The sequence below is a fragment of the Ursus americanus genome, chromosome 6 (genome assembly GCF_024610735.1).
Source record: "Ursus americanus isolate L20-20 chromosome 6, mUrsAme1.1.p, whole genome shotgun sequence".
NCBI lineage: Eukaryota > Metazoa > Chordata > Mammalia > Carnivora > Ursidae > Ursus > Ursus americanus.
Genome location: NC_142132.1, coordinates 12012596 through 12074302, shown reverse-complemented (window position 1 = coordinate 12074302; position 61707 = coordinate 12012596). Strand labels below are relative to the sequence as shown.

Below are 61707 nucleotides of genomic sequence, written 5' to 3'. Positions count from 1 at the left end.
CACCCTCGCTCAGTGCAGCTTTATTGCTAAAGGTTAAGGATGCCTCCCCTTCTCCACCCTCTCTACTCCTTTTCCCTTAACTCCGGGAACCTGTCTGGCAGGTCTGACAGCACCGGGAGCGAAATTGGAGGGGGGGAGGTGTCAATTCCTTTCTTCTCCCATCTTCACATAGATAACGTCTCCACCCCTGCCTGGTATCCTGAGCCTGGCCACAGTCTTCATTATCCCTCCCTCCCTACACCCACCACCATCTAACTCAAATCCTTTGTTTTAGCGTCTGTCCATCATCATCTTCACCCTCTCTATTTTCTGCATGCTGCCTAACTGCCAGAGACAAAGGCGGCCCCTGTGGGCCTTGGCCACACGGGGCCGCTCCCTAACTCATTCACAGAGAAAAAAAAGAGTGCCTGGCATGCATCTGGGACCGCGGGAGACACAGCAGGAGCAAGGAGAGGCAATACACTTCAGATGCGCTCACGCTCTTCCACCTCTGAGATTTTCTCCTTTTTCTCTTTCCTCAAGTTTGGATCTCTAGGTCTGAAATCCCAGAAGCTATAGATCTGGTCATGCCTTTCCTCTCCCCTTTTCTGTTTTCTCACCTGATGGAAAGGTGGTCACGGGCAAGAATTCTGCTGTGGTTATCTCGTGTACCCATCTCCCCAGTCTTTGACACAGTTGGCTTTGCAAATGTTTGCACTCTGTGTAAGGGAAGTCGAGTTTTCCTGATCCTATATTCCTGCCAATTTAATGGAAAATGATTCCCCGAGCCCAAATACCACAGAAAGTTATGTATTTTGAGCTAAATATGTCTCCGTAAGATTCAGCAAATGACCTTGGTGAAGTGGAAAGGACGGGAGATCTGGGGCCTATGGATTTAACACGTTTTCTCATTTTTTCTGTTTACCATTGTTCATAAAATCTAGAAATGCCATCAGTGGCAAAGCCTGTCATTTTATGTACCATTAAGAAAGAAAAAAAAGCACTTACAATTATAATTGTAGGATGATCCCTTTTTTTCAGAGATTTTTAAATTTGAACTACTGCAAGCAATAAATACAGTCTTTTTTAAATTGTGAATTGGAAGTAAAAAGAGGAGGAGAAATAGCTGGTCTTACCCACCTAAAGAAAACCATTGTTATTAACATTGGAATATTTTTCAATATTGTCCTATGACATTTTTACAGTATGGACCTTATACTATATTTAATACACGTATGTATTTGATATATACATTTATGCATATTTATAAATATGCATTTATATCATACATTTCTAAATATGTATATTTGCATTTTTATTATACAGTTCATACCTTCCTTTACCTCATAATCCTAAAGTAAATTGCTGGATATGCACTTCTCCATTTTGATAGACTGCCAAGAAAGGCTTCGATTCATTAACACATCTTTTTTAAATACATGAAACCCATATTGCACAAAACAGGGTATTTCCTAGGTGAAGTCAGTATAAACTGTCACAAACTCAATAAGCAATTATGCTTATATTGCTTTTATCTTTCATAATAAATTTAGAGCATCCACCTGCCTCATTACCAGTGAATTTGGTTTTTTTTTTTAAGATTTTATTTATTTTAGAGAAAGAGAGAGAAACCGAGTGCCGGTGAGGGGGGAGGGGCACTGGGAGAGGGAGAGAGAGAATCTCAAGCAGGATTCACACTGAGTGCGGGGCCTGATCTCGCCACCCTGAGATCATGGCTTGAGCTGAAAACAAGAGTCAGGTGCTTAACCGAATGAGCCACCCAGGCGTCCCGTGAAGTTGGCATTTCTTAAGGGTTTCCTTCCAATTGTCCCAGACCCCAGGGGCTTTCTCTTGGGCCAGCAAACAAATCCAGGGAGATTGTGAAGTAGTTCGGGGCGCTCTGCTCCTGGTGGTAGCTCTCATGGCCTCACAGATCACTCTGGAAGATTGAGACTGCAGCATCGGGTTACCATAAGGACCTGGGATGTTCCTCAGGGCACTGATCCTTCTACTGCTTTTGAGGCGAGGAGGAATGCTCTCCCTGATTCACTGATGAACTCTTACCCTGGGTCCGGCCCCTCCGGGCAGCCAGCTGCCTCAGGAGCAGCAGGCTAAGGTTTGTCCCACAGTCTACTGCTCCAAGCACACGGACCCTCTGTTGCTTTCTCTTCTCGGAGCTATGGGGATTCCCTTGGGTGTCCGGCACATACTAAACTTCCCAACCACAAAGGGACATGACTGTATATCCTGATCCCAGACAAAGGAGCAATGGCCCATCCAAGGAAGACTGCCAGTGAACTCAGGGGGCCCACACCTTCACTGCGGAGAGAAGAGGCGGTTACCGTTGGTGATTCAAAGGCAATTTTTTCAAGTTTCTCTTTTACCTGAGAAGAGGGAGGAGAACCCCATAGAAATATAATCTCCAGTAGGGCGCTTCAAATACATCCAATACAACTGGCCATAGAGTAGCTATACTGGTTTCCTACAGCCACCACCACAAATACCAGAGACTGCGTGGCTTAAACAACAGAAATTTATTTTCTCACAGTTCCAAAGGTTGAAAGTCTAAGATCAAGGTGTTAGCAGGCTTGATGTCTTCTGAGGCCTCTCTCCTTGGCTTGCAGATGCCTTTCCTCTGTGCAGGCACACCCATAGGATCTCAAATTTCCTCTTCTTATAAGGACTCAGGTCAGATTGGGTTGGGGCCCACCCTTATAGCCTCATTTTAACTAACTTACCTTTTTTTTTTTTTTAAGATTTTATTTATTTATTTGACAGAGAGAGAGACAGCCAGTGAGAGAGGGAACACAAGCAGGGGGAGTGGGAGAGGAAGAAGCAGGCTCCCAGCAGAGCAGGGAGCCCAGTGGGGGGCTCCATCCCGGGACCCTGGGATCACGCCCTGAGCTGAAGGCGGACGCTTAACGACTGAGCCACCCAGGCACCCCCCCTAACTCACCTTTTTAAAGACCCTGTCTCCACAGATGATCACATGCTGAGGCAGTAGGGTTAGCACTATGCTATGTAATCATGGAGTCATTCCAGCCCATAACAGTAGCTGAAATATGGTAGGATTTTATATAATTTTCCTAGTTGATTGGATGACAGTGACCTTCACCAAAAGCAGGTATTTGAGGGGCAGACTGATGCAGATTAGTGTATTGTTGATGTTAAAGGGAATGCACAAGAGGATCTATTTTCCTTGTAAGCACTTCATCCGTAGAACCTTGCAAGAGATTGCAAAGGCCAATGAAACATGAGTTCAAGTGTCTACTTGGCTTCCAAACTGATTCTGAATCTGCATCCACTCCTTAGCCCCTAATACGTTGGTATTTTCTGTGAGAACTAGAAACATTAGCAACTATGTACTACAGTAGTAAGCACCAGGAATTGATCCAAGGGGCAAAATTCACGGTGCTGCCCTTCAGAAGTTCAGTCTAATGAGAGAACAGAAGAGCTAAATATACTCCAATCCTAGTTCTATGACCAAATGCTATTAGACCTTGGAAGAGGGAGAAATTAGTTTCGCCTGGGTTTAGGAAAGAAATGGCATTTGAACCTCGAAGATGTAGAATTTTTCCCAATGTAGAGAGCAGGCAGAACAAGGATACTTGTTCAAAATACCGTAGCACTGTGATTATAAAGTAAAAAGCAGGAAACAAATTCATTGTCATTAGTAGCTGATGGAACTAATCATATTTCCATGATCAAAGTATTACTCAGTTAAAATTACTGAACCAGAATTATAAGTATTAACTTGGATAAATATTTTAAAAAACAAAGTTGAGCAAAAAAGGCAACTTACAAATGAATACAAATAGTATGCAACAGAACGGGAGGCTTTGTATACAAGTGATATCTCGTGTAGCTGGAGTCCCCTTGCTTGGGTGCGCATCCCGCTATCACTGCTTGCAAGCTATGTGATCCTGGGCAAATTGTGCCACTTTTCAGTTTTCTCACCTGTAAGTTGGGGCTCATAATAGGACTTATACACAGGGGTATTGTGTGGATTTAGGGAAGTAATACAGGTAAAATACTTAAAATAGTGTCTTCCATTCAGTAGATGTTAACTACTGTTGCATTGGTATAAAGTTTTAAAAGAAAGAGTACAATATTTTGTTGAGTGAAACATACAAATAAGCCAAAACTTAAAAACATATAGGAAAATGACAATGACCACATTTAGAGCAGTGGTTACCTCTGTGGGACAGGGAGGGGAAGGGGATTAGAGAAGGGAAGGGCTTTAACTACATTGTAATACTATTTTATTTTATTTTATTTATTTATTTGTCAGAGAGAGAGAGTACAAGCAGGGGGAGCAGCAGGCAGAGGGTGAAGCAGGCTCCCTGCTGAGTAAGGGGCCCAATTTGGGACTTGATCCCAGGACCCTGGCATCATGACCTGAGCTGAAGGCAGATGCTTAACCCACTGAACCACCCAGGTGTCCCGATACTTTATTTCTTAAACTCGGTGATAACCACATGTTTTCCTTCAATTGGTATATATTTATGAAATATTTCATATTAAATACTTTAAAACATACATCAAATGACAGGGGGGTGGGATTGTATTCCTGTAGACGCTCCCTAATTAATTAGTTTTGTGAGATTTGGCGTTAGAGGCATAGAGGCTCCGCAAGGAGGGATCATGAAGACACCCGAACTGTCTGGCTCCTTTTCCTCATTCAGATCTGGGCTTAAATACCCCTTCCTCAGAGAAGCCTTCCTCCAAACCTATTTTAAAGCAGCATACACCCACCACCCTGTAACACACTGCACTATTTTATTGCAATGGGCTTATCACTCTAGGCTGTTTTAGGATGATATTACTCCGCAATTGTCTGTCTTCCTCCACTAGAATGTTCTGTCTTGTTCAACACTATATTCCCAAAGTCTTTTCAAATCTTCGGGGTTTGTGTTTGTTTTTTGTTTAGGGATGGATGGCTGAATGAATGAATGAATGAATGAATGAATGAATGAATGAATGAAGACCCTTCCTCCAGACTCTGGACGCCTCTCTTTAGCTGGTCTGGAGGGCAAAGGTAGAATGAGAAAAGGCTGAGGAGGGGAGGAAAGATTGGAGTAGGTTGAGGAGAGGGTTTAAAAAGAGCTGAATTAGAGGAAGTGAGGAAAGCTGCAGAAGCTGAGGGAGTTTTCTGAGGGTAAAGAGCCAGGGACCCAAGGTGAGCTGGAGAGCAGGAAGTCGAGGAGAATCAAGGGCGGGGCCTCAACGGCGGGGGCGGGGCCTTGTGGGAGGGTGGGGCCGGAGGGTGGGCGCTGCCCCGGAGCAGGGGCGGGGCCTGCGAGCTGGTTGCTGGGAGTGGTGCGCTGCGGCGGCGGCGGCGGAAAATGGCTGCGGCTGAGGCAGTGGACACTCAGCTGATGCTCGGAGTCGGGCTGATCGGTGAGGATGAAGGCGCCCTGCCCCGCAGGCCCGCGCCCCAGTTCCGCCTCCGCCTCCACCTGGGCCGGGGTGGTCTCTGCTCCCGCGGCCTCCGGCGCCGCCCGCGGTGAGGAGGTCGCGGCCCCCTCTCAGTTGGGCCTGGGCTGGGGGCTGCGGGGCCCGGCCTCCTCGGCGCGGGGACTCGGCCAGCCGCCCTGGGCCCGTCCGTCTGCAGTCTCGGATGGGACCCGCCCGGGCCGGGCAGCGGGACGGAGGGACCTCGGGCCTCCTCCCGGACTCCCCGTGCTGCAAACGAGCCCGGATATCGAGGATGACCGAGCTCCGGCGGCTGCAAGGGGGCCCGCTGCACAGGCGGGGCGGGGAGTGGGCGGAGAGCAGGTCGAGGGCCGCGCAGCTGGGAGGCGGCCGGGCCAACCTCGGAGCGTGGGGGAGCCACGCGTGACTGCCTGCCCTGGCCCCGATTATGTGGTTGAGCGCTTCGAGTCTCGGTGGCTAACTGTGCCAGCCCTAGTGCTGAGCGTTATGCACGAATTACGTCCCGTTAAACTTCTACCACTGCTCCGGGGGGTGTAGGTAATAATGTTTGATGGCCACATTTTGGAGAGGCAGATGGAGGCCCAGGGTGTCATTTATGCTGGACGCACGCTAGGAAGTGGTGGAGCCAGGTTTGGGACCTTTGCAGTCTAGCCGCGGAGCCCCAACTCGTACCATTGGAGGAATTCTTCATCATAAGATAAAGCGTGTAGCCTGAGTGTCCACATATTCACACACGGTGGGATCCTGTTTAGTTTTGAGGAAACAGTGGTTGAGGAAGTACGCTGGGACCTTTGGGTGTGCCTGAGCCGTGTGCAGTCTTTTAGGGTTGGGTGTTTCAAGGAACCATTCATCCCATAGGCGGGAGCGAGCACGGGGTTGTTTGTATGACTGTCTCGGTTCCCTGCGTGCCATTGTCCTTTGAAATAATATTCTATTGATATTTTTCACAAACACCTAAACGTTGTGTTCCTTTAGTGTAGAAGAACATTGCTTCCGTTTAGCAAAACTGTTTCTATTTTCATTGTCTCAAAGGAGTGCATTTATCTGGGAATGGCTTCCTGTATTTATTTCTGATGTGATTTTAAAACTGCTACAAAACAAAACCTAATTATTTCAGCCATCGTAGTCCTATTTGAAGGTACTTCTGAATGAGGTTGGGTTAAATTCTGACTGTATCTGGTAACAGCAAAGACGAAGATGACTTATAATCATTTTCAATTCAGCAGGTTTTGTATCTTTTTATATGGACACGGATTTAAAAGGGATTTGCTTCAAAATAATGGTGGGGAGAGCTATCTCTTCCCCCTATGAAACGAGGAGGAGCCAGGTGTGTCTAGTTGCTGGAGCTGAATGGTGGAGATGGGGAAATTCATTTTTTTTAAATTCTCTTTTATACATGCTTGATATTTTTCATAATAAAAGTTTTTTTTTAATCTATAGAATAGATCAAAATCTGCATCCTTACCGTTATATATGCAGTAACTGTTTTTCTAAAGTTTGGCTACGTTATTGAGGTGTTTGCTTTGATGATGAAACTACATACATGATGGCATAACCATTATTATTATTATTACTATTACTATTTTAAATACGGAATTTGCACAAGCAGTATGTAATGTGATTTAAAAGAGATCTCACCGTTTTCTTCATCCCCAGTTTTGTTTTTAACAGACCCTTCCTATGTATTTATTAAAGATCCTTCGCACTAGATAAAAATGTAATGAGTTTATGAGAATTTGTGTGGGAGGAGAAGGGTGAAGGGGAAGACCTCTACCAAAGCTGTAAGGCTAAATATTAATTCATGATTTGGTATAAAAGCTTTTTACTCAGGTGGCCTAAAACTCAAGATCAGGAGAGCTAGATAATTTGACCAGTAGAGGTAGGTGGGAATTTGGGGTCACATGTGCTCCAGGATGCTTTGTGAAATGGGATGTTAAAACTGATTCCACTAAGTGCTTCTGAGTAACCAATCAATTCACTTCCTTGCTGCTGTTTGACATTCTCACAGTGACCATCTTTCCACCGTAGAAAAGGACACAAATGGAGAAGTTCTGTGGGTGTGGTGTTATCCTTCCACGACAGCTACTTTAAGGAATTTACTGCTGAGAAAATGCTGCCTTACAGATGAGAGCAAACTTCTCCATCCCTTCGTCTTCGGTCAGTACAGAAGAACATGGTTTTATATCACAACAATCGAAGTTCCAGATTCTTCAGTTTTGATAAAGGTATGACTGCATAAAGGTCAAACTCCAAAAATATGTAAAGTGATGTCACATTATTCCAGTAACTCTTAGCTTTAGACATTATCATTCATGATACCCTTTTGAAAAAAAACTAAATATGATTTTCACTGGGAATATTCCCTTTCAGGTTTCACTCTCATTTATTCTATAAACATTTGTTGGTGTATATTATACGACTGACCCTGTGGTTGGTATCATGAAGCCTTTTCCAGGTTATACTCTGTTGCAGTTAGAAATGTAGAAGTACTTTCAAAGTCATGACTCTGATTAATAAAAGTAGAAAAAGCATTTTTCTATAATTAAAAACTATTTTAAGGGATAAAATTATCCTTGGCATAATTAAGAAAACTTGTTTCATTTGTTTGTGGATGGTAAGGATATATTAAGAATAGAAAGGAGAATTAAAGAAACTCAGGTATTCAGTAGGCCTTTTGCGTGTGTCATTTGATATGAACAGTATCAGTGTGACATGTTGAAAACTAGTACGTGGTTATTGTGGGCTTTCCTAATCCCAAGCAACCAGCCAATTATTTTCAAAGAAAAGAAATATTAGAAAGTGGCTGAGCTCCTGGTGTGTTCCTGGGTGGGGACTTCTTTTACCTTCTAGGGCTACTTCTATAACCAATAACCAGACTATATGAAGCATGTCCAAGATATCAGTTTAAAATTAAAGAATTACATTTAAAATAACAGGAAGGCAACTATTTTAAACTGCTGGAGGTTTGGGGCACCTGGGTGGCTCTGTTGGTGAAGTGTCCCACTCTTGATTTCTGCTCGGGTCGTAATCTCAGGGTCCTGAAATCGAGCCCCAAAGTAGGCTCTACGCTCAGCAGGGAGTATGCTTCTCTCCTTCTCCCTCTGCCACGCACACTGTCTTTCTCTCTCAAAATAAATAAATAAAATCTTAAAACTGCTAGAGGTTTAAGAAAAAACAGATTCATAATTAGAAAATGTAGATTTGCAAAAAAGATAGTTTTCAAAGTGTTATAAAAGCTTTGGTTTATGTTCATTAAGTTCTTGCTGAGAGATCTTAATGTATCCTCAAGTAGATTTATCTATGTTTTGGCTATAGTCTGCCAAACAATAGCAACATTGATTTCAAGTCTGTTTTTCAGATTTGAAAAGTAGCAAGATTTAGAGATAGTTCTTATACTTCAAAATATGATTTCTAAAAATCATATTATTCATAATTAATAATTTTCTTAAATTCATAAATTTCTTAAATGCTTTACTTTTTATAATGTTCTGAATTTTGTCTCAGTGGAAATAATAGGCATATGATTACCAGAAATTTATATAGATAAATGAAGCTTCTTATAACAGTGGTTTAGACTATCTGGCATTCTACAGAGAATTGACTATTTCAGGAACTGTGTGATTTTTTTTTTTTTTTTAAGATTTTATTTATTTGAGAGAGAGAGAGAGAGCTCGAGAAGGGGGAGGGGCAGAGGGAGAGGGAGAAACAGCCTCCCATTGAACAAGAAGCCTGATGCGGGGCTCCATCCCAGGACGCTGGGATCATGACCTGAGCCAAAGGTAGACGCTTAACCAACTAAGCCACCCAGGTACCCCAAGGAACTGTGTGATTTTTACTGTGTGTATTTTTGTTTTCTTTCCTTCTGCTTCATTAATTAATAGTTGATAAATTAGTAGTCTAATAGCATTTCTCATTCTGCTTTGATGAGGTTAGGGGAATATAAATGAAAACTCACATTTTTGATACTTGAAATGTATTTGTGTTTTTGAAAAAGTTTAAACTCAAAGTATTATATTCTTATCTAGGAAATTAAATATTTATGTATATATAAGTATATGTTGTTTATATGCATGTGTATATAAGCATAAAAGTATAAAGAAGCAAGTGAAAACTTGGTTACATTTTGATCTTTTCCTTTTAATGCCTGTCTGTCTTGTACAGAGGTTTACTAGAATATAGTAATAAAAATTAAATCTGTGAAAGTGTCTTTAAAAAGTATACTTTTTTGTTTCTTTTGGACAGGTGACTCATTTTTCTATTGTTCTGACCGCCAAAGATTTTAACCCAGAGAAATATGCCGCCTTCACTAGGATATTGTGTAGGTCTGTATGAAAACTGTGTTAAATGCTATCACACAAAAACGAAGATCTTACTCAATAGTTGCATAGCAGATTTCTACACCAAGGAAGCAAATTTCAGGCCTCTGCCTCCCCAACTTAATCTTTACTTGCCCTTCAGAAACTGTTTTGTAAAGAGGAACTTTCTCTTCTGCTTCGATGACACTGCTCCTCTTTTTGGGAGAATGGGAGAAGGGAGGGAAGCAAGCAGTTTACACAACTATTGCAGTTCCTGGGGATTTTGAGTCACTTGCCACTTTTGGTCTGCCGCTTCTACTCACTTCTGATTTAGAACTTTCCTTAGCAGGATGAATAAGTTAAGTGCTCGTGAAGTGATAAGCTGGTTCGTGTGTGTCAAAGTCTGTGTGTGGGAGTCATTTTGGGGAAAATTAACGGGCATTTTGAATTACGCTAAAGCACAGGAAAATATTTCTTAGCTGGAATGCTGAGAAGCTGAGAATCTGATTAATTGGTTAGTCGTCATTCAGGTAAACTTCTTTAGTTTCATCCCAGCTGTTGAAAAAAATTATGTAAAGTAATACCAGTCTGCTTTCTTGCCTTGGTAAGTATATGCAGTAGAGTTAATGGAATCTTTCTTATATGTTAGGGACACTGGTTTTTCCTTAACCAGGGCTTTGACAGTTTTTTGTTATTGTTTTTTAATATTGTTGTCACTAGATAGACTTGTAATTCTAATGTTATGTATTACAACCTCAGCCCTCAGGCTTATTATGCCCAGTAAGTTTTGGGGCGGGGAGCAAAGGGAGTTGTTTTTGTTTTTCTCACTATAAGCCAGATAAATGGTTGCTTTTCTGTGTGTGTGTGCCATTTTTGTATATGTACACTCATATATAGATCTATAGAGGAAGTCTGCTTTCTCATTACTTAAGGGTTTCTAGTAGGTTATATTTTAACAAAATGAAGTTTTACTGGTTTTGCAGCCAGCTATGATAAGAGAGCCTTCTTGCTGTCAGAAGATAAGTTCCAGGTATATAGTTCACCGTGGATTATAAACAGTTGTCTGCTACTGTGGCACTGACACAGAGATTATTATCGTAAGAGGAGACACCATCTAGAAGCCATGAGCTAAAAACACTGCAAAGCTGTTTTTGAACAAACACTGGGCTCTCATTTCATTGGATTGGGTTAAGGTTAGGTTACCCAGTGAATTCACTGGGAAATATTCTGGGGCCCAGAGTGTAAGGTTGCTTTAGACCCCGCTTCCTGCCCAAGAGGAAGTCCAGAGGGTTCCTCACCTTCTCTAGTGCCATGGCATTGTTGCATTCTGGACTTTTCTCTTGTCACAGTTGAGGAGAAATGAGGACTCAAGCTATTGGCAGCCGCCTCCTCTGCCCGCTACCCCTTACTGCACTTGCCCTCCGTGTGTACATCCCCACACGCTCCTGCACGCACGCGTGCGCGCACACTCTCACTAACGAGCCTGGGTGCACAGGCACATAGACTGACACTTTTCACACATGCTGAGGTTACCATGGAGGGGCTCCCTTCCATCTCTGGGGAGGGGAGCGGGCAAGCATGGTTTCTATAGCATGCTGCTCGCAGTGGCAGTGGGAGCCCACACGAAGGGGTTCATTTCCTGTGTGGGGTCCAGGTCATTTGCCATGACCCCCTTCATCTTCTAGTCCGTCCAGCTAGTGGCTGTGGCGGAGAACTCCGGGTTTCCTGCACACGTGGAGTCAGTTGTCCATGCCAGGTGTGACAGCCTGTGGCCGTCCCATCTGAATAAGTTCCCCTGAGTTGCACTTTGTGGGTTTCCTATGGAATGATTTTGGGGGAATTCCTCCTTCTATTCAATATTTCATGGCCCAGGGTTGTCATGGAAAAAGTAGTCTTACCCTTCCTATGTTTCTCTTCTCCATTACTGTTTATTGAATCTATTTTACAGTTTTAATGGTGTGTTGTTTGTTTTGTGGTGTAATGTAAGCATATAGCAAAAATATACAAACAATACAAAAAGGTATCCAATGAAAACTAAGTCCCTTCTTTCCCCTATTCCCAACCTCCAAATGGAGACATTTTCTCCATATAGAAATGTGTGTATGAGTTCATGGGTTTGATTATTTTATATATATGATAGCTTACCATATTCATTGTTCTTTACCTTTTTTCCTCAATTTGTGCCTTAAGATAATTAAAAAACACAATGATTGACAAAATTTGATTAGTAATTAAAACACTTCTTCACATAATGTACAATAAATATGATTTTCAGTTTGATCTGTTTTAAACCATGATTTTATTTTCTTTCCAGTTTTCTATCCCTTTAGCTACTACGACACCCCAGTAGGCCCAGTCCTGCTTCTCAAGCACAAGTTAGATCTAGTTATTCACAGGAAGAGGTTTCAGGGGAAGGGACTGATTTCACATATGAGCTATAAATGTAGCCAGTCCTGTCAGCATTTTCTGGAACTTGATGATGAGTATATCTAGAGTGCATTTATCACCAGAAACTTAAAGGAGTTTGGTTTCTTAATTATCTAAATATAGCTACCTCTGGGAACTCTGATAATAAGTATAAGTTCTATAATTAGTGCTTTCTCTGTGAACAACGCAAAACTCCTTCCTTGTGAAAGGAAGTCCCAGCAATAAGATAGAGTTGTTCCTACTAGAAACACCATTTGTGAACATAAGACGTAGAGAGAGGTAAGTATGCCATATTTTTAAGAATAATGGGGCCTCAGAAAGTCCATAGCTCATTCTCCTGCTTGAGTGGACATCTTCCCCAGATGTAAGGAGAAAGCCACCTACCGGGAATTGTTGAAGGTCTCTCGAGGGGTTATTTTTTTGGATACATTTTCAGATTAAATTCTAGAAGTAGTCGTATCATGAAAAGATTCAGGCATTCAGAAGCGTATTAGCAAGTTGACTTAGATTTTGTAGCAAGGCCCATACGTAGCCTTGGGTTGCGTTGCTCCATGTGGTTCCTGCTGAATAACAGCATGGCTGCCATTTGTCTTTTCTTACAGAATGTACCTGAAACATGGGAGCCCAGTTAAAATGATGGAGAGTTATATTGCAGTTCTCACAAAGGGGATATGCCAGAGTGAAGAAAATGGCTCTTTCCTTAGCAAGGATTTTGATGCCCGAAAGGCATATCTTGCAGGCTCCATCAAAGGTAAAAAAAAAAAAAAAAAAAAAAAAAGCAAGCAAGCAAGCAAACAAGCAAACAAACACAACAAAAACCCATCCCGGATGGTTCCATCCCAACAACAATAATATCCCCAAGCCCAGGCCAATCCTCATTAGACTCTGATATTCCATCTCCCTGTATACTTTCATCTACGTAATATTTGTTTGCTGAACAGGAGGGTAGTTCAACTTCTACATCACCTTACTTGATTAGAATTCTGTCGTAGGAAAGCAGAGTTTGGTGGTGGTCCTTTCCATAGGATTCTGACAGTTAATATAGAAATGCTCTTTCACAGGTAAGCTGAATCGCACGGCTTGAGTCTCCACTGACTTCCATAGTTTTTCTCTTCCTTACATTTTAGCAGTTACTTCTTCCATGGGGAGAGCTCCAGCCCCTGGCCCGGTGTTCCTCTTTTAACCCCCTGCCCTTTCCCTCCTAGCTGGGACATCCAAAATGACAGTACAGGGCTGAGCCAGACTTCAGGGTCCTTAAAAGGGAGGAGAGGGGAGCTCTGAGGGTCATGCTAGCTCTCGTGCTTGTCCTCCCACAGCACTGTCTTTGCTCTTGATCCTACTGTTCTGTACTGTTTCGAAGCACCCCGTTGACATGTTAGGTTTGTCCAGCTATCTCAAAAGGACCTAAGTCATGATGGGGGGGGGGGCGGGGAAGGAGAGGGTGTCGGTGAACTTTTTTTTAAAACTTAAGGATTTTTCATGGCAGGAAGATGCTGGTTCCCTTCATATCATTATCCTGCTTTCTTGTGGCTCTGGCTTCATCTGTGCATCCAGCACGGAGTCCCTTGGGGGGCAGGTGTAGGCTGCTGTAGTATCCTTCTTAGGGAGCAGGTACGGATTTCTGTGCCCATCAAGGGCATAAGGTGCTTCTTTGTTCTCTGTATTGAAAATATTTGTGTATTCTGTATATAGGAAAGAATCTCTGTATTTATTGGAAAGGATCCTTTCCAATAACAATTTTATTTCTTTATATATTATTTAACGCAGAAACATTATAATTTCTTGTGTTTTAAGACATCGTATCTCAGTTTGGAATGGAAACCGTCATCTTACACACGGCGCTGATGCTAAAGAAAAGAATTGTCGTCTATCACCCCAAAATAGAAGCTGTCCAGGAGTTCACCAGGTATTGTCTCTGGCCATTCAGAAGCGGAGGCTTTGTTGGCAGCCAGATCGGGGCGGTCCGTGTTCCTGTGTGCTCTGTTCTGTTGCACATTTGGTATAAATAGAATGTGTTAGGCTGAGGGTGAAGTGCCATTTTGGTCTAATGTTTCAGGTGAGAGTTAGTAGTTCAAGGTCACTGAATTCAGGCAGATTCTTCTTCAGATTTAGAAATAGGAACACTTTAGAGCAAGAAGTTTAAACTTTTCCTTGCCAGGTAGTAAATATTTCAGGCTTGTAGGCCATAGGGTCTCTGTCCCAACCACCCAGCTGCCGGAGTCAGTGCATATGTAAGTGAATGAGCAGGCCTGTGTTCTAGTTACACTTTATGTGTAAACACAGATAGCTGAGCCAAGGTCATAGTTCCTTGACCCCTGTTTTAAGGAATTCTTTTTTTCACTTTTACCAAATAGACTCTCTCTCTCTCTTTTTTTTTTTTTTTTTTAAAGATTTTATTGATTTATTTGAGAGAGAGAGCACGCACACGGCGGGGGAGGAAGAGGGACAAGCAGACTCCACGTTGAGCGTGGAGCCTGACATGGTGGGGCTCGATCTCATGACCCTGAGATCAAATGACCTGAGCTAAAATCAAGAGTTTGGTACTCATATGGTTTCTCTCATCTATGGAACATATAGAACTAGGAAGATCGGTAGGGGAAGAAAGGGATAAAGAAAGGGGAGGTAATCAGAGGGGGGAGTGAAACATGAGAGACTATGGACTCTGAGAAACAAACTGAGGGCTTCGGAGGGGAGGAGGGTGGGGGAATGGGATAGGCTGGTGATGGGTAGTAAGGAGGGCACGTATTGCGTGGTGCACTGGGTGTTATACGCAACTAATGAATCATTGAACCTTACATCAAAAACCAGGGATGTACTGTATGGTGACTAACATAATATAATAAAAAAATATTAAAAAAAAAAGAGTTTGATACTTAACTGACTAAGCCACCCGGGCACCCTCTCTTATTTTTATAACAAAGTTTTTTTTTTTACGTTTTTTTCTTTACCAAATCTAACTTGTTCATAGATAATTTCTTAAAAGCAGGAAGACCTAGCTTTTGTGCTTACGGTATGCCAGGTATTGTGTAGTCACCTTTAATTATTAAATTTATTAATGACAAGAAGTCTGCAAGGACATATTATTGCCCTCTTTTATGGATGAGAAAATTGAGGCTCCGAGAGGCTGTTTAGCAAGTGGGAAAAAGAAGGCTTGGTAGTCAGAAGGACCTGGGTTAAAATCCTGGGAGGGCACCTTCCTAGCTCTGTGACCACATACAGGATACTTAAACTTTCTAAGCCTCCGTTTCTTTATCTGTAAAACGAAGATAATAGTGGCTACTTCGTAAGCTTGTTGTCGTGATCGGAGATACTCTTTGTAGAGTACTTGGCACCCACCCTGCTCCATGTGTGGCTTCAGAAACGGTGATTGCTCTGATTGCGACTGCCTCAGATCTTAGGCGACAGGGCCAGAACTTTCACGCTGCTCTGATCCCCAAAGCCTCTTCTTTGCCACCCAATTACCCTTTTCCTCTACCTTTATGCTTCCGAAACTGGGATGTCCACAGCTTCTAAAATACATAGCAGGGCACGAGTGGGTTCACCAAATCACGGTTAAATTCTACACCTCTTCCTGCAGGAGCTGTATTACTGGAAGTTTTTTAAAGAAACTTGTCTTGTATAAAAACAAACACAAAGGGGTTTGTAAGTTTGATTGGAATTTTCTTTTTAATGATTTTATGTATTCATTTGAGAGAGAGAGACAGCACAGGCAGGAGGAGAGGCAGAGGGAGAGTGAGAACACACCCCCTGCTGAGCAGGGACCCCCCCCCCCTTCGCCATGTGGGGCTTGATCCCAGGACCTGGAGATCATGACCTGAGCTAAAGGTGGATGCTTAACCATCTAAGCCACCAGGCGCCCAATCGCAATTTTAAATATGGAATGAGAGACTTCAAAAATTTTTGTTGCTTTCAGGGCCCTGCTTTGGATCTTACCTTCAGACTCCCTCCGTGGCAGTTTACAGAGTGAGGTGTTGGGAGGAAAACTTCAGAAGTGTTACTCCTTGCCACCAAGGAGATCTTTTGAAACTTCACCTTGAGCTTTTTGTAGCTCATCTGACCCAAAAAAGGCCGTTTAAAACATTGCATTACTTTAACTTGAAGCCTGGAGGTATTGGCACGTTTAGCATTCGTTCTCCCCTCTGCCTCTGGTAGCCAGTTTCCTCCTGGGGAAGAAGAGGAAGGAGGGTGGGCTGAGTCAGGTGTGGGCTGGCAACCATTTGAGTTCTTGCCTTAATTCCCCAGGACTCTGCCTGCCCTGGTGTGGCATCGACAGGACTGGACCATACTTCATTCCTATGTGCACCTGCATGCCGATGAGCTGGAAGCCTTACAGATGTGCCCAGGTAGATGACAGGATCTCGGGGGACGAGGGGCTTGGCTTTATCCAGGGTTGCTGTTGGTTTGCGGGAGTGTTTTTGCAGTCTTAAAGGGAATAATGATTTATTATTTCTTTGGTAAATGCAACCAATTCTTTTTCCTTAAAAAATTTATTTTTAATTTTAAAAAATATTGCAGTAAAATACGCATATTATAAAATTTACCATCGTAATCATCTTTAAGTATATAATTCAGAGGCACCAAATACATTCACTTTGTTGTGCACCCATCACCAAAATATGATTAATTTTTAATTTGTAAAATTCTCATTTTAAAAGTTTCCCTATCAGTGATTGGACTTAGATTTTATTTTGAGCCTTTGCATATTTTTTTCCCAAAGGAAAAATGAAATTATTTTTGAATGATGTTATTATACTTGTATAAAAATTTTTAATGGTAAGATTCTGAGAATAATTCAATAATAGTATTATATCTGTAGGAATTCTAATATTGTGGTGACATAGTCTTTTGTTTTTGTTTTTTTAAATTTAAGGTTATCATGACCTTTATAATGTTATGCTCTTAAAAGATTCTTTCATAAAGCAATAATGATAATGATAGATCATAGGGGCTTTTGTTGTTGCTTTTTCAATTATGAAAAATTTCTTACATATAAACTAATATGCAGTATTTATGCAAGTTATAAAAAAATAAAAGGAACACTCACGGACTCACCAGAGAGAATAGAACACTATCTGTATTTTGAAGCATCTCATGTGCCTTCCCATCTCATTCCTCACTTCCTTCCTCTAGCCCCGTACACAGAAACACATAGTTCTAAATAATATATTGTTTAGTTTTTACTAAACTAACTTTATATATGTGGATTCATGATGGATGAATTCTGCTGTGGCCTATGTTTTGGTTTTTGTTCTATTTTTGCTTGACAGTATTTTTGTAGGATTTATGTATTTTCATGTGGATATTTGTAGTCTCATTCATTTTCACTGCTCTATAGGATCCCATTAAGTGATATGCCATAGTTTATGCACTCGGACTTTTCTCATCATTCTTATCTATCTATCTATCTATCTATCTATCTATCTATCTATCTATCTATCTATTTCAGAGAGAGAAAGAGAGCAGGTGGGGGGTGGAGAGGGGCGGAGGGAGAGAATCTCAAGCAGACTCCCCGCTGATTGCGGAGCCCAATGCAGGGCTCAGTCCCAGGACCCTGATATCATGACCTGAGCCAAAATCAAGAGTCAGTCGCTCAACGGACTACCACCCAGTCGCCCCTTTCATTTTTCACTTTTAAAACAGTGCTGCTACAGGCATTCTTATTGTGGGTCTCTTGGTGCACACATGTAAAACTTTATCTAGGCTCTATGTCAGGAAGAAGAATTTCTGGGTTATAAGGCATGCAGATCCTCAAGCTGCAGGGTAATGCCAGATGTTTTCCTCAGAAATTGTACCAATTTACCCTCTTACCAGAGTAGGAGAGGTCCCATTGCTTCATGTCCTCAACAACACTTGGTTACTGTCAAACTGTAAAATGTTTGCCAACTTGGTGACTGTACAGTGATATTTCATGTGCTTTTAATTTATATTCTCTTGATCCCTAATGAGGTTAAACATATTTCTGTTTCTGTCATTTCTGTTTCCTCTTCTGCAAAGTAACTATCTTTTACATATTTTTCCATTGGGTTTTTCTTAATGATTCATAGAAATTCTTTATATATTCAGGATATGAATCCATTGTTGGTTATATATGCTTCAAAAAATCTCTGAGTTTATGGATTTTTTATTTATTCTCATGATATAATGAATAGAAATTTATTTTTTTAGGCTTTTTATTAAGAATAATATGATACAGATGCTTGTCACCCAACTTAACATTTGTGAACATTTTACAATCTTGTTTTACCTTGTATCCCTCATGTTCCCCCCCCCACCCTGGGTTTTTGTTGTTAATTGATGTATTGTTGACATACGCTATTAGTTCCATGTATACAAAGTAGTGATTTGACAATTATATCCATTATGAAACATTCATCATAATAAATTTACTATCTGCCACTCTATTAAGTTATTATAGTATTATTGACTACATTCCCTATGCTGTAGTTTTCATCCCTGTGACATTCCTTTTATAACTGGAAGTTTGTACCTTTTCATTTTCTTCACCCATTTTGCCCATCCCCTTACTCTGGAAATCCTAATTTTAATGTGTTGGAGTTTATTAAACTTTTATGATTTTAGTTTTGGTATTTTGTTTAAGAAAATCTTTATACCAAGGGTAGAAGCATATTTTGTAAAATTTTAAAAAGTGTTTTTCTTCCCCATTTAAGTCTTTAATGTACTTAGAACTACTTTTTTTATAGTGAGTTTGGAATTTTTTTTCCCAGTTGCACAGCCACTTGGCCCAGGACTACTCAGTGAATGGGGTCCTCTTTTCTCCGGTAATCAGTATCATTTCTGTCATAGATCACATTTTCTCATGTGAGTGAGTCTGTGTCTGGGTGGCCCGCGGTTAAATTTTTGTTTTTGTTGCTGTTGTTTTTTAAATGTTTTCTCATGGTAAAGCAAAACTTCAGCATTGATAAATTGGTCATCAAAAAACATTTTTTTTTGTTTTTAATTGTACTGCGGTGTGAAATCTGGAAAGTCTGGTAGCTGCTGTTTTAGCATCAGTTCCAAGGTCTGCTAAATCTTGAGTTGCCCTACTTCCTTGAGCATTTAGTGTGTCCGATCTGAAACCGGTGAAGGCTGATGCTGTCCCCAGCATGCTGTCCCTGAGAAAGCCGGGTGTTTGGCTGTGGCTTCTTAGCGACAAAGACCTAAAGGGGGACACTGGTCCAGGGATCCCTTGCTACCTCTGCTTCGGCTGATGTCATTCTTGACCTGAATCGCAGTGACTGAAAAGTAAATTCCTTCTTCCTTGACACTAAAATCTAGTTTGAGTTGTATGACTGACAATAGTGAAGTCTTAAGAAATGCCGTGGGGTACAGCTGATGTTCCCTGAAGAAAGCCTTGAGGAAGAGCACCTGATGAGCTTTAAATTCAGTTCTCTTTTGATACATTCACAATAGGATTTGTTCCTACTCGGTAATGTTGGTCATCTTTGTAATGCAGGTTACATCGCCGGATTTGTGGACTTGGAGGTGAGCAATAGATCAGACCTCTATGACGTGTTTGTGAATCTGGCAGATAGTGAGATCACCATTGCTCCACTTGCAAAAGGTTCGTTCTCTCTTCTGTTCTGTCGTTGATACAAAATGTCACCCAAGCAGTTGTACTTTTTAAAATTAATTAATTAATTTTTTTTTTTTTAAGATTTTATTTATTTATTCGACAGAGAGAGAGACAGCCAGCGAGAGAGGGAACACAAGCAGGGGGAGTGGGAGAGGAAGAAGCAGGCTCATAGCGGAGGAGCCTGATGTGGGGCTCGATCCCATAACGCCGGGATCACGCCCTGAGCCGAAGGCAGATGCTTAACCGCTGTGCCACCCAGGCGCCCCAAGCAGTTCTATTTTTTAGGCTGATTCTCTAAAAGTGGTATTTGAGGGCCTGCTTAGCCTTCTGTGCTGAACTGGAGGGATTTTTCTGTGTCTAGAACACAGCATTTACTCTTACAGGTCTCTCCATGGCAGTAATACATTCTGGGGGCTTAGGCCATACAGTATAAGATGGTCTCTTTATCTTGTTTCTCCACGTCTCTGTTTAAACAAGCTGTATTAGTGATCTCTTGCGGCATACCAAATCACTTCTAAACTTAGTGATTTAAAACAGCAAATATTTATTATCTCAGTTTCAGGACTGACTTAGCTGAGAGGTTCTGGCTCAGGGTCTCTCCTGAGGACTCAGTCAGCATATTGCCAGTGCTGCAGTCCTCCGCAGGCTCAACTTCTGCATTAACTCACGTGGCCATAGCAGGAGGCCTCACCATGTGGGCCTCTCCGCAGGGCAGCTCGAGTGTTCTCGTGACACGACAGCTGGCTTCCCCAAGAGCGAATGATCCAAGAGACAGAAAGACCATGGTGCCTTTTATGACTCAAGTCTCAGAAGTCATACGCCAGTTCCTCCATGTTCTGTTAGAAGGAAGTCATTAAGTCCGGTCCACGCTTGAGAGAGGGGAAGTGTGCCCCACCTCTCGAAAGACAGAGTATCAGAAAAGGTGTAGCAGTTTAGCACCGCACAGGGTTGATCATGACTCCTGTGTGGAAAATCTTTTTGAAGGATGTGTCCAGAAGCACAAGGGAATGGAGGTAATGGCCTTCTCCTTCTGTAAAGCCAAAGTGATAGGAAACTAGCGGTGGCCTGGGCCACTTAAACTGCTGAAACATTAGGACCGGAAGGGGTGGCCATCTCCCCGCTGCCCTCTGTCGCTCCGCATCTATAAAATGGGCTCATCTCAGTTGGCGTTATTTGAATGGAGTTTGGTCCTTGGAGTGACAAACAAATGTTTTTATTTCGAACATGAAGTGTAAAGCGTGGTTATGCCTCACCTCCTAGCACATCGTCCTGTTTGTGCTCAGTGATAAGATGGAAATGTGGGAGGTTGTCAGTTGGTTGCTTTGAAAGTTCCCTGTGATTGTTTACCTTTTCAAGTAGCCGGCATGGCTTTTGTTATGTAAACTTCTAAATATTCATACAACACGTGCTTGATCTCACCAGAGGCCATGACTATGGGCAAACTGCACAAAGAAATTGGTCAGCTCATTGTTCAGTCTGCAGAAGATCCAGAGAAATCAGACAGCCAAGTTATTCAGGTAAGTCGTCAATACTCTGACTTACGAGAGTTGCTGGGCAGGGTGGGGCAGGGCGCATAGCGTGACTCTGAGTGGCCAGGGGCAATGCTCAGACGAGGGTCTGCAGGATGGCCCTGGGGAAGATGGGGGGGGCCGCCATAGCCGAAGAGTTATCAGGCTCTGGGGGGCTGGTGCTGAAGGCAAGTGTTTATAATGAGAAGTGTAACCCCCCAGGGGTCCGGAATGCTTTTGTGGGCCGGCCAGTGCACTCTGTGCTCCTAGCAGAATTTTTAGCAGAATTTTCACGGAGGAACACATTGTAAAGAGAAGGTTGCTGCTGAGCCGGGGAATCCAGAGAGAGCGCCTTAATCTGGCTTTGACGTATTGTGTTCAGAACATCGGTAAGCATATATCAGATCCCTGCCGAAGTTAGCAGACTCTGGGATCACACCCTGCGTGGCTGGCTGCCGGTGGGGTCTACCTGCCTATGGGGTCTGCCTGTCAAGCTGACCACGGTGTCCGTATGGACCCACCCCTCTCCCCTTGCCCGATCAGGATAGTCAAAGAGTTTATTTAAGCGTGTCTGTGTGGTGGGAAAGCCGCTCCCCTGCACTGCAGCCGGCGCAGTCTCCTCTCCTGTCTGCTGTCTGCTTGCGTTGCGCCCGTGCCCAGCGCCTTGCTCCTCTCTTGGGATACACTTCCAGCCTGGCCTCTCCCCGGCCCTGGCTCATCTGGGGGGGCCAGAGGCTTGGAAGGATTGTCTCCCACCATCTGCACCTGTGCCACCTGGGGGGCCCCTCTGATAAGCATGCCCTCCTCACCTGGTTAGACCTGGCTCTTTTCTCCATTTATTCATTCGTTTAACCAGAAGATATTTATTGAACACTGACTATATGTCAGGCATCGGGCAACGGGGATACTTTGGAGCAAAGTCCCCTGCCGTCATGGGGAGTAGATGAATAGAAAATAGTGGAAATACCAGATCATCGTGAGCCATGATAAATGACTGCTGTGACAGAACAAGTGGTCACGGTAGAGAATGTTGGAGAAGGGGTCAGACAGCTCTCTGAGGAGGCAGCCTGTGAGTTAAAGGATGAGAGGAGCCACGGCTCTGACAGGAGCCGACCAGCAGCACTGTTCTGTTCAGTGCTGGTGACCCATCGAGCTCTGGCCAGGAAGAGCGGGCGGGTCTCGTCCTAAGGACCTGAGCACTGAGACTCTCCTTTCTTTCCATGTGGGTTGTCATTGCCCATCCATCCCTCTATCAACATTTGAGTAAAAACATTGACTTTTTTTTCTTTTTAAGATTTATTTATTTGAGTGTGAGTGAGTGGGGGGAGGGGCAGACTCCCCACTGATCAGGGAGCCTGATGTGGGGCTCCTCAAGGACCCATGACCTGAGCCAAAGCCAAGAGTCGGGCCCTTAAACAACTGAGCCACCCAGGTGCCCCAAAACATCGACTCTTTACAATGTTGGTTAACTATGTAAATGTGAGTTTTGAATTACTGTGTTTTTCATGGACTAGAAGTGATACACAGGTGACTCAGGATAATGTATGAAGAAGGTGCCTGGCATACTGTAGGGGTTTGGAAATATTTGAGTGAATGAATGAATGGTGTCAGCAGACCAAGAAAAAGACATGATTTAATGTGAGCTCTGATGACTCTTCAGCCACGGAAAGCACTGTTCAGTCAGTAAGAAGGAATAAAGCCCACGTGACAGGTGCTGGGTTACTCACCCCAGGCAGAGAGGACTTTGGGAGGAGATTTGTTCTAAAAACAGTAGCAGGGTTCCTCAAGAAGTTAAACACAGGATTCCCTTCGATCCAGCAATTCTATCGGATACGTATGAGAGAGAATTGAAAACAGGGACTCCAAGAACTAGTTGTACACCCAGCTTCGTAGCAGCACTACTCACAGTAGCCAGGAGGTAAAAAAATAACTCCAATGTCCGTCAGTGGATGAATGGAAAAATAAAATGTGCAGAGTGGATATTATTCCACCTTAAAAAAGAATGAAGTTCTAACTTGGGCTACAACGTGGATGAGCCTTGAAAACATTATGCTAAGTGAGAGAAGCCAGACACAAAAGGACAAGTGTTGTGTGATTTCACTTATACGAGGTACCCAGAATAAGAAAATTCATAGAGGCCAAAAGTAGAATGGTGGTTACCATGGGTTGGAGATGGGGATAGGGAGTTATTGTTTAGTGGGTACAAAATTTCATTTTGGGAGGATGAAAAAGTTCTGGAAATGGGTGGTAGTCCTAAAACTCTGTGAATATACTTAATGCCGCTGAATCCAACACTTAAAAATGGTTAAATGGCAAAAGCAGGACACTGATTTTTCGAAGTTGTTTTAAGTTTGTTTCATTTTTCCTAATTTATAAATAGTCTGATAAACTTAAAAAATAGCAGGAAGAATTCTCTTCAAATGCAACAACGATTCATATTTTTTGATGCTCACGTGTGGCGTATTTTCCTGTCCATTAAAGGATATTTCCCTAAAAACGAGAGAAATCTTCACCAACCTGGAACCGTTTTCCGAAGTTTCTGGTGATGGAGAAAAGCTGGTTCTCAATTTTGAGGCCCTAAAGCAAAGACGATTTCCACCAGCAACAGAAAACTTCCTTTACCATCTCGCAGCAGCTGAGCAGATGCTGAAAATCTGACTGCGACGATGTGTCACTGGTGACAGAAAGCTCTCACGCCACGATTGTCCACCAACTATGTCAAATACCGAAAACTACAACGGAAATGTTATATTTTTAACAATTTACTTGAAGGTATTGCGATTTGACCTGAAAAAACCCTGAAACGCTATGAAAACCGGTTTTCTCCTGGTCTCCTGCCTGCGCTCAGTGTCGGACGAAGTGCTGTAACCACCACGTATGCCGTCAGCAACGGCGTGGCGTCCCGGAGGAAGAGAAAAAGCTCTGCCAAGTTCTGGCGCAGGTCACAGCAAACCCCAAAGCCTTCATTATTTTAAGTTCCAATTGTTTCATTGCGTAGCCACCAACTAACAGTGTATTTTCAGAAAGCTGCCTGAAGTTTTGCTTTATATTCTTCTAGGAAGAACTTTTATTCCTCACGAGGAACTCTACTTTCTGAGCCAAACTAAGTTTTCTGCAGAACAGTCTAGAAGATCATTCAAAAAAGACCCTGCAGTTGCACTTTCTTGTAAAACAATTTTTTCTTCTTGGCCTTTGAACATTTTTGCCTATACTATGAGGATTTTGCATAGATTTTATACTTGAGTAGACAACTTTAATAATCCATATTTATACTGTCGCAGAGGTAAGCATCTGGCCAACTTAAGCCACTAGTACTCCTTAATTAACCCTGTTGCTAGCAATGTTCTTCTGAAAAAGATGCCAGTCCTTACATGGTGGAGTGAAACAAGAGGCCATTTTGGATGTAAATGTGGATGTAAATGAGTGGAACAGCAACTTTCCATAATTGCCAAGGCCTAGACCAGAGAGTGTCTTCAGACTTCAGTAAAAGTAATTTCGCCACATATGAAGGTAACAGTTCTTGTTCAGGTTATGTATCTTTTTCGTAATTGGAGACCTAAAAGCTACAACCTAAGCATGGAGGTCTAAATTATGTATTTGTTACTTTATTCCACGTACTCGGATTACTTATGAAAGGTTATTTTACACTCACTACTGTTGTCCTTAGAAATCTTACCCGGGAAAATGTTTGTAAAAAAATCTTGTCTTTATTAGATCTTTCTTTTATTCTTTGTGTTAGACATTTGTTGAGTAAAAATAAAAAATAGACTTGTCCCCTCCTTCCTTGGGTGGGGGCAGGGGAGGATCTGGAATGAGGTGATGTTTTGAAGGCAAACAATTGAAAATTAAATCTGCATTTTATGAAAACGAATAGGAGCGTCTTTATCTCCCTCATTTTTGTATTACTATATTAGCTAACGATCAGCGTTGTTAAAATTACAAACTTATGATACAGAAATAAAATGGAAATATTTTTATACTCTGTAACAGAGTTTTAGGTAGCTGTAATTCTCCCCACTTGGAACAAAAGATAAAACCCTTTTGTCAATGCAGATATGCTGGGGAGTTCTTACAAGACCTGTTTGAAAGCTAAGGGGTTCGGGCGCCCTTCTTCCACCCCTGGCTCACCCCCTTGCTCTCCCTCCCCCACTTCCTAGGGCTGGCACTTCAATGTCTTCTCCTTCGAAAAGATGCCCTCGCCGTTCTACTGTCATCTGTTAGTGGCTAAGCCTCCACCTGGGGCCTTTGTATGTTTTATTCTTTCATTTTGTTTCATGTACACCTGTGGCTATACTGACCCATCTGGTAGAACTTTTTTTTTTAATAAGTAGGCTCAACAGCCAGCATAGAGCCCAACGCAGGGCTTGAACTCACCACCCTGGGATCAAGACCTGAGCTGAGATCAGGAGTCAGATGCTTAACCAACTGAGCCACCAGGCACCCTGGTAGAACTTTTTTTTTTTTAACTGACTTTTGTTCGTGTAAGTTGTCGTGAAACCCTTTTAACCAAGTTTGAAGATAACCATCATTCTGGCCTAGGGAACCCTGAAAGCCACAGATAGATTGATTCCTTGATGATCGGGGACAGGGTACGTTGGAAACATTCCTCCAGTGTGCTGCTGTGTGGGTGCCTACTCTGCCATGCATGGTGTTGTATCCTGAGGCTTCCCTGATGCACAGACACACTTCCTGCTCTCGAGGCACAGTTTATGGCGGCTCAGGGACAACAAACAGGCTATTCCGCTGTGGTGTGGTAAATAAGTGCTAGATACAGTATGAGTCCTTGCAAGCACATAGAAGGGGCACCTAATTCAGTACTGCACATCCTGGAAGGCTTCCTGGAGGGAGTGATGTCCAAGTCAGACCTGATGCATAAGCAAGAGTTAGCCTGGCAGGGAGCAGCTGATATGAAGGTCCACGAAGGAGAGACCATAGCCCGTATGAGGAACGGGGCGGGTGTTGGTCCAGAGTCAGAAAAAGGAGTGGCAAGAGATGAGTAAGGTAAAGGCTTTTCCTGCCTGGCAAGGAATTTGGACTTGAACCTGAAGCACTGGGAAGCCATCTAAGGCCTTTACGCAGGTCTTTATCAGAGCAGGCTGGGGCACGGACTGGAGGAGCTAGAGGAGACAGGAGAGTAATATCAGCAGGGGATGCTGTTGGACTGGGCAGGTTGTAGCAATGGCCAAGGAGGAATGGGGCTTACAGACCTGACACCATGGGGCTCAGCAATGCGCTTGAGGGGAGGGGAGGAGTAAGGGTGACACCAGCGATCGTGGGTGATGCTACCGTGTTCACTGGCGGTGCCGTTTCCTGGGATTGGGAGGAAAAGATGGTCTCAAGTGGATATCTGGATGGCGGAGCGCGTGGTGCAGCTGGACTGGGGCCTGTGGCTCAGGGGAGCAAGCCCAGGGCTGGGTCTGAGCACCCAGCAGAGTGGCGGTGGAATGTTCGGGTGGGGCATGGAGGAGAGAGCAGTGTTAGCAGAGTGGAAGGCGGGATGGAAACTGAGGGGAGACGATCTTGGATGAAGTTTGGCTCTTGAAGGGTGTTTGCTTTTTTAATGAGGCTGGTGCCTCAAGTAGTTCAAATGCGACAGGGAAGGAGGGAGGGGCCTGGAGCCGGAGGAGGCAGGGAAGCCGAGCCAGGCCAGCTGAGCCAGGCCCTGAGGGATCAGGAGAGAGGGGCCCAGAGCCGAGGACACAGCTGACCTTGCAAGGACGGAAGGCCAGGCGTGGGCGGCAGGAGGCCTGCAGACTTGGCTCTGTTGCTGGCCAACAGTCTCAGTGTTCGCTGTGAAGGAGGAGGCAGGCTCATTCGCCAGTGAGGAAAGAGGAGGAGGTGGGTGGCTGAGGGCAAAGATTTGAAGCAGTCCCAAATGGGAGGAGGCTGAGGAGGGTGAGAGGATGGCTTTGGGGCTCGGAGGCCTTCAGTGCTCACCAGAGGTTCCTGTTTACCTTGAGATGGGCCATTAATGGAATGCCTGGGCCCTGGCATTGTAAAGAAGGTGGACCCTTCTTTATTTTCTCGAACACTCAACTTTCAATAAGTGTAGTAGTCATTTCACAGCATCCTTCAGAGGCTGAAGAACACCTAGAAACCAACTCTTCTATCAGCCGTCCCCTCGGCAGCCCTGTGAGGTGGGTCAGACAAGACAGCCTCTCCTCTCTCTTCTCGTCTTCCATCCAGCTTGAAAGCCCAGGCACCAGCCTTGAAACAGTCATGGCCTGTGTAATTGTAAGGCAACCTGTGGGCGCAGACACCTCGGGTTCCAGACCTCCCTCAGAGTTCTCGGAATGGACACCTCGAGCAGAGAGGAAGGTGTTCGGGCAGGAACCAAACAGATACACCAAAACCGCATCCCTATACCCCTCTGTTATAGAAGAGTTCTGTTTCTTCTGTTGCAGACTGAATTTCCTTTTCAAGCTCACTGCGCTGTATCTGAAAAACAAAGTCAAAGTCTTCGTATTTATATGAAGAACTTTCCTTAAAAGTTTAAAAACAATTTCAAGAAAGCATCTGTTTTCCAGTCCCATTTTTTCAGTGACGTCCAATCGATAGCAGAACACTTAACTTCCAAAACACTTTGTTCTGGAGAACTGTAAATATAAACAAATGCAGGAAGAATAGAATGGACCCTCATACACTCATCTGGTTTATTAACAATCCGCCAGTCTTGCTTCATCCAGCATCTCCCATACCCAGCTTGGGGGTATTTTCTGGAGTATTTGAAAGCAATTCTCAGATCTGCCGTTTAACCTACAAATACTTCAGTAGGAAATTCCAAAAGATAAAGACTTTGTTATGTAACTACTCTGCTGTCATCACAGCTAACAAAATTAACAAAAATCTAATACGTAGCCATGTTTCTAGCCTAGCAAGGTGGCAGAAGTAGCTGACAGCCGCAGGCAGGGGTGGCTTAGTGGAAAAGGAGTTTTGCAGGGGACAAGCTTCCCCGTTAAGGTCCTTGAGTTTCCAGACCAGAAGGTCGCTGCAGCCTGTGGTATGTCTGAGAAGATGTCCTGGTCCTGGACAGGGGCGTCTTGGCCTTGGGATCTCTCTACAAACAGAACTGGCCACCCTAGGCCAGACAAGGAGGCAGGGCCCCACCGGCTCAGGACCACTATTCAGCCACCTCTGGGTCCACCTTGGATCAACATGACTAAGTTCTGGCCATTGTGCCAGAGCGCAAGTGCCACCTGGCCCAGAAGAATGAGAAAGGTGCCATCTTGCACCGTGAAGATGGGACCCAACCCTAGGGAAGGTGGCATGCTGAGCTGGAAGGAATTAGACCCCTGCGGACTCTCTGACGCATTGCTGCCTTACTGGGCTGGCTACCTCACTGTAGAGAGCAAAATGGAGTCTCTCATGTCAAACAGGAGCCTGTGTCAAGCAACGATACAAGAAGTTAAAGGTAAGAGGCTAAACATACCAGCTACGAGGTAACGCTGGGACCAGCATCAGCCGACACCCAGAACTGTAATAAGCAGAATCAGAGGAGGACAACAGGGGCCCAAGACCAAATGAATCCATCCATCCATCCATCCATCCATCCATTTATTTGAGAGAGAGAGAGAGAGAGAGAGAGAGAGTACATGAGCAGGAGGTGGGGAGGCAAAGGGAAAGAATCTTAAGCAGGCTCAACGCCCAGCACGGGGCTTGATCTCATGAGTCAGGTGCTTAACCGACTGAGCCACCCAGGCACCCCCCAGTTAAATCCCTTTTAAAAGGGGAGAATTTTTGCAGCAAGCTGTTCGGCTCTTCACACATGACCCCTCTATGTCTGGCCACACAGAGAAGGCAACTGCTGCCGAGGGCTCTGCCAGACTGATCTCCGGACAGAACCGAGGTCCTTCCCTGCTTGAACATCAGAGGCCGTAAGTGCCGAGAGCTGACCCGGACCAGACTGGGGCCTCATGCCAACTGCGCGCCCACAGACTGACTTGGCGTTAGGTTCGTTACCTTCCTCCGCCCTTCTGTTACCTATGCTTGCTGTGCGGTTGTCTTCTGTCCTGCTCTGTGTGCCGTGTAAGAAGCCAGGTTTCATCACACGGTGAAATGTCAATGGGTTTGGAATCCTGAACCTGCTTTATACTTGTGTAACTTTGCTTTATGACTGACTAAAGCTGGACGTTGTGGAAAGACACAACTCGTGTGGGCACCTGCGTCACGTGCTCGTGACACCCACACTTTATGTGAGGGAGAAATAAACCTCCACCTTGTCGAGTGCACTGTTATCTTGGCTCTCAGTTCCAACCAAATGTGATCCTAGTTAATACAGAGCCCTTCCTTCCCTCTCCGCCGGCTACTGGCATCACACCTAAACCAGACATCCGGGTGCCCCCCGGATCCCTTTCTCTTCACTTCTCCCCCAATCTGAATGCTCACAGGTTCTAACTTGTCCAATTCAAATATTTCTAACTTACTACCATGACTTACTCCGAAACCCCCATCACCTCCAGCCAGAAAACTTCTACAGCCCCCCAACTGCCCTCCCAGCCTCCAGGACTGGCCCCACCTACAGCACGCCATCCAAAGGGTGATATTCCTAAAATATGACCTCACTACGCCACTCCCACCTCGAAACCTCTCTCATTGTCTCCATATAAAGTTCTATCACCGTGGTGATAGACCTCACAGGTCCTCACCACCCGGCCCCGCCACTCCATAGCTGAACAACCCACAGGGGAGTCTCATCTTCCTCCCCAGCCCCAGGCTTCTCATCTGTAAGATGGGAATACAAACTACCATGAAAGGTGTCTTGAGGGATGCCTGAGTGGCTCAGTTGGTTAAGCGGCTGCCTTCGGCTCAGGTCATGATCCCAGAGTCTAGAGATTGAGCCCCGCATCGGGCTCCTTGCTTAGTGGGGAGTCTGCTTCTCACTCTGCCTGCCGCTCCCTGCTTGTGCTCTCTCTCTCTCTCTGACAAATAAATAAATAAAATCTAAAAAAAAAATAAAGTTGTCTCGAAGACATGAGACTGCCTGGCAGAATCCCCAGGACACAAAACGTGCTGCATAAACAGAAGTCACATCTCCTGCTACTGCCCCCAGCCCCGACTGTTGACGCTGCCTCTGTCGTGCCCACATCACCCTGGTGCGTGTTGTGTTCCCCCGAGACCCCCCTGCATCTGCGGCAACCTGTGTGCGGAGTCGCTCCCTCACTGGCCCGAACACCCAAACACATCCATTCAGCCCTGTAACTTTAAGTCTAGTGGCCCCCGACTCAAGGAGGCCAGTGAGAGCGGTGGCGGTGAAGGGGGAGAGGGCTGCTCTGAGCACTGGCGGGCTGTCCTGGATCTAGCCTTTCCATAAGAAGGGAAAGCCCCAGCCACAGAAAGCAGCCACTGCCAAGGAACAAAATGCTATCAGAGTAAGGAACCAAGTTACTCCTAACATTGGAAAGATGAAGCCCACGAGCCGTGAGGACATGTACAAGACAACTAGAAAGAGACCCGATAACAACAAACTCGCTGATTCTAGATTCTGACTCCCCCATGCCAGCAAAAGGAGCTCTGCAAAAGATTCTTCCCTTGGACTTCTTAAAGCACCCCACCCCTACTCTCAGCCAGGTCAGGATTCCTGGGTTCTGTGGCTCTTCCTCCCCCTATGTCCCCAAATCAAAGCCTCTGGTGGCCACATGCCATTGTTTTCTCATAGCTACTCAAGGGCAAGACCCCCGTTTACTCACGGCTGACCCCAGAAGCTAGCTTCCGGTCTGCCAGGGGAGGCCCTCTGTAAGTGTGTGTAGAATGAATCCAACAGCCCAGGGGGGAAGCCAGACCAAGGCCGAAGGGCAGCAGGAATTCCCCCAAGATTCAAAGACTTTTTTGTCAATGACCTAACCTGCAGACCAGCCATCGGCTTCCCTCTGAGTACCAACGTAATCCAAAGTACGTATTCGCAAAAGGCTTCACTGTTATTGCAATACCACTGTGACAAACCATGTTCTAACAGGTGGGCCTGTGAAGATTAAACATATTTTCTAACATTTTATCTTAATGAGAAGCTGCCCACCCCACCCCATCCCCCCGCACCCTCAGAGTGAATACACAGCCATCTAAGATAACTTAAAGTTTCTCTGTTATGTGCTGGCAAAGTTGCCTGAATTCGTGATTCTATGGACCTAAAATTACATAATTTCGGTTTTGCACAAGCTCATTCCAGAAATTTAAATACTTTTGAAGACATCACTGATTTTTAACTTCAGTGACAGAAATAAGCATTTGAAATTTTCAGCCAAGAAATGCCAGAAATCAAGAATATCTATTACATCAGCAGTGCTTGAGAGCGGCAGCAACCCTTTGCAAAGATACTACTGTCTTCAGTTCTCTTTGACAGATACGGAAACCGAATCTCGGAGAATTGAAGCAAATTGCCCAAAGTCACGGAGGAGCTGGGACTACGCATCCAGCTAGTCTGACTCGTCCTAAGTCAGAATACACCCCAGTCGACAGAGCTGCACGGACACAGGAGCCACGAGCCACACGGGAGTACACAACTTAAAACTAAATAAAAGTAAAAATTCAGTCCCTCAGTCACGTCAGCCACACGGCAGGCGCTCAACAGTCATATGTGGCTAGTGGCTGCCTTATTAGCACATGTATAGAAAATTTCCATCACTGCAGAAAGTCCCACTGGATGGGGCGTCACTATGAAATACTATGAAGGATTTAAAATATCTCAAGGGTTTTTTAAATGTCCCAGAAGAATGCTTCTGATCTATTATTAAGAAAAATAGAATCCAAAATTGCATAAGTGATCTGGGGGGGTGGGATTAGATAATGTTATTTTTTATACTTTTGTCAACTTTGCAGATTTTTTAGAATTATTTATCTTACTCTTATAACAAGGAGAAGAAAAAGGGTTTTGGGGTTTTGTTTGGTTTTTGAGAAAGAAATGTGGATGGGGGCACTTACCCGTTCAATTTGTGGGAATATACTAAAAGAAACTGGCACCATCAGTCCCATTACTAAGACAGTACAAGACAGCTTGAAGGTCCATAATGACCACGGATATTGCCGGAAAAACTGGGTCCTGTAAGAGACAAGGTTACTAGGCTTTTTTTTAGAGGCTGGCCCTCGGCTCTGATGGTCTTTCGTGCAGCTGCTGGCCCATGTCTTGGTTCCCACTCAGCCACAAACATGTGATACCAGCAGCTGCACGACGGAGTGCCCACTGTGCGTCAGGCCCACGGTTAAGCACTTCACGGGCATTGCCCATTTCATCCCCAACAGCCCTTTGAGGTTTGTATTATCATCATCCCCTTCACGTAAACGAGGACACAGCCACTGATGGGTTAAGTTACTTATCCAAAATCCCACAGCTCGAAAATGAGAGGCCGGATTCTAGATGCTGGGCTCTGCTGACACGGATGGGACATTCTGACCCTGACCTCTGAGGACATGAGAGACAGCGTGCTAAGAACCCCAGCCTGGGAGTCAGAGACCCAGGGTCCTGGGTCCGGCTGGGGTCTGCATGGATAGACCAGGTGGTCTGGGGCAAGTCACTTCCCCTTTCTGAGCCTTGGGTTTCTTCACACACAGAATGAAAGGGCTGAGTCCGAAGAGCCACCGAGGTCACTCTGGCGTGGATACTGGCATGGCGTGGATACTGTCATGTTCCCAGTGGGGGCCACTGGGAAACAAGCACCATTTCTCACCCCAGGTAGTCAGTACCACGGCTTGGAGGGACAGACTGGAGGGCCCCAGCTTTCCCAGGTGCCCTAGCTCGGACCCAGCCAGAGTGGTCCAGGAAGAGCCTGGGCCAGCAAAAGTCTCCACCCCCATCCAGCCAATGGACCACGGGAAGTAACACTTGGCTCTAAGCAGCATGCTGCTACGTCTTGAAAATGCGCTCCTTAGTGGTCCTAACAAAGGCTCCCTAGCTCACCACGCTGGACAGAGGGGACTGGTTCAGGTGACCCCACCTGGGCCAACAAATCCTTCCCTGGGAGTCTGGGAACTGAGTGGAAGACATTCTCTGCCTTCCCTGGGGTCTGCTGTGTTTTTCATCGCTCATCAGGACGCTTGGAGGATATGAGCGGGGAGGTGTTGGCAGTCATGTCCCTCAGCAACACGAAGAAGTCGATGTGTCGCAGGACAGAGGAAGCCGACACCGTGGAGAAGAGGAGAGGAGCTTCCGCTCGGTGGCCATAGGCTACACAGGGCCCCTGCCCGCAGCCAGGATCTAAACCAACACATCTGCCTTCCGGCCTAAGCTACTGTGTGTTGGGTTTCTCACACTGGCTGGACTCCAGACTTTCCTCTTAACAGGCCATTTCTTGCTCCTCAAAAGGGATGACGGTCCACTAAACCTGGGCCACTTAGGCTAACTTAATACATGCTTGCCGTGAAGGGGAAGACAGGCGGGAGCAATCCTCACAGCACATGGGAGCTGGGAGAACCTGCAAATAACCTCGGCTTGGCGTTTGAGACGCAAGGGGCCGTTCCCTCAGCAGGTGCTGGGACATGCCTGGGAACACAAAGCTAACTGAGGACGGGGCCTGGGCAGGAGACCAGGGTTAGGGAGCGTGCACATCTGGATTTCCACGCCTGCCCCAAATCACTCCTACTATCTCCGCTGTGATGAAGAGAGTGTAGCAGAAAGATGACTGAACAAACTTCTTCCCATCCCTCCCACCAGGATCAGTGTTTGACAAGTCTTGTAAGGTTTTGGAGTGTCCAATGTTTATTCCTACCTGGGGAAACGAGTTGCCTCTTACCTTACAAAAAAATGTGAGAAGACTTCCGGGATGAAAGCTGAGGTCCCAAACAGAACCACCCGGGATGCTGCTGTGTCTTTCACGGCCTGGCGGAAATGGAAAGCAAGCATCTTAGTGCATGGAATGAGACCATTTCCAGGGATCCTGCGCTCAAGACAGAGACCAGGACGGCTGGGGTTGGTGCCGGGATTTACCTCCCGCTGACTCCACCACGGTCTCCCCATCCGTCTGCCAACCACCCAATAAAATACTCACTAAGTACAAGCAAAGGCAGCTTATAGAAAAATCGTCTCCTGGAACCACAGGGCAGTCCCCTTGGTGGGAAGACTGCTGCATGTTTTCCTTTTCACCCGGGACTCTGCCACTGGCCTCCCGATTGTGAGCAGCTCCCCAGTTACTCCCACCCCTTCGAGTGGAGGAACCCTCCAGAAGTCCAGCTCGGAGGGCCCTGGCGTGGCATCACACCCACACGGACCATGCACCTGTATGCACTGGCATTAAGTGTGCTATAAAAGCTTACTCTGCACAAACATGTATAGCTTGTAACATTCTGTCATCTTTCCTAGAATACACACTACTCCATATATTGAGCATTTAAACATGTATTGACTGTATGGGTTATATGCACAAAGTCACATGTACTCAAGGGCAACGTAAGAGAGAGACTCTCAAGGGAAGTCCTGACCACAGACGACACTCGCATATTAACTTCAGGTGCCAATCCCCGGGTGAGACACGATCCCAGTACAGCACTGCTGTGCATAAGGAGAACAGGCACACACTCCACCATCCCCTTCCAACGCTGTCTTCCACTCTGGCTTCCCAGGATGCAGCTACAGCCCACCTTCCGCGCTCCTCTCCCCTGCTCAGCAGCCCTACTCTCTGCTTCTTATGCTGATGCTCAGCTCATCCGATGCCTCTGCAGGGAATGCCTTTCCCCCCCACGGGGACAGAGAGGGCCAAGGCGGGGGCTCTTAAAAAATACACCTTCAGGGAGCACCTGGGTGTCCCAGTTGGTGAAGCACCTGCCTTTAGCTCAGGTCATGATCCTGGGGTCCTGGGATCCAGCCCCGCATCCGCCTCTCTGCTCAGCGGGGAGCCTGCTTCTCCCTCTCCCTCTGCCCCTCACCCCTGCTCGTACTCTCTCTCTCTCTCAAATAAGTGAATAAAATCTTTAAAATAAATACATAAACTTTCAGGAATATAAAATAAAACTGCTCCACTTCAGGAAGAGAAAAGTGGCTGCTGAGGGAGGTGGGTTTCCACGTCAGTGGGGCTGTCCGCCTGTTTGCAGCTGAGTGGCTTCCAAGGCCAGTCAAGGGAAAACAGCATGGATTGGCCCTGAAATCTGATCAGAGGTGCCCTATTACCATCAGATATTGCTGGCTGCGTAGTTTCTGAAATTTCAGCCAAAGACAAGAGACCTTTTGGTGACAAGGAAATGATGGAAGAATGCTAATGCTTACCCACAGCTGCAGACTATTCTTCGGAGGAAGGTAAAACATAAAACAAAAGCAGAGCATCAAATCTTTCTTTTACCCTAAGTTGGCCTTCATGCAAAAAATGAAGTTCCTCCTGGAGAGACGGACTAGATATCTAGACAGCTCTCCCGGCCTGAGTCTGCCTCTGCTGGGAGGCTGAGCACTCCTGGCTCCAGGAAAGAAGGGAGCCTGAGGCTGAGGGCGTGGCTGAGCGCCTGGGGGCGTGGCCGAGCACCTGGGGGCGTGGCTGCGGGGCTGAGGGCGTGGCTGAGGGTGTGGCCGAGCTGAGCCTAGCGCAGCACCTCGTGGCGCCTCGTGCAGAGGGGCAACTCACGGATTGAACACCTGTTCTCACTCTTCTCTTCAGCTGTGTGCACAGTTCACAGCAGCCCTAACGCCCTGCAGGTAAAGCGAGCTGAAGAGAAACGCAAACAGAGGTCCGATAAAGACCTGTGCACGTTCGGAGCAGCATTACGCAGAACAGCCCCAGACTCGACACAGTCCAGATACCCCCTGCCGGGAGAAGGGATACGCACGTGCGGTTTGTCCATCCATACGTGCAATGCTGCTCGGCAGTAAAAAGCGACAGACTGTCAGTAGGTACGTGGTAGAGGGGGATGAACCTCAAAAGTGAAAGGAGTCAGACACAAAAAACACTTGTACAAGTCACTTACATGAAATTTCTGAACAGTCAAAAGTATGAAGACGTAAAGCAGATCAGCGTTTCTCTGGGGCCCGGGGTGGGAGAAGGGAGTGACTCCGTGGGCAGGAGGGAAATTTTTAGGGTGAATATGTTCTAAATTTGGACTGTGGCGATAACTGCATAACTGCTTACATTTACTAAAATTCATCAAACTATAGTCTCACAACGGGTGAATTTTATAGTATGTAAATTATATCTCAGTAAAGCTATTATAAAGGTCTCATTAGGGTGGCTCTTAGGCACAAAACCTTTATTTCAAAAGCGAGGTATTTTATTTCTGGCAGCCACTTTTCCCCGTGTTACCTGTAATCACTGTGTCTCTACTGTAATTCATTTAGGACGGTGGCCACTATTTTCAGACATGCCACTAAAGGGTCGGACAGGAATCCGGTGGCACATATCCGATGGTTCATAACTCAGCTTTGTGACTCCTGGATAGGGTTTAGAGGAATGTGCTCTGCGAGCCGCATAATGATGTATTTACTGACTGAATGAGCAGCCATCTTTTCTGACCTCCTCTTCTGCCAACACACGGGGCAGGAGGTGTCCTGACGGGAGGCCCCTCAGACGCAGGAGCTATTCCCTTCACTTTGTATCCGGCTGTTCTGTGCTGTTCCTCATGCCATTTGCGCACACAACTGTCTCACATTCCATTCTTTAGCTAACGTCATTTCAAAGAAACCAAATAAAAACACCTCACTTGCTGAAAAAGTATCATTAAAAAAGTCCACACCCAAAATGAGACCACCCGAGGCCATTCCAGTTTCTTCGAGCTGAATGTACACAGAAGCCACTGTGCTGAATTGATCAAAAGAATAAACTAATAATAAACCTTATTAAAAATTGAGGCCTGTTAGAGGCATTCTGGTCAGAGCACTAGATTTCTTCAGGCCATTTTTTTCTTTTTTAAGATTTATTTATTTATTTGAGAGAGAGAGAGAGAGAGCGCGCACCCATGCGAGCACAAGCAGGGAGAGAGGCAGAGGGAGAGAGAAAGGGAGAAGCAGGCTCCCCACCAAGGAGGAAGCCCGATGTGGGGCTTGACCCCTGGGCCCTGGGATCATGACTTGAGCCGAAGGCAGACGCTTAACCGACTGAGCCGCCCAGGCACCCCAGGCCACTCTTGATAGCAAACTGGTCCTTAAAGATGAAGACTGTAAGAAAATCTGCTGTGAGGTGGAGAAGGAACATTTCTCTTAAACGCAGAGAAGAAGTTCACTGACTCCCACAAGCACAGAGCGGCCTGTGGGGCGGATGCTGAGCTGAAAGAACAGGATCTGCCCTTGGAGATTGGCCTCTCACTTGGCGGAGGCCCATCTGTGGCGGTCAGTCATACGTGTCAACCTGGCTAGGCTAGAGCACCTAGGAATTTAATCAAACGCTACCTGACGGGCTGCCATGTTAACTTTAAATAAGATTATCTTCCATAGTGTGAATGGGTGGCATTTAATCAGCTGGAAAGCTGTGAGAGCAAAATCTAGGTTTTCCCAAAGAAATTCTGCCTGAAGACCACAGCATGGGCTCCTGAGTTTCTAGCCTGACAACGAGCCCTCCAATTGCATGAGCCAATTACAATCAATCCATCAATCAGCCAATATCCTACTGGTTCTGCTTCTCTGGAGAACCACACTAAGGCGCCATCTTTAAAACACTGTGGTGCAAAATGTAAAACCACTCCCTCCGCAAAATGGGGGAGGACAGGATAAGGAAAAGTGGAAGGGAGACATGACTTTGTTCCCAGCTCTCAAACACAAAACTCCATGCTCTTCCCCAAAGTCAAGCCAACTAGGGCTCCTTAGTGTCCCCCTACCTTTGTCCCGGCTTTTCTGGAATAGCCCATAACATTGCCTTCCTTGTCCATGACTTCAATGCCTCGAATGGGCTCAAGACTTCGGGCTGCAACAACATTCATTGCACTGACGTGGGCTGTGGATGTGAAGAAGAAAATGCACAACAGAGGGTAAGTTTGGTCCAGTGAAGGAACATCTTTTCTGGTGTCAAGCCTCTTTCTCTGATGGCTGCGCTTCCCTGACCCTCAGGTGGTCACCTGGCATGTGCCGGCCAACCATGCTCCGTCCTGAGGCCGCACAGCTGGGTCAGAACCGCTGGCCTCCCGGTCCTGGGTCCCGATCACAACCCAGCACCAGGCTCCAGCACCCCTGAGGGTCCAGTCCAGCCCCCCAACAGGATTCTAGGACAAATCCTTGGGTCCTTGAAATATGGCCCCCTTTTTTGCTTTCGCTGGTCTGACCAGGTTTCTGTAACATTTTCCCCAATTTTACCCCTGAGATCATTCTGCCAACTCTTCAAACTGTTATGATTTTCAAACTCAGCTCTGGAGGTGAACTAGTGAACCTGTGGGCTGGCCAACTTCAAACCGCTGGTTAACATGCCTGTCACTTCCACTGGAGTCAGTCCACCAGGCTGGAACCCCTGGCTGCCTCTGCCTCCGCCTCCGTGTATGACCCTGGGACATTTACCTAAAGCCCCCTCCCCACCCCCCCCCCGCCTCAGCCTCCCCATCTGGAAATGGAATAATGACATTGTTACCCACACGTTTTTGGCAGGACTAAGTGAAATTAAACATGCAGAGGGCTGGCACAGCCTTTAGAGTGAATTTGTGTTCCCAGACTCGCGTTCATCCTTTGACAATGGAAAGCGTCACTATAGAGCAAGCGTCACCTCTCAAATCAAGGACCTAACTTGGGCCTGGAGACCGCGAGAAGCTGCAAACAGCAGCTGCCATCAGTCACCATGTGGCCGAGGGACCGGGCTGTCCCTAGAGATGCAGGAAGGCTCAAGGACCACAAAGATTACATGCTTCCTACTTACTGAGAATGATGATGGGAAGGGCTTTTTTCAACAAAACGTTATGCAGCCGCATCTGGAGCAGACGAGGGAATAACTAGAAAAAGGAGAGAAAAATCATTATTGCACAGGACCAAAAAAATCAGCTGAACACACTCAATAGCAGAGAGGGGGCATCGACCTAGTTCCTACCCCAGTCAGGCCACTGCATGTGCTCTCCGTGTATTTAATTCCTGCCACATTGAGGTGTTCGCCCAATCATCACAGGAACACATGGAGGCTTAGGGAGGTAACTTGTCCAGAGTCTCTGAGCTGCTAAGAATTTGAGCCAGGAGGCCAACCCGGGCTTATCTGACTCTAACATCTGTATTTTTAACCATCACAGTGTCCTGACATCCAAAGCAATACACAATTTGTATAACATGCTTATATAGCATATGTAAAATTTAAAGAATTTCTTTCTTTAATTATTATTTTTTATATAAATAAGCTTTTTAAAAAGGTAAGAGTACTGGGTCTATGCCTAGAAACCTGGGATACTCATATGCTTACTTGGGGGGGACGGGATTACAGGTGACCATTTTCTTTCTTACGTCTTAGCCACACTTTCTAAATTGTTTACGTTGAAACAAATTTGTAATTCAGAATAGTGTCTTTTGTGCTGAGGAATCAAAAAGATTTGACAGATTTTTAAAATACCCACTCCAAAAAAGGAGGAAGAGGCAATCACTCCTGTCCCTAGTAACAGACTCTCATGTAGGCGACGAGTCTAGGAAGAAACGAAAGCACGTATTCAGCACACACGGTTTTACCCAGGAAGGATCACTCAAACAAACACCTGCGTGTCCCCTGGGCCTCATCATACTCACATAACTGGCGTTTCCGTTGACAATGTTGAACGCCGTGGTGTAGGCGTAGAAGGAGACCTGCAGACAGAGGCAACAGATCACACGCTCTGATCGTTCATAGCGCACAGCAGAATTCAGGAATCGAGAAACAGAAAGAGTTTTTACCTGAGGTAAAATCAGGGACTTCAGACTTTTTACCGACATCATCGAGAAAAATATCTTTTAAGAAAATAAAGCAGAGGTTTAAGTGTTTGAGGGGGAGGGAGAGCTTGTGGGGGGGGCGCAAAGAACTTCCCAGGGGAGACGCTGTGCTGAGCACCGCCCCCACTCCCCCCAGGAGCTGGGACAAGGAGGCCACTGGCTGGTGGGCGAGTGACGCTCGGTGAACACCTACAGGACACTGGGGACCCCCGGGGGTCTCACGCGGTCCCTGCTTCCAAGATGTGCAGCAGGCAGGGCAGCTGAGGGGTACGCACTCCCGAGGGGACGCAGACACAGGGCGGGTGTGGAAGAAGGGATGGAGGAATGCTGCCCCTTTGCGCGAGCGCCTCGTGAGAGCCGAGGTGGGACGGCGTCGCTGGGAGGCAGTTCCAGGTCCCAGGTGAGGGCGTTATGGGGGCGGAGGGTTAAGGGACAGAAGGTCATGGACAACTGCGTGTGCTTGAGTCAGGGAGCCTGTCGTCCGTCTCCTCGGTAGTGCTCTGTGCACACCAGGCATCCAAAGGATTACGGCGTGACACTGGGACCTCCGGGAGGCGGGGGCGCCTGACTAGGTAAGCGTGCTGGGGGGGTGAGAACACGCGCGCGGCGCACGACGGTCAGGGGTGGGGAATCCACAGCCATCTACCAGGCCGTGGCGGGACAGGCGTCCAGAGCTGCAGGACACAAACCACTGAGGTTAGGAGATGAGTGACATCTTCCTACCCCCGGGGTCTCAAGTCCACTCACCATGGGCGCCGTGAAAGGCAGGAGAGCTGGCAAAGAAGAGAAGAGGGTCCGTGAGCGCGGCTGCCCAGGCCGAGAGAGGCCAGAAAGGGGCGCCGCCCGAGAACCTCCCCTCCGCACCCTGAAGGCGCGGACGCCAAAGGACAGTCTCGGCTCATTCTTTTCTTTTTCCTAATACTAACTACGTGCGTAGGGCCAGCACCGTCCAGAAAGACCTACCGAGGCACCCTCTGGCCTTCCCAGTCCCTCTCACTGAAGGCCAGCGGGGTCCGCCTGTTCGTCCTTCCTCAGGAGCTTAGCACGTCCGTGATACTGTCATTCGTAAGAAGACACCTGGGTGTGCTCTTCGGCCCTGTTCCTAGCACAGAGGTCTGAAGCCCTTGGGATTTCCTGAGACTAGTAGTAAAAGGTGAAATGGGTGTCTTTTTTACCCTAACAAGCTCCTTTCCACCTCACCTGAGTTGATGTTAAGAAGAGGCCTTTTGGAAAGCCCCTGAGGGGGCTGGTTGCCAGGGAAACCAGCCAGGGGATGAGGGGGTTGGACCTTTCAGCCCCCTGCACGGCCTCCACCTCCAGGGAGGGGAAAGGGGCTGGAGGCAGGGCTACTCACAGCAGCCAAGGATCTAGTGGACCACACTAGTAAAGCCTCCGCTCTTACAGCGTTTCTGGCTTGTGGGCCCGAGCAGGTGCTGGAGAGGATGTGAGAGCTCCGCCCTCCCCAGCCCCCCTCGCCCCGCGCTTCTCTTCCATCTGTTCCCTTTTATAATAACCTGGGGACCTAGTCAGTAAACTGTCTCCCTGAATTCTGTGAACCATTCTAGCAATTTCAGACCCAAGAAGGGAGGTGTGGGGACCTCCAATTTACAGCACATTGGTCAGAAGTACAGGTGAGAATCTGGGCTTTTTTTTTTTTTTTAAGCATTTAAAAAAAAGTTATTATTTATTTGAGATAGGAAGAGAGAGTGAGCGAGAGAGCAAGAGCAGAGGAGCAGAGGGAGAGGAAGAAGCAGGCTCCCACTGAGCAGGGAGCCCAATGCGGGGCCGATCCCAGGACCCCGGGATCATGAGCTGAGCCTAAGGCAGATGCTCAACCGTCAGAGCCACCCAGGCACCCCGAATCTGGGCTTTCAATTGGCGTCTGAAGTGGGGCTGGTCTTGTGGCACTGAGCCTTTCACCCGTGGGGTCTGCCGCCGTTTCCAGGCCGATAGTGTCAGAACTGAGTTAAAACTGTAGGATACACCGCTGGGGTCAAAGAATTGCAGGATGTGGGAAAAGCCAGCACATCTGACGTCAGAAGTGAAACCCCAGGGGCCCGGGCTGGCTCAGTCGGTGGAGCCTGCAGCTCTTGATCTCGGGGGTCGTCAGTTCGAGCCCCATGTTGGGTGTAGAGATTACTAAAAATAATAAATAAACTTAAAAAAATGCCAACTCACATGGATAGGCTTAAAAAAAACAGTGAAGCGTTGAAAGGAGAAACAAGTGTTTTTCCTTCACGACATCTATCAGGATAGATGCAAACTCCCACACTCTCTTGTGCTCACAATACTTATTCATACAAAGAGGATCTCTATATACTGTTTTATACTTTGCCTTTTTTCTCCTTAATACTAGTTCCTGGAGATCCGCTCTTCCACATTGCACACGGGAGGTACCTCAGTCTATTTAAGTATAGTCTGAATTGTTGGATATTCATGTTGTTTTCAGTTTCTTATTTATAACAGAGAGATTTTTACAGTTAAAAGGGCCCTGTACCATCATGGGTTTTATTCCCCTCATCATAGTTAACGTAAGAGGAGAGAGAATACTACGTGGAATCCAAAACACTTTTGAGTTACAAGTTCTGGAACCATCAATGAAATGATTGTGTGTTTCTTGGGAGATGACAAAGCAAAGCACGTTTCAGACCCAGGCCTGTGCCCTCACCCCTAACCCCCCAGATCTTTCCACAGGACTGGACGCAGCTCTGGGTCCCAAACCCGCTCTTCTCCACTATCAACCCCAGACTCTGATTCAAATATCCTTTTTAAGCTGTCCTTTCCAGACCCGCTGTTAGAAATCCTTCTAGGAAAAAGAAAAGGCAGGCAGACTTGTTGAACTGTTGCAAACCATGTTTTCCCAGCCCTCTTCTGAAAATTAGAATGAGCTCACCTGCAGGTCGCAAAGGAACGGGGATCAGTTTGCTGTTGTCAGGATGCACTGTTGACTTCACGAGGGTAAACACAAAGGTTAGTCTGATGCTTGGCTTTGTTTTTGTAGGAGGCTAAAAATTAGGAAAGGGCTGAAACTTACGAGACTTCTCTTCCAAGCTTCTTTTATCTAAAAAGAGAAAAAACAAGCAACAGCTTTTAAAGGTAAATTGGCAGCAAAAGAAAAAAACCCCCATCTCGTCTCCAGTCTCATTTCTGCTGCCATCTTCCTCTGCCTTTTCAAGAGTGAAGGCCAGAACTGTTCAATGCCACACGGACAGAACAAATCAAAATAAACGAATCAAATGACTCAAACAAACAAATGAACTGACAAGAAGCAATGAGATGATCCACAGAAAGAAAATGACCAGAACGTTAAAGTCCTCAGTCTCTTTCCTTGGAGAGGACTCAAGGCCAACCCCTAACTTATCCCTCGGGTGAGTCGCTGATTCCAGCCCGCCCCTGGCTCAGAGAACAGCAGACTGTTTGCAGGTGACACATCATGCCATTAGCCAAGGCACCTGCCTCAGAGCCGGGCTGTGGGCCCAAAAGCCCCATCAAGTTCTTAAAAAAAAAAACCCCAAACCAATGTAAATATGTGTGCTTTCCACAGGCTGCCTCACGGGACTGATGTTTGTGGGCTCTGGAAAGCCCCATACACGGCAAGATAGATAACAAACACTTGGTTTAAGTCTTTGGGCAGGAATGTAACCCTGACCTGGAACAATGCCTCTAATGGGAAATAGATTCTGACTTCAGAGGCCTGCCTGAATTCTGGAGTTTGCCATGGGGCTGCAGGGATCAGCTACAGAGAATCCCCACTAATATCTGAGCTTAGGAAAAACCCTAGGATTTGTTTTCTCCTCAATACTGGTTCCTTCTACTAGTAATCTGGTTTATGAGAACGAATTCCAATTACATCTAAAAAAACTAACCCAGTTTTGAAAAGCAGATGCCCTGGGCAGTGTTTACAATGATAAAACTCCACCTGATTTCAGACCATGCTAGCAGAGATCTCCTGAAGGCAACCACATCCAACCTTGAACCCAGCACAGGAGACATACCCTTTGGTCCTCCGAGTCACGGATGGATGCATCTTCATTTGTTAACAATAGTTGCCTTGATTTTTCTATTTTTTCCTATGAGACAGAAAGAAATCAATCAACGATCTCAGCATGGTTTAGACTGGTCCAAATGATTTAGGAATCACATGTTCATTCACATCTGATTTCAATGTAACACATGGCCAAGGCTCTCCACTCCCTGAGAGTTTCCATGAGGACAGTCCTGTGTGTCACTCAGATTTGGAGCTCCAGCAGCTCGACCCACCGGTGGCTGCACCTCCCCCTCCCCCCAGAAACGGATGTCCGCTGTCTCCATGAGTGCTGCCACCAGCTAGCTGCCCGACTTTGTTAAGTCAGAAACCTAAGTCCCTCCTCTCTCTCACTCCCACATCTGATCCGTTCAGGCTTACTTTCTCTCTTCATTTTTTCTTAATTTGAGAAAAAAGAACTAAATACAGAAAAGACAATGAAATGAATACATACTCATAATCCCCTCACCCAGAATTAACAACTGTAAACATTCGGTTATATTTGCTTCCAATTTTTTCTTTTATTTTCCCCCAAAAGCCATCGCCCCCAGTTTTGTGTCTCCCCATTCTATCAGAGATAACCACTATTACGAGTTCAAGGTATTAACTTCCAGCCCACTTTTTTATACTTATATATACATGAACACATGTATCTGTAAACAAAGATGTAGTATTGGGTCTTTATACTGTAATCTGCATAAATGTACATTATGCATCCTGCTTTTTCCCTTAAACACTGTAGACATGTTTTCCATTTAGCATCATATATACTGTTTCCATATTATACACTGATAACTAGATCATCACTTTTAACTTTTATTAGTATTCCACTGTATGAATATACCACGTTATGTTTCTCTATTTCCCTACTGACAGGGATTCAGGTTGTTTTTCTCTATGACAAACAGGCTGCACGGAATATCTTGAGCACAAGGTCGGGAGTGTCCCCGTGGGTCTGGCCCTGAAGGATTACTGCTGCTGATATGGTATCTCCTCCTCTTAAGCCCTTGGTCACACCCGGTTCAAATCCTGGTCTTTCGCTAGGACAGCTGAGCCATCTCCCCAACAGATCACCTTACCTACTGTCTGGTCCCCTCTGACTGCTTACCACCTGGTGACCAAAGAAACCCTCTGGAACACAAACCTCACCACCTCGCCCTGTAGGCCAAATGCAAACCCCTCCCACCCGAAGGACGCACAAGGCCCTTGAGGACCTGCCTGCTCTCCCGCATTAAAATCCCCACTGTCTGGACGACCTGCTCTCTCCCCTGGGCTTTGCTTACAGTCCCCTCTGTCAGGCCTTTCCTGTCTGCCTCCTCCTTCCGGCCCTGCCTCAACACTGTCTCCCAGTTTCCTGCCACACCCCTCCCTTAGCACCCTAGGTCTAGGTCGGTGACCATCTTTGTCCGTCTGTCCTCCATTACCAGGGACTGTTGTTTTGATCCTTCCTGAAGCAGCACTACCAACTTTGGTTATTACTTGTCTGCTTTTGTTGATCAGCTTCCAATCTAACAAGCTCATTCGGAAGGAATAAAAACATGATAATATATATGGATTCCATTTCAACTGCTTTCAAAGGGACGAAGTCTTCACATTTTAGAATAAAATGTGAAATGTCTTATCTCCAAAAACAAGAAAATACTTACAATTGAAACGACCAAATTTGTAGGATCCAACAATTCTGTCCACTGAAGAAATCTCTGAATAAAAGACTTAAAAGGGAGAAGAGCACCAAAGAGGTTAATGGTGGCAGGGAAACAAAAGACACATGGTAATAGTAACAGTCACCATTATTTCTGAGACCCTAACAGGGCCTTCTAACTGAAGCAGCTCCTGGAATCTGTGGGAAATCCCTGGGATCTTACAGGTGAGGAAACAGGGATAGAAAACCTCATGAATGTACCCCTGGAAACCCAGCCAGGAAAGACTCAGCGGCATGTGCTCTTAACCACTCCAATACTAAATTACTTTTGAAGGTTAAAGTAAAGGTTGAAGGTTAAAGCCCAGACTTTGGGGTTAAATGGGCCTAGTCCACATCCCACAAATGACCTTGAACCAACTACCTAAAGGATCTCAGAATTTGTTTCTATACCCTCTTATCCTTGTTATAAAGCTGAACTCGAGTCATAAAACCGGACACCCCCAGGAGGGGCTCAGTAAAGGCAGCTGGCTTCACACGTGGAGGTAGCATGGTTTCCTCCCAACACCCCCCCCCCAACTTTGAAGTGGTTTTGGCTTTGAGTCCTGGCTCTGCCAGGAAAAGCTTGAGCTCCCTGTCCCTTTCAACTTCCCTACCTAAGAAAACCTGGTTGGGCCTTCCTTTAGGTAAGGCTGAAAGAGAACACCCTAGAATTAGACTGTCCAGTTAGCCCCATGTGGTTATGGAGCCCTTGAAATGTGGCTAGGCCAAGGTGAAGTATGCTCTATGTGTAAAAAAAAGCATGTAAACATCTCACTAATAATTTTTATATGGATTATGTGTTGAAATGTTAATATTTTATATTTGTTGGGCTCGATACATTATTAAAATTAATTTCATCTGGTTTTTTTTGGCCCTTCTGAATGTTTTAGAAAATTTTTAGAATTTAGAAAATTTAGAAAATTTTTAAAATTTAGAATTTAGAAAATTTTAAATGACCTCTGTGGCTCCCCTCACATTTCCATTGGGCAGCGCCGCCGAGTCACCGCCTGGAGGCGGGGCCGGGGCGACTTCCTGTTCTCAGCCGCTGCCCACAGCCCCCGCGTCATTTGAGTGCTGAGCCTACCGAGAGTGCGAGGCTGGGGGCTCCTGGGAGCACCTGTTCCTTTCCAACCTGAGGCTCAGCAACAGCCCAGGCAGCAGAGGGCAGACACCTGCGGGGGTGGGGGGGGCTGACTCCCCAGGGCAAGGTGACCTTGTGGCAACCCTCGTTAGCCAGGCCTAGGAAGACACGCGGTAACGGCCGTGGCTGTTGGCATCCCGCACTCTTGGGTTTCCCCTTCGTCCCCTCCCGGGGTCTGAGGTGGGAAGGCGGGGGGGGGGGGGTGCGATCACGTGGCCTGCCCAAGGTCACCCGGGCCAGCGCGGCGACTCCACGGGGCCCAGGGCCACCCCGCCCCCAGCCGCGCCGGGCCCGGGCCGTACTTGACGTTCGGTGATCCAGAAGCGCACGTTGGGCTCCATGCGGGAGCCGCGCCGATGCACGCCGAGAGCCGCCAGGGCCCCGCGCTTCCTCCTCCTGCTCTGCTTCCTGGGACCTGTGCGGTGGCTGGAGCGGCAGCGGCCGCGGGGCCGGGCGCGGAGGAGGAGCCGGGCAGCGTGCCCCGCCCCGGGCGCGCGCGCGTCCCTTGCGCCCGCTGCCGGCTTCCCGGCGCGCCCGCCGCTCGGTGTCGCAGTGTGTCAGCGCCTTGGCCCCGGCCGCCCGGTGTTCCCGCTGCCCGGTCTCCGAACTCCCGCTGCTCGCTGTCACCACGCGCCAGAGCCCCAGATCCCACGCCTCCACCTCCGCTCCGGTCCCCATGCGCCCCCCGTCCCCGTGAGCCTGCCCACCCTCCCACAGACCAAGTCTTCCCAACCTTATTTAATCGTTAGGGAAGCCGGGCCGCTTCCAGCCAGGGTGGGGGTGGGTGTGTGTGTGTCCTATGGGAACCCCCACCTCACGGTACCTACTGAGAAGAACCTGCATCTTATCCAGGTGACAGGTGCGGCAACCTTTTGGACCTTACGATGCAAAATCTTCAATTGCCCTTAAAATCCAATGTACAAGGCACTGGGGATAGTGAGGGCTGGCTACTTAATTTTCAAGGTGAAATTTGAAAATATGGTGCCCCTTACTTAAAAAAGATTGAGAATTTAGGGGCACCTGGGTTGCTCAGTGGGTTAAGCCTCCAACTCTTTTGCTCAGGTCATGATCTCAGAGTCCGGTGACCCGAGCCCTGCGGCTGGCTCCCACACTCAGTGTGGAGTCTGCTTAGCATTCTCTCTCCCTCTTCCTCTGCCCCTCCTGCTTGTACGCTTGCTCTCTCTAAAATAAATGAATAAATCTTACAAAAAAAAAAAAAAGATTGAGAATTTTAGAAAGTCAATATCAAAGCATTAAACCAGGCCCAGGTCCCTTCGAAGTGTGAGGCCCTGCCCCAGCCTGTGATGCAGGCACCGCACTCAGTGCAAACTGCACTGGGACAGATCCAGTTCCTTCCTCTGAATCCCAGATCAAGTAGGGGCTGGTTGTAGAGAAAAAATGCACCTGCCTTCCTCCTCCTGCTGCCTTCCCTAGACCACTGGCCCTGCACTAGAGTGGGTGGGGGTTGTGTTTGTTGAATGTATGTTCCTGGATCTTTAAGGAGTTCAGGGGTCCTCATGAGTCTTGGGCTGAGGACCCAGCACCACCAATTACTTAGTTGGATGGTCCTGGTCCAGCCAATATAAATGGGTCTACTTCCTCATTTGTAAAATGAGGACAGTTAACTGTACCTATTTTAAGGTTTTGTTGTGGATAAAATGAGATAAAACATGTGAAAGCCCTAATATGACACTGGGTCCCTTGGAAATGCTGTTTGGGCCTCTAACACCCAGCTGGCCTATTCCGTCCCTTGCCTTGCCTTCCCCTCCAGGGACATGAAACTAGCTCATGGTTTTCTTCAGGCCAATGTGACTTAGCAGCTTCTTTTGCTCAGTTCACCTGGTTCACCTTTCCATAGCCTCAAGAGTTCAACTCCTTTTCTAGGATGAAGTTCTCCCCCACACCTGTCCTCAGTGTTCCCCTTATCCCCCAGGAGTGCATCCATGTGCCATAGTATTTAGCACACCTGCGTTATTCTGTTGGCTCTACCCTCAAGTATGTCACAAATCCAGCTCAGCTTCTCTCCTCAGGACCCTCACGGTCTAGTCTTAACAAAGGAGCCACAGTGACCCTCCTAGAACAAGTTGATGTGACTCTTATCAAAACCTTCCTTACATTCCCCATCTTAGAAGACAATCCCAAGTCCTTAGCTTGTTCAAAAGGTACTCTGGGCTCCCCATTACCATTCTCCTCCTTCACCTCTGCACCACTCTATGCCTGCTCTTGCCTCAGGGCCTTTGCACTTGCCAAACCCTATGCCTAGCACCTTCTAAACCCCTAACTCCCTTACTTTCTACATCTTTTCTCTCACTTGGTCCTCATCAAAACTCTGAGTTAGGACAATTATTGCCCTCATTTTACGGATTGAGAAAACAGACCTGGAGGCTGACTCTCCTTTAAGGCCTGACAACTCTACCTAGAACATCTCAATTCCCCACTCTAGCTCTCGCTCCAGTTTATTTCCGTTCCAAACATTCTATGTATTTTTATTGTATTTATTGGGTTTCCCCTCTAGAATGTAACTGCACAAAGCAAGGGGGTTGTCTTTTCCTGTTCACCCTTGTGCCTCCAAAACAGCACCCAGCATACGGTAGGCACTCGGGATTTACTGCAATAACAAATAAATGCTTCCATATCTCTCTTGAGTTTTTTGGGTGTAGAGCCAGCATCTTACTCATTTCTGTGGGCCCTGAGTTAAATGCTCCACAAGTGTTGGTTGATATAATCGGAAGGAAAACTAGAGCCCTATAATATAAGCTGAACCCACAATTAATGGTATTAAACATGAAATATTTTTAAATGTGTTTATTATGTACTTTGAGCATTTCAGAAAAGAAAATAATTACAATGATTTCAAAATGCAACTCCTGGATTTGATAAATATCCTTTATAATTATACCCAATCAATATCTAGAATTGTATGTAGACCCTACATCAGCTAACAAATAAGCAAAATAACTATATCAACCTCAGGGACGAGAAACATGCACGATCACTTAAGTCACTCTGTCACCGTGTTTTTTTAAAAACATGATTCACATTTGTTTCAAGTACATATACACCCATTGCCAAGAGTTAAATTAGACCGCTGATGTTAACACCTTAAAACTATGTATGATCTTTGTTACCTTAAAAGAAAATTCAGTTTAGTACAAAGAAATCCAAGAAGAAACTTTCAGGACCCTTGGTCAGAAGCTTCGGCACACCTTGTACTATTCTGTGTACGTAAAGGTTCAAGTAAGGCCAACGAAGAAGGTTTCCTCTTTCCACTGAAGACAGAATCCAAGGAACAGGCGAACTAGCATTCTATAAACTAGCCAGCCATCAAGAGGTTACCAATAAAGGACGCTTTTTGTGTGTGAGGACATTTAAAAGCCTCAGCCAATGTTACAAAAACAAAACATTTAGAGTATTATGTATGAATACAAGCATAATTATTTTGTCTTCTATAAATAATCATCTTTGAGATGCTCAAAGTGAGTTCCACCCGTGGCTCTTTCCTGATGTGAGAAGAGGTGGGTGCACATGGGATGATCTACTGATTTACCTTCTCAAAGTATTCTTTGGAAGCAGCTGGATGTGGCTTGATCTGAAAATACAGAAACATTTATTTAGGGAGCTGACTTTAAGATAACAGTCTCCAAAGAGAGTTGAAAGCTCTAAGTGTTTAACCCAAAGTTGTTAACTTCTTAAAGCGTGGTCTCTGTCCTTTAAAATACACGGATGGCGGTTACATCAACAGCCTGCCTGATCCCTGGTCCCAGCCCAACCCCCGCCCTCAGCAGCTTCACCTGTTTGTACGCCACCTGCACCCTTGCTCCAAGGGTGGGCTCCTTGTATAGGTGCTCGAGGCCAGCAGCCCTGGAGGCAGTGAGGGCCTCGGACCCTATGCTGGGGTCTCACCGCTTTTGGAAAAGAAACCTACTGTAGGAGAATCCGGGGTCCAGTTTGCTGGGCAGACTTCCCCATGGGTTTCCACAAACTGGAACGCCTTCACCAAGCGGAGGGTCTCTTCCACACTTCGGCCCACGGGGAGATCGTTGACACTCAAATGCTTGATGACTCCATTGGGGTCAATGATGAAGAGACCTCTGCATCAGGATTTATCCCCATTAGTACCTCAGAGGCACCACAATGACAAAGTCTAACTTCTACCAGCTTCTGTCTTTAAGTCTCCTCAGTAAAGCATGAAACTCGATCATATGCTTAAACGTGAGGCTTTCACTGTTACACAAAAAGCTTATGACTTCTTACTGATGACGTGCCACACACAGGTGTGACTGGACCGGCCACGTGGAAAACAGGTGTTTTCCACATAGAAGAGCTACACAGAGTCTAAAAGCCACAGAGCAAAGACTTCTTTAACTTATTAGTGCTGTAGGTGTTCTCTGGGCTGCTGTATCAAATCTTGGCTAGGAACCAGAGGCAGATGGGAAGAGACAGAGATGTATTTTATCTCTATTCAGTAAATACTGATGAAATGAGTGAATTCTTGGGTAAATGGGGGAAAATCCCCTGGGGAAATCTTTGCAGAAAGAATTTACTGGTCTTAAGTCTGAGCAGAACAGCGATCTAAAGGAACAACCAAGACTGTGACTCTTCATCACTTGGCAGCAGCGTGATAAGATGACCTGCCCTGTGGTCCGTGTTCATCCTCTGTACAAGTGCTGGGGTTACCACGACATATGCAGACACGTTTCAACCACAGGTTTTAACAGCCCGTCTTAAAGGGTGTGGCATTCCACGCATCAATCACGCAGGGAAAAAGCAAGTAAAAGAAAAAGGCAAAGTGAACAGGCGCTTCTTCCTCCCTGGGCCTGGCTCTTGGGGGTCTAGGCTTCGAGGAGCAAGGGGTGCTGCTTGGATCACCACAAGCTCCTCGACCGAGAGCGGAGCCAAGCTGGAGTCCACGGTGCAGACGCAAGGCCCCCAGACTCCGTGAAGCAAGCCTTATCTTACAGACCAGACTCGGCTACCCTCCCTTGACAATCCTAACAGTGAAACCAGTAGGGAAGTAATGGCAAAATGAGCAAGACCCTATAGGGAAGGGGGTCCTGGGAGGACAAAGCCCGCACTCTTTTTCTCCTTCCCTTGCCCACTTTGTCAAAGCCGGGCTTGCGTGCATTAAAGGAGGACAGAATCTCCCGGAGTAACAGAGGCCGAAGCTCCAAGGTGGCTCCAGAACTACAGTTCCAGGTATCACCCAAAAGGAAAGCAGACCAGAGCGGAGTGAGGCGACAAGACAGAGCAGGTGAGACCAGAGCGGAGTGAGGCGACAAGACAGAGCAGGTGAGGCCAGAGCGGAGTGAGGCGACAAGACGGAGCAGGTGAGACCAGAGCGGAGTGAGGCGACAAGACGGAGCAGGTGAGACCAGAGCGGAGTGAGGCGACAAGACGGAGCAGGTGAGGCCAGAGCGGAGTGAGGCGACAAGACGGAGCAGGTGAGGCCAGAGCGGAGTGAGGCGACAGGACGGAGCAGGTGAGGCCAGAGCGGAGTGAGGCGACAGGACGGAGCAGGTGAGGCCAGAGCGGAGTGAGGCGACAGGACGGAGCAGGTGAGGCCAGAGCGGAGTGAGGCGACAGGACGGAGCAGGTGAGGCCAGAGCGGAGTGAGGCGACAGGACGGAGCAGGTGAGGCCAGAGCGGAGTGAGGCTACAGGACGGAGCAGGTGAGGCCAGAGCGGAGTGAGGCGACAGGACAGAGCAGGTGAGGCCAGAGCGGAGTGAGGCGACAGGACAGAGCAGGTGAGGCCAGAGCGGAGTGAGGCGACAAGACGGAGCAGGTGAGACCAGAGCGGAGTGAGGCGACAAGACAGAGCAGGTGAGCAGGTTCAAGCCAGCCCCCGGCAAAACTGTGAGGCACATCAGAATGGGGTCCTTGCCTGCTCCCTGGGGGTCAAGTTCTGACCAACCCTTGCTTCACTCAGTGGCCATCAAGATGCCACTTGTAAGGCTTAAAGTCACACCTGACCCGGGAAGGTTGTGTTTGAATATGGGACCATTAAAGACAGAAAGTTTTCACACTCAAAGGAGTAAAGATCTCGCCACTGAATGAATGGGGACAGAAATGATATTCTGGGACAGGGGTCGTAATGGCTACCAGAACCTGTGCTAAAACTCCAGCTGCCTCACCTTATTTAGACCCCAACCAACCTGGGAGCCTGGGAGGTCCATTCTCATTTTAGTTATGGGAAAACTGGGACTCAAACAGGTTCCACAACTTGCCCAAAGTCATGCAGCTGTTAAATAAATGGGTGAGTGTAAAAAAAATTAAACTCTGGTCTGATTCCAGGGCTTGGACAAGATCTCAGCCATTCCAGCTCACTGACTCCTACAGTCTGCTAGTCTCCCCTTCTCTGGACATGTCAGGAGTGTGCTCCCAACGAGGGCAGCTCCCAGGTGGTGAGCTCAAGTGCAGCAGTGTGACCATCGAGACACAGAAGGAGCCTAGCCCTCAGAAGGAGACGCAAGGTGCTGCAGGGCGCAGACACGTCTGGCCATCCTGAGATGGAGGCACTCATCGGTGCTTAAGAAAGGCTAAAGTGAATGAAAGCTTTTTGGTTTTCAAAATGCTTTACCGAGGGCTCTATAAAATCCTCTAAGAAGTGGGATGATGCTAAACATGAAAAACAAGCTTAAGTTTGTAAGTAACAAGATCTTACCTGAGAGCAACACCGGGGCCTTCTAGCAGCACGCCATAGTCTCGGGAGATCTGCTTAGTCAGATCTGACAAGAGTGCGATGTTCATGTGGCCCAAGCCGCCATTCTAACAAAAATGCAAACGTGACTGGCGGTTACACCGTGTGCTCTCCCCATTCTCAGCCACGTAAACTGATGTCTGAGGCCAACAAGAATGGCGACAGGTGGCAGCAACTGAGAACCGACAGTGGGTCAAGCACTGCTCTTAGCTCTGTTAACTCACTTCCTCCTCCCAACCATCCTGGAGCAGATACTATTATCATCGCCTTTTTACACCTGAGGGAACTGAGGCGCACAAAGGTAAAGTAACCTGCTCCAGGCCACAGCTGGAAAGGGACAGAGGCAGGATTTAAGCTAATACTGGAAACCTTTCTCTTTCTGATTCTTGATGCATTCTTTTACTTACAGATTAATTTCTCTAGCAGAAAAATGGAAGAGTAATAAAAAGACTGAGTATTTGGTATGGATAATCCAGCAACAGGGGTAGAAATTTTGATTCTCCCAAGCATTTTTCGGCAGGAAGAGTGATCATGCAGAAGAGTGAAATCAGAGAACCTAACCACTGTCTCCCAAGCCAGGCAGGATATGTGGGATTGACAAGGTACCCGAGAGAGCACCCAACTGTCCCGCTCCTTGCCCTGCTGAGCCTGTTCTCCATTACTGTTTGTACTTTGGAGAGCAAATGTGTAGCAGGCAGTAAATCCAGGCAATGTTGGGAGGAGATATGGACAGAATTTAACAGAATCTGCCAGGAGCTTTAGGACCTACAAATAGCCCAAATCAGACCAGTCATGCTTTAACAACTTCTAGGTTAGTCTTTCATGGGATCTTTTCAGTTCTTAGGATCCTAAGCGCAAAGGCAGGACCCCTGAGGTTTATACCTTCCTTGGTGTGTTGATCCAGGCGAGATGCGTGAAGTGGGAATCCACTGAAACCGCAACAACTTCACAGTTCACGTCGTGAAATTCGTTGGCTTTGTCGCTAAAAGCAACAATTTCTGTAGGACACACAAAGGTGCTAGGGGAAAAAAAAGGGCAGAAATTCCCATCAGAGATTTTAAAAACAAGGATTTAAAATTTAAACAGGTAGCCTGAAAACTAGTTCAACTTGCTTAAAGGTGAAAAAGGCAAAAACGGATAAGCACCCTCACCGGACTCACCTCTCCATTTAAGAATCATATAAAAAAATGGGGGTGGGTGGGGGAAAAGAGGCATATCCTAAGAGTAAAGAAACAAATAAAGTAGCTTTATGAGAAAAGTCATTTTATTATCTTTACTTTTCTCGTTTTCCTCCAGGCCAGTGAAAACTTCCTGACAGACTGGCTTATGGAAACCACCACTCTGAGCACGTAGAACGGAGCCATGTTAAACCTACCCCACTAAAAAGAATGCCACCCCCTTCTCTAAATTTATCAGATTAGCTGCAGATGCAAGCTGTACTCAGCAAGGCCACCAGTGATAAAAGAATCCAAAAAGAACCCTTCCCTTGACCAGAAGAGCAACCAGAGATAGGAAATACCAGGTGGAAGCAGGGACCTTAAATGACATTAAAGCATCACAGAAATTACACTTACAAGTCCAAAGGATAGAAGAAAAGCACCAAATATTTCCCCTTAAAGTCATCAAGGCTTAGGTCTTTGAACTCTCCGTTGACAACGGCGGTGCCCTTAAAATAGGGCGCGTGCTGGGTGACGGCAGGAGCGTGGTATGAGGAACCTGAAGGAAGGCCACACACGTGTAGTTCGTCATCTGCTAAATCACGCACCTACTTGACTTTATTCAACTCTCTCGTAGTAATTAATTAGTATAAATTAATTAAAAGGTTCAGTTCAACTCTACGTCTTAGGTAGTATCCCCCCTTCTGTAGTTCTAGATGGTACACGAATTCAATTCAAAGTACTATGGGGACTGAAAAGACTAAAAAGATGATGCCATAAGATGGTAGGGACGAAATTAAGATAGAATCAAGGAGGAAAGGAGCGTAGGGATGGATTCTAAATACGGTTCGGATTTTGCCATGTCCAGGCAGGACAGGGAAGAGAGAATAGGGTGGGTGCGGGGAATAGCCCGTGGCAGTCTGAACAGGAGAGAGAGAGCAGGTGTGTGTGTGGAAGGACGCCTAAGAGACAAAGCACGAACAGCTGAAGGCCATGCTCTGCAGGCCCTTAAATATCAGGCTGGAGGTTTTTTTTTTTTTTTAATATTGTATTTATTTGAGAGAGAGAATATGAGTAGGGGGAGGGGCAGAGGAAGAGGGAGAAGCAGAAGCCCCACTGAGCAGGGAGCCAGACAGGTGGGGCTCGATCCGAGGACTCTGGGACGCTTAACCGATTAACCGACTGATCCAGGCGCCCCATAGAATTTGTTCTTAAAAAAAAGGATAGAGGAGTCACTGGAGATTTTCAGGTAGGAGACGGAAGATGTGTTGATGATGGAAATGCCACACAAGAGCAGTCTGCCTCAGTAATTTTCAATCCTGACTGGACATTAGAATCATTTGGTGACCTCTTATTTTTTTTTTAAGATTTTATTTATTTATTTAACAGAGAGAGAGGCAGCGAGAAAGGGAACACAAGCAGGGGGAGTGGGAGAGGGAGAAGCAGGCTTCCCGCTGAGCAGGGAGCCCGATGTGGGGCTCGATCCCAGAATGCTGGGATCACGACCTGAGCCGAAGGCAGATGCTTAATGACTGAGCCACCCAGGCACCCCAATTTGGTGAGCTTTTAAAATACACTGGTAAGGGGATTAAAAGGTGCGAACTTCCAGTTGCAGACAGACAGGGGAGTGCAATGTACAGCATAGTGAATACAGTTAATAATACCGTAACAACTTTGTATGACGACAGATGGTACCTAGATTTATCATGGTGGTCACCACCTAATGTACATAAATCTTGAATCACTATGTTGTGCATCTAAAACTAACAATTACTGTTATGTTAACTACATTCTTTTTTCAAAGATTTTATTTATTTCATTGACAGACAGCCAACGAGACAGGGAACACAAGCAGGGAGAGTGGGAGAGGAAGAAGCAGGGTCCCAGCAGAGCGGGGAGCCTGGTGCAGGGCTCGATCCCAGGACCCTGGGATCATGCCCCAAGCTGAAGGCAGACGCTTAACGACTGAGCCACCCAGGTGCCCCTGTTAACTACATTTAGATTAAAAAACAAAACAAAATGCTGTCCCGGTCTCACCTCAAATATTGACTTAATTTGTCTGTGGTGGGAGTGGGGCAGTGGTGTATTTTCAAAAGCTCCCAAGTGAGTCTAATGGATAGCCAGGGGTCAGAGCCCATGTTCTGAGATGATGATTCATATTACCTGGGTCAAACCAAGGCATAACACTTACTGGTGCTAAAAGCCAATTTTGCTTGGCCAGAACCAGACCACAATACATTTGTCAGGCATGTTCTTCGGGAAGCAGCAGGTCTAAGGGCTGCAGAGGCAGAGACGCCCCAAGGAATAGCACTCACATGTCGGGCAATCTGGAAAGAGAAACACTTTATATTAGGAAGTAGCCTGAAGGCTGGCCCTGCTGAAAGGGCATTAGGCCATTGGTCGCCTCTGCTCTCCTTGTTCCTGTGAACCAAATGCCAAACCCCAAACTCTAAGAGTATAGAATGAACCTCCATGTTCTTAACATTCCTTTCTGCTTCCTTCTTCTTCAAGACTGCAACAGGGGAATGGGGAGATGTCCGTCAAAGCATACAAAGCTACAGTTATGTAGGATGAATGTCTAGATATCTAATCTAGATACTGTTGTAGGGGTACAATAACTATACTTAATAATACTGTATTTCACACTGGGAATTTGCCAAGAGAGTAGGTTTCAGGCACTCATCACACACAAAAAAGTAATTATATGAAGAGATGTTAGTTTGACTGTAGTAATCATTTCATTATGTATATGTATACGAATCATCACGTTGTACATCTTAAATATATGTAACTTTTATTTTAAAATATATAAATAATTTGTTAAAACCCTGCAAAGCAGAGGGGAATTACAAGACCATAAAGACTCCATGCTCTTAAGAACAACACTGAGGGCTCAAAAACCAAGGGGACTTGGCCAGGCCTGTGTATTTATGGCCTTTACCAGCATGATCTGCTAAGCATATTCTATCATATCAAGGTTTTCCCAGAAAAGACAAGGCCCCGCAGACAAGCAAAAAAGTAGAGCAAAGTTCACCCTCTGGGAATATTTGTACAGGGCTCAAGGGAACTGTTTGCTCAATTATAGTGTCTAGCATGACTCTGGAAGAAGAAAGAGCCTTGTGTTCAACCCCGCCAGAAGATAGGGGAGAAAGGGTACCAAGAGGGTGTTCGGCTTTGCCGGGAGGAAAGCGCAGGGACAGACCTGGGGGAATGGGAGGAGGGCAGTGCCTTTTGCACTTTAGCACTTTGTACTTTACCACTTTGGTTTACATCCACCAGTTAGTGGATGCTTACTGCAACACTTGCCGTAGGCATCATTCTATATTAGGGCAAGGACAGTAAACTGAGGCTCGGGAAGGTGAAGTCACGTGTCCAAGGTCAGAGAGTAGCTACAGAACAGGTAACAGGGGTCAGGTGGCCTGCCTCCAGGACGACGTGCTCAGGTGGAGAGAGGGCTGGGGACCCCCAACTCGGAGAGAGGAGGGATTAGAAGAGGGGACAGATGGGAAGGGGCGGTTCTGCGCACGCGCATTGCCTGGAAGCGAGGCCTCTGGGTCCGTTACCCGCTGGTGCCCTCCAAGAACGGCGAAAGGCCCCTTACACCACAGGAAGCAGGATCCTGTCTGGAAAGCACGTTTTGAGAGCCACTACTGTGTCTCCGCTCCTGTCCCCTGCCGGCAGCCACTCACCGAAGCCCGGAAAAATCTCCCCACCGCAGCCGCCATCTTCAGTGCGCGCGGGATTCGCGGGACTGGCGGGGAGGACGAGGCGGATCTACGGCGGGCGGGGCTGGGGCGGAGCCTCGGCGGCGGGGCGGGGCGGGGCGGGGCCTGGGCTGTGGAGCGGGAGCGGGGGCGGGAGCGGGGGCGGGAGCGGGGGCGGGGGCGGGGGCGGGGGCGGGGGCGGGGGCGGGGAAAGACGTCTTCCCGAACTTTTGGCGGGTCCTCGCGTCGGTTTACGTGTTGGGTGCGTCGCCCTAATTCCGAGGAGAAAATTCCTGCCGTGGCTTCTAAGTAGGAAAACAACACCTTATTTCTAACTGTCGCCCCAACCTAAAAAGGACTCATCCAGGTGGGGAGTTTATGATTTTTATGGCTAACCTGTGTGGGTGACTGATTCTACCCATTCTGCAAAAGTTTCTTCCTGTGTGTAGGCCTCAGGTAGAGCCTTCCAGATTCTCCAGGAGATGGAATATAATTTTAATGTCCAAGTGGTCAGACACGTCAAGTTTTGGGTGTTCTGAAAACCTTTGGGATGGTGTGTGGACTTCCATTTTGGCCTCTCTTCCCCAGGTTGGGAGAATTGGGACAAGTTGCATTGTGTTTTCTGTTGATTAGTAAAGACAAGTGCTCCGTGGTGAGCATGACACTTTGAAGCAAGCTCATGAAACAGATAAAAATCACACGGTCGCCTTACGGGAAATGCAGACTCTAAGTAGGTATTTTCCAGACACCAGTCATTCCGCTACCAACATAGTTTCTTGAATCTGTATATATTATTTAATATTTTCTTTAACTTGACTCACTTTTGAAAAACGTAAATGAATTTATGTGAAAGAAATGTTAAATAATTTAAATGGAAAAACCTTATAACTTGCTATGAATAGAAAGTAATTAAAATAAATACATTAGGGACGCCTGGGTGGTTCAGTCGGTTAATTGTGTGCCTTCAGTTTAGGTCATGATCCCAGAGTTCTGGGATCGAGTCCTGCGTAGGGCTCCTTGCCCAGCCCAGAGCTGCTTCTCCCTCTGCCTGCAGCTCCCTGTGCTTGTGCTCGTGCTCTCTCTGAGAAATAAATAAAATCTTAAAAAAATAACTACATTAAAACAAAATGTTATTGAGTATCAACTAGATACAGTTGCCTGCTGAAAATCTGAGACTTTGTAAAAAGGGATACAGGTGGCTAGCAGCATCCTGGTATCACATGGGGTTCTCTTTATGTAATCAGAAGGATTTAAAGAGCATTAAAAGGGTAATACTTTTCTCACTTTGGGACTTGATGTTATTTATTTTGCTCCTCACATAAATCCTTTTATGCACTACTAGTACAGCAGTGGGTACCAGCCCCATGCTTTGGAAAGGACTACCTTAGAAGCAAGAGATGAGAATCTAAAATGGTCTGACCATTTTGGAAAATTCCGTGTCACTATTTAGTAAAACTGAATATATGACTCATATAACTTCAATCCTAGGCATATGCCCAAAAAATGTGTATACATCAGTTTATCAAAAGACATAGGCTAGAATGTTCATAGCAACACTATCATAATAGCACAGAGATAAAACTACACAAATGTCCATCAACCATAGAATGGATAAAAAAAATTATGATATTATTAACACTATACAACAATGAGAATGAACGCACAGCAGTGACATACAACAAGGTGGGTGAGTTTCACAAACATGATATTGAGTGAAAGAAGCCAGAGGTGAAAAAGTAGACACTGTGTGGTTCCATTTATGTGAAGTTCAAAAACGGGAAAAATTAAGATATAGGATTTCAAGTCAGAATGGTGGTGACCTTGAGAAAATGGGAATTGGAAGAAGGTAATGAGAAGACAAGAATGGGATGCAAGTAATATTTTATCTGTTGACCTGGCTTAAAGTCAGTAATAATTGTATTTACTTTGTGAGTGTTCATGAACCTGTACTCTTATGATTTGGGCACTTTTAAATGTCATACTCCAATTAAAAAATATATACATAGAGAGAGAGAGAGCGAGAGCAAGGGGCTACAAATTTCTCAGTCATTTCCCCTTAGTACCTGCCTTGTGTTTAATTGGTGCTTATAATGTGTTTGTGAACAGATGTTTGAAAAGGAAAGGGAATCATAATGTTGGAGCTCAAAATCATACTGTATCCTGCAATGGAATATTATTCAGCCATAAAAGAAAATGAAGGTTTGATGCAGACTGTAATATGGATGAACTGAAAAAAGCATTATGTTGAGTAAAAGAAGCCAGACCCAAAAGGCCAAATGTATGATTCCTTCCATATGAAATATGTAGAATAGGTAAAGCCATAGAAACAGAAGGCAAATTGGCAATTGCCAAGTGCTGTAGGGAGAGGCAGGGGGACTGACTGCTTCATGGTACAGGGTTTTCTTTCGGGGGTGACGCAAATGCTTTCAAACTACATAGAATGGTGATTGCACAATGTTGTGAATGTTCTTAATATCACTGGATGGTGCATTTTAAAATGGTTAATTTTATGGCATGTGAATGTTACCTCAATTTAAAAAAAGTGGTAGGCATTAACAAAAAATACAAAAATGCTATGGCCTAGCCCAGTGATTTTGTAGGCAAGGAAACAGAGACTTTCAGAGCTGGAGAGACCTTCCCAAAGTCCCATAGCTGGTTGGAAGCAGAGGTGGGTCTAGAAGCCAGAACATCCTCACACCTGACCAGCCAGTATATGAGCTGGAAAAGGTGAGGGGTCGGAGGCAGAGAAAAGGCAAGGGGGAGCTTTCTCTTTCCATGTTCCTTACACCCATAGCCCTTTGCTGTCCACCTCTCCTTTTCACTAGCATTTTGGAGGGCACCTCTCTCTCCTATTTCTCCTATTTCTTGCACCTGTAGTTTGGTTTCCACACATAGGCACTTTGATTCATAACTAAACTTCACTATCATGTAAATCACAGTGCAAACAAAACAACAGAACAGAATGGAGTTCCCTCATGATTCGGCTTATTCATCTTGGTTTCAGTTTTAAAATTTAGAGATTCAGTTAGTCCTGTCTCTTTAGGTGGGGCCTGTGTAGGCTTAAAGGTGACACTACTTTCTGTCTTCCATTTCGTCTATCTTCCTCTGGCTGCCATTCAGCTTAGAGTGTGGTTTCTGCATCCTCCCTGCCCCAAGCTCATTTTAACCTTTGGAATAAGGCGTTTTCTTTCCTATTTAGGTCCCGGGTAGAGCCTTGTGTGTTGGATGAATTTGCATCAATTAGCAATGTGATTTTAATCAGTTAATAAGTATATATTGAGTGGATCATACAGGCCCTGCTCCCAGGGAACTCCGTGTGTATCC

General features: G+C 46.2%; 3 protein-coding genes across 5 annotated transcripts; 1 reads left to right on the top strand and 2 right to left on the bottom strand.

Annotated features, from left to right (window-relative positions):
* The first annotated feature begins 5274 nt into the window (after nt 1-5274).
* On the top strand, nt 5275-25089 carry DENND10 (DENN domain containing 10). The gene is made up of 9 exons (XM_045803246.2): nt 5275-5379; nt 7444-7640; nt 9658-9737; nt 12740-12888; nt 13932-14043; nt 16380-16480; nt 19591-19698; nt 21133-21227; nt 23700-25089. Exons 1-9 carry the CDS (start codon nt 5325-5327, stop codon nt 23874-23876), a joined length of 1074 nt encoding a protein of 357 aa, XP_045659202.1. The 5' UTR covers nt 5275-5324; the 3' UTR covers nt 23877-25089.
* A 2117-nt stretch (nt 25090-27206) lies between these two features.
* SFXN4 (sideroflexin 4) lies at nt 27207-47299 on the bottom strand. 3 transcript variants are annotated; one of them, XM_045803251.2, is made up of 14 exons: nt 47127-47297; nt 45649-45714; nt 43974-44048; nt 43013-43039; nt 42872-42926; nt 40726-40751; nt 39943-39996; nt 39799-39855; nt 39633-39698; nt 38954-39026; nt 37932-38047; nt 33938-34023; nt 32133-32250; nt 27207-27656 (listed from the first exon to the last, which is right to left on the bottom strand). In XM_045803251.2, exons 1-14 carry the CDS (start codon nt 47163-47165, stop codon nt 27579-27581), a joined length of 936 nt encoding a protein of 311 aa, XP_045659207.1. In that variant the 5' UTR covers nt 47166-47297; the 3' UTR covers nt 27207-27578. The 3 variants fall into 3 exon arrangements, with proteins under 3 accessions (XP_045659207.1, XP_087718789.1, XP_045659208.1); XM_087862663.1 differs by lacking the exon at nt 39633-39698 and having other exon boundaries at nt 47127-47299; XM_045803252.2 differs by lacking the exons at nt 40726-40751; nt 42872-42926; nt 43013-43039; ... (1 more) ...; nt 45649-45714; nt 47127-47297 and adding an exon at nt 40201-40426.
* Nucleotides 47300-49614: 2315 nt separating this feature from the next.
* Nucleotides 49615-58427, bottom strand: PRDX3 (peroxiredoxin 3). The gene is made up of 7 exons (XM_045803254.2): nt 58369-58427; nt 56871-57006; nt 55097-55238; nt 54405-54540; nt 53487-53590; nt 50750-50915; nt 49615-50413 (listed from the first exon to the last, which is right to left on the bottom strand). The coding sequence occupies exons 1-7, from the start codon at nt 58402-58404 to the stop codon at nt 50360-50362; spliced, it is 774 nt and encodes a 257-aa protein (XP_045659210.1). The 5' UTR covers nt 58405-58427; the 3' UTR covers nt 49615-50359.
* Nucleotides 58428-61707: the final 3280 nt, after the last annotated feature.

Coding starts and splice junctions, on each gene's coding strand:
- DENND10 (XM_045803246.2), top strand. CDS start 5,325: ATGGCTGCGGCTGAGGCAGTGGACACTCAGCTGATGCTCGGAGTCGGG. Junction 9,738..12,739: donor TTCACTAGGATATTGTGTAG/GTCTGTATGAAA, acceptor CTTTTCTTACAG/AATGTACCTGAAACATGGGA. Junction 21,228..23,699: donor CAGACAGCCAAGTTATTCAG/GTAAGTCGTCAA, acceptor TGTCCATTAAAG/GATATTTCCCTAAAAACGAG.
- SFXN4 (XM_045803251.2), bottom strand. CDS start 47,165: ATGGAGCCCAACGTGCGCTTCTGGATCACCGAACGTCAA. Junction 42,927..43,012: donor AAGCTTGGAAGAGAAGTCTC/GTAAGTTTCAGC, acceptor ACCCTCGTGAAG/TCAACAGTGCATCCTGACAA. Junction 27,657..32,132: donor TATTCCCACAAATTGAACGG/GTAAGTGCCCCC, acceptor TTTGTTTTTCAG/ATACAGCGCAGTGAGCTTGA.
- PRDX3 (XM_045803254.2), bottom strand. CDS start 58,404: ATGGCGGCTGCGGTGGGGAGATTTTTCCGGGCTTCG. Junction 57,007..58,368: donor GGAGATTTTTCCGGGCTTCG/GTGAGTGGCTGC, acceptor TTCTCTTTCCAG/ATTGCCCGACATGTGAGTGC. Junction 50,916..53,486: donor GGCCCCGGTGTTGCTCTCAG/GTAAGATCTTGT, acceptor ATCCTGATGCAG/AGGTCTCTTCATCATTGACC.